The 72089-nt window shown below is 46.9% G+C and overlaps 1 protein-coding gene and 1 long non-coding RNA gene across 3 annotated transcripts; one reads left to right on the top strand and one right to left on the bottom strand.

The window, feature by feature from the left end:
• Window positions 1-25226: 25226 nt before the first annotated feature.
• Window positions 25227-36116, bottom strand: Smim20 (small integral membrane protein 20). Its single transcript, XM_052198778.1, has 3 exons — window positions 35877-36116; window positions 26579-26635; window positions 25227-25870 (listed from the first exon to the last, which is right to left on the bottom strand). Exons 1-3 carry the CDS (start codon window positions 35989-35991, stop codon window positions 25833-25835), a joined length of 210 nt encoding a protein of 69 aa, XP_052054738.1. The 5' UTR covers window positions 35992-36116; the 3' UTR covers window positions 25227-25832.
• A 153-nt stretch (window positions 36117-36269) lies between these two features.
• On the top strand, window positions 36270-38638 carry LOC127696429 (uncharacterized). Of its 2 annotated transcripts, none has more exons than XR_007980223.1 (3): window positions 36270-36562; window positions 37236-37451; window positions 38373-38638. It is a non-coding gene; the product is annotated as an uncharacterized LOC127696429 (long non-coding RNA). The 2 variants fall into 2 exon arrangements; XR_007980224.1 differs by having other exon boundaries at window positions 37292-37451.
• The last annotated feature ends 33451 nt before the right edge of the window (window positions 38639-72089 follow it).

Genomic DNA, 72089 nt, shown 5'->3' on the forward strand with positions numbered 1-72089 from the left:
CAGGAACCAGAGAAAGGCAAACACTGGTGCTTAGCTAGCTCTCTCCTCTTCTTCTTTGGTCTGAGCCCCCAGATGTGTGTTAGTGGCACAGATATTGTGGGTAGGTCTTTCTGCTTCAGTTATATCTTTCTGTATGTTTCCTTACAACGCACACCTGAAGGTGTATCTCACTAAGGCACCAATGTTTCTTAGTCAGATCAAGTTGAAAATGGATTTAGCCATCATAAAAAAAAAAAAAAAAAAAAAAAAAAAAACAAGCCTGTCTCCTACCAGGGACTTTGGACAGTGCTGACAAAGCCTTTGGTATTTTGTTCTGTGCCAAAGTTGACCACAGTCAAATAAAGTGGTTGGCAGTACCTTGGCCGTCCGGCCTCAGTGGTTGGCAGTACCTTGGCCGTCTGGCCCCAGTGGTTGGCAGTACCTTGGTCGTCCAGCCTCAGTGGTTGGCAGTACCTTGGCCGTCTGGCCCCAGTACCCTATAAGGAGGTGCTGTGTGTTTCTCAGCACTAACACCAATGGGGACGTTATGATCCCAGCCGGAGGACTGGCCCTCAAGTAGTGTGCAAATGAGAGCTGAGTCTGAGGGTTCACACCTCCTCTCTACCCCACACCCCCTTACTGCCCTGCACTGTCCCTGAACCCATGGAACCTTCAACAATGGCTACTAGGACAGGAAACAAGCCTTCTCCTACTTTCCCACAGAAAGAGTCTAAAGCGATGCTAGGATGGCCAAGAACGATTCTAATGCTACTTCAAGCACATATGCTGGCTCGTTTGTATTCCTTTTTTTTTTTTTTATGCATAAGAGTACACCACCACTGCTCTCTTTAGACATACCAGAAGAGGGTACCAGACCCCATTACAGATGGTTGTGAGCCACCATGTGATTGCTGGGAATTGAACCCAGGACCTCGGTACTCTTATCCGCTGAGCCATCATCTTTCCAGGCCCCTTGTTTGTATTTTTTTAGCTGAATAGGTTCAGGCAAAAAGAAGCAACTTGCCTGGGGCCCAGGATGAGAAAGTGAAACTTGAACTTAGACTGGAAATGCCTGGCTGCAGCATCTGTTCCCAAAGAGGCACTGCACTCTACAAACAGCAGAGTCACGTCACATGAGAGTTTTCAAATCTGGGGAAGGAGGGAAACGGAGACAGACAGACAGTGCATTTGTCTGTCACCCTCAGCATCATTTCTCCGGTACTTCTCAGTGGTTCCGCATCCTAGTGTGCTGAATTTCACTCTAGATTAAAGGCATGCATCTTTTCATAGGATAAATTGCTCAGTGCGAGTCAAGTACTTCCTCCTGTGCTCAACCAGGGAAACAGCTATCCGAGCCAATGCCGGAAGCAAGACAAGCACGTGGCTCCACCACACTGCCATTTCTACCGTGGTTCTTTGCAACATTTCAAGTCCATATTAGATTGTGTGGGCTAGCCTCGATGTTGGGGTTTTGTCTAAGCTCCACCCCACACCTACCTGGCAATAGCCAGGTATGCCCCGCCCCAGAGATCTGGCCCACTATAAGAGGGGCTACTTACTCCTCCTCCTCTCTCTTTGCTCTCCGCTCTCCCACACTCTCGACACCTGCTCAATACACTTTATTACATTCCTTTGCCTCCCCGGTAAGTGCTTTCTCCTTGCTAGCCTCTTACCCTGTCCGGAATTATTCTTCTTGTCTGCCCACTAAGTTCTCACCCATCAGGATCCAGCCCAGACAGCCATTAACCACGGGAGAGCGTGGTTTATTTTTTTATTTTTTATTTTTTGGCTTACTTTAGCTGAAATTTAAGTGCATAGCACTTCACACCAGTAACATCTAGTACTCTGATAGTCAAAGTCTGTTAACTTATCTGGGTCCTTCACTGTTAGGTCAATGGTATTGACCTAACAATCAGGGTATATTGACTTTCGTCTCTATAATCCCAGAGGTTAATAATTTCTAGTTCCTGGTTAGCTTTAAACAATGTTTATGTTTATCAGGTAGAATATAGAGACCATTTGCTGTGCACTGTAATGTCCTCTATATAGGATTCCCTGCCTTTTGTTGTATACATGCCCGCACATGCACTCTCTGAGCTTTCTCTCAGCCTCCATTTTTCTGCAACACAAATCACACTCCTGTCAGTATTAACTCAAGTCTCTACTTCTGGCTCCTCCCACTCGGCAGGCCGGTGGACCACACCAGTCATCTCATTAGCATACAAGACACTCACTCAGAATCACTTCAGAGATTCTTAGGAATTATATGTCAGGAAACTGGGACAAGTGTTTAAATATATAAACACCTTGTTATGAATCACAGTATGACAACTCACGAAGCAAAAAGCTGGAAGTTAATGCCTCAAATAGTAAAGGCGCAGGCAAGGCAGGCACGCAAGGTGAGGGGCGGAAACTCTTGTTTTCTCTCTTTGGCAAATCCCTCACCCTGTCGACGACTCAGAACAGCTTGCTGCGCGCAGCAGGAGGTAAAGCTGACTGTAATCTTTGCACTCAGACGCTTGTACCTCCAGCCTGGGCCTTTGGCAGCTTCAGGGAGGAAGTCCTGGAGAAAGGATTTAATTGGCTTGGTTTAGATCACCTGATCATGACGAAGACCAATCATTGGGAGCCAATGGCTAAAGAGCCTTTGTAATTGGGCCTGGGGTCCTTTATAGTCCATTATAGGAAAAGGGCCGGCATCTTAGCGATCCTGGCCTCAGGGAACTCTTGGGACTAAGCTCTTGGGTCACCAGAATTTGCTGTCATTATGTTCCAACAACAACAACAACCCCACCAGAACTCTGGTCTGTGGTGTGATTTCCTAGTAGTTTCTCTGGCTGCCGTCTTTAAGTAAAATTGTTCAGGCCAAAAGCACCTCTAGTGGTTCCAAGATCCTACTTCCCCCAGAGCAGTAGTTCTCAACCTGCGGTCGAGACCCCTTCAGGCAGTAGTATATCAGCTATGCTGTATATCAGATATTTAAGTTACAATTCAGAACAGTAGCAAAATTATAGTTATGAAGTAGCAACGAAATAATCTTATGGCGGGAGTCACCTCAACACAAGGAACTGTATTAAAGGGTCGCAGCATTAGGAAAGTTGAGAACCACTGCTCTAGCGGGACCTCCTCCCCCACCAAAGGGCCAGTAGCCAGCTGCTGACGAAAGAGATGGAACCAGAAGTGCCTCCCAGCCCAGAGCTCTGCCGCACTAGTTATTTTAAATGGGGGTGGGGGAATCTACCCCAGGAAACATATCACAATGTCTGATGACACTTTTGCTGTCTCCAGTGGGAGGTGGGACTAGGTGTGTTGCTGACATCTGGTGGGTGGAGGCCAGAAACACTGCTAAATATTCTATCGTGCATAGGGCGTCCCCCCAACCTCCTCCCCCCACGCAAAACTCATCCAGCTCAAATGGTCCATTGTGCCTTGGTCAAGAAGGCCAGCTCGCCAGGAAATGCTGATGATACTCGTGCTGGTTAATTTCATGCATCATTTGACTGGACTACAGAGCCAGATTTTGGCCACTTATTTTCTGATGTGTCTGTACCTGTGACTCTGGATGAGATGAAGATTTGATTGATAGACAAGGCAAAGCCCATTGCCCTCCCACAGTGGGTGGGCCTTGTCTGACGTGAACAAGAGAGGAAGTTAAGGGGGCGCCTCCAGCTGCTTGCTCAGCTGGGACTCTGAGGTCCTTTCCTGGGTTTGCAGCCTGCCGGCTCCCGCCCGCTCTCACCAGCCTGTACAGCATTGGTTCTCAGCCTTCAGGCTCGGACTGCAGTTCTAGCTGTTCTCCTGGGCCTCGAGCTTGCCAGCTGCGGATTTTGAGATTTCTCAGACTTAGTTATATCAGCCAATTTTCTATAATCTCTTTCCCTCTCTCTTCATATATGTATATTATTATATATGTATAGTATGCATTATAACATACATATGTGTTATATATACATAATGTACATAAACTATATAATATATATTATCACATGTGATAATATATATGGTAGAGATATATATATCTACATAATGTATACACACCATACCTATAGTATCATATATGTGTATAATGTATACTATATGCATATTTTCTTTATAATATACATATATGTTTATATTATATATGTATGCTATATTGCATACAACATGTATATATACATTATATAATACATTGTATAAAATGTTATGATATACATATGCATGTATGCAACATATACATAAAATGTATGATATCTAGTATATAATATAATGTATATATGTATTATGTAATAATATATTATATAGGTATCCATATATGTATATATACACAAAATATACATTAGATACATATGTATAGATATATACATGTACATTATATAATAGAATATTCATATATTATCATATATATTACATATGTATCTAATGTACATTCTGTGTATATTATATACATTTATGCATATATGTGTGCATGTGTATATATGTATTTTTTTCTGTTCCTCTGGAGAACCCTGGGTAATACAATGCGATGCACGTAGAATTTTCTTGAGAAGATGGCTTCCTAGCACTCGTTCCTCTGCCTCATGGGGTCTTCAATGTACAAAGATGGAAGGCATCTTCCCCAGGTCCCCATGCTTTAAACACCATCTTTTACCAATTTTACCTTTTAAGGCAGGGTGTTAAGACTGCCCCACAGGGCAAGAAGGGCCCTGGATATTGTGAAGTTCTGTGGAGCCCTTTACTCCCACAATGCCTGCTCTGAATAACTCAGGGAGCAAAGGAGACTGGGAAGGAAAGTGGGGATGGAGCTGACATGAAGAGAAACCGCTGGAAGGCGGGCAGAGAGGCCCAGAAAGACTCTAGTGTCATGTCTGTGTTCCTAACAACCCGCTGGGGCTTTGTGCAGCGGGAGGTGTCTTGTCTTGTTTGTTTGTTTGTTTGTTTGTTTTGAGATACAACAGGTTCTTTTTTTCTTCTTCTTCCTTTTTGTGTGGTACTTGGTGTTAGTACAGAGACCTGTGACGTCATATAGGTGACAATTAGCACAGTGCGACTATAGGCCTGTTGCCAAGGCAACAGCCACCATATACCCAGAATTCAATGGGCCTACATGTACCTGTAATTTACGTCATCACCTGTATATAATTTAGTAGCATTTCTCCTCTCTCTCTCTCTTCCTTCCTTCTTCCCGCCTGCTGAAACTTTTTCCCATCTTAAATAAAGCCGCATGGGAACTGTTTGGCCTGGTGTGACCTCCTCATTGCATCTCCACCTCATCCCGGGGGCCTGTGTGTGTGGGGGGTAACAGGTGACCTGCATGGTGTGTAGGCAGACAAACTGTGTGGAAAAACTAACACTTGGGATTAAACCCAGGGCCTCGGGTATACTAGGCGTGTTCTACTACTGAGCATTATCCCAGACTTATTTTTAATTTTGAGAGTCTCAACCAAGTTACCCAACTCTGAAGTCCAAGCTGACCTTGAACCTGCAATCTTCCGACTCCAGTCTCTGTAGATAACTGGGTTGACCAGGCTTCTGTGACCAGGCTTGAGAGCAACAGGGTCTTAAAGAAAGATTTAGATCAGGCAGCTGCCCCTACTTTCTTTCTTTCTACCACCATAGGTTCCGCAGTAATAAACATACCACAGACTAGGGGCCTCGCTAGACACTTCCCTCCCACAGATGCGGAAGCTGAGACAAGCAGGGTGGGGCGCTGACAGGTGCGTTGTCTTGTTGTTATACTCTTATATAACAAAGAGCCGAGCCGGGCGGTGGTGGCGCGCTCCTGTAATCCCAGCACTCTGGGAGGCAGAGGCAGGTGGATTTCTGAGTTCGAGGCCAGCCTGGTCTACAGAGTGAGTTCTAGGACAGCCAGGGCTACACAGAGAAACCCTGTCTCGAAACAAACAAACAAACAAAAAACAAACAAACAAAAAACAAAGAGCCAGGGAGTTCCTGGGGGCCACTCATAAGGGTGCACTAGCCCCATTCTAAAGCGCCCATGTGACCTGACTGACTCCTAACACCAACACATTTTGGGGTGGGCTCCAACATATCAATGTAAGGAGGCTAAACAAGCATCCAGTCCACAGGAAGAGTTAAGTACCACTACTACTGCAGGCCTGGGGACCATCCGCTGAGAAACACTGTTCACATAGTTGTGCTCAGCCCTGGCTACACATTAGTATCCCTTGTCGTACTTGAAGTGATTTGGGGTGATTTGACTATTTAAAACTCTTCTTAGACTTTCCTACGTGCAGCTGGTGGAGAACCGTAGCTCCATTGGGCAGGAGGAAAGGCCCATCTTGTCCCAGTCAGAAGACCACGCTGGTTCAGCTGTATGCTTCCCTGGGGCCTTCAATCTTCTCTCTGCCTTGCTTTACCTTACTTCAGGCATTTGACAAGATCCCCACCCCACCCCTGGCCCCCCACCCCCTACCCCCGCCCCCACCCCCAGCATCCCTGCCCCCAATCCTCATGCTCAGTTTCCAGTCAAAGGCTAACAGATGAGACTGTCTTCTGCCCGTTGTCTCAGCGTTCAACCCATGTGTCGAGCCCCTCCCCTGACCTCTGGATCTCCCACACAATGTTCCCTGACCTGGCCCAGTGTCCACTGCCTTTCTACCTTCCCATCACCCAGGTGGTGCCACCCGCGTGGGACTTGCCTTGGCACATGCTCCCTGGTTCCCGCCCACAAGTCTAGCCTTGCATCTGTTGAGATACCCTAAGCTTCAATTAAAAAACAAAAAACAAAAAAAACAAAAAACAAAAAAACAACAACAAAAAAAACACCAAGTCACTGCAAGGTAAAAACCTCACACGTAAATTTCAGAGCAGGGACCCTCCTTAGCCTTTGATGTTCACAACACAAACAGATCATCAAAGGCTGTAGTGCTTACCTCAGCACTCGAAACTGTTCCACCAAGCATCCGGCCTAATTAGAGCCTTCTGGGTGCTGAATGTAGCTTAGAAATGCCCTACCCCCACTCCTCAGCCCTCAGATGCTGGTTCCTTAGCTGTCCATTTTCCCTGATTCCTGCCCTCCACCTAGAGCACTTCTTCTCTTAGGTGGCACAGCCATGACTCCTGGGAAACATGAAACCCACTCCCAGATGTCCCCAGCCACAGGGGAGTGAATTTGCTCTTTTCTTTCTGTCTTTGTTTTCCTAACAATTTCCAGTGTTCAACGTTTTCTCCACTGCCAAGGACATCCCCAGCCCAGGATGTCACCAGCATCAGTTAGGACCTGCCAGGCTGTGATGCAGGAGGAATGGCAGCCTCAGACCCTGAGAAACCAACTGTCTTAGTCAGGGTTTCTACCCCTGCACAAACATCATGACCAAGAAGCAAGTTGGGGAAGAAAGGGTTTATTCAGCTTACACTTTCCACAGTGCTGTCAGGACTGGAACTCCAGCAGGTCAGGAAGCAGGAGCTGATGCAGAGGCCATGGAGGGATGTTTCTTACTGGCTTGCTTCCCCTGGCTTGCTCAGCCTGCTCTCTTATAGAACCCAAGACAACCAGCCCAGGGAAGGCACCACCCACAAGGGGCCCTCCCCCTTGATCACTAATTGAGAAAATGCCCCACAGCTGGATCTCATGGAGGCACTTCCTCAAGGGAGGCTCCTTTCTCTGTGATATCTGCAGATGTGTCAAGTTGACACACAAAACCACCAACAGAGGTTTTCTTACTTAGATTGCATGGTGGAGGTACAATACCTTCAAATTATGGCTTCCAGGGTCCTGTGTCATCCCATGAGAACAGAAGAAGGCATACTGTCATCTCTCTCTCTCTCTCTCTCTCTCTCTCTCTCTCTCTCTCTCTCTCTCCCCCCTTCTTTCTGGTATGTGTGTAGAGTGTGTGTGTGTGTGTGTGTGTGTGTGTGTGTTACACTTACATGGGTTGGGGGTCAGTACATGCTGTATACTGCAGAAGCCACAGGAGAACATACGAAGAAAACCCTCACTGCCTTATGACCCTCTCTTGGTTCCAGCAATTCAACTGTAGTCTTAGAAAACAGTCTCTTCACAACTTTCTGCCTCACATTTGAAAAGAAGCATCTTTCTACTTCTTTTCAATGAATCATCCCTGCAGAACTAAATGCCATCTCTATCCCAATAACAACAACCACCAGGCTTCCTGTTACAGAGACCCAAGACTAGTGCTGCCTGAAACTCAGATGACTGGCAAATTTAATCTCATGATCACTATTTGCGATAGATCTAACTTTCAGATAAAAAAAAATGAGGACATCAAGAAGTAAATTAATTTGCCTAAGCTTACACAGCTGTACATGATAGTGCGTGTTTGATTTGAGCACAGGAAGCCAAGTTCCGGAGCTGGCTCTTTCTATCTCCCCCTTTGCCTCATCCCTTGTTCCTATTGGATCTGTGAGCCCCAATCACGAAGGAAGGGAGCTTGCTGGGTATGTTTTTGGCTTTAATCTTCCAGGTTTATGGATTTCATTTGCTCCTAGGCCCTTAACCTTTGAGCTGTGAATCCCTAGATGCTGGGAGCACAAAGGTCCCTGTACCCACAGATCTCCAGGGAACTCGGGGATGTTAAGCATTTTGTCCTCTCGAACGAAAGGATGTAAAGCCTGTTCTTCCATCCAGAAAGCTGGGAATTGAAGGCAATTAACAGCCTGATGATCTGCATTATCTGTTAAACAATATCTGTGGCACGCTTCCACAACCAGGACTGGAGATGGCTAGTAATCTAAAGGACCCCTACGTTATCTGTATAGCCAGGGGCTCGCACAGCCAGGACCAGAGGAAGCTAATAGCCCAAGTGGCCTCTATACTATTGGTATGACCTAGACCACACCAGATCCTTCCCTAGCCCCCTAAGCTAATCCAGGTAGCCTATCTCTAGAACCCATCTTGGGAGAGAACACTTGTACTTTGAGTTGAGTTTCAATGTAATTATGACTCCTTGTACATCCGAGGATTGTATTACACCTGGAAACGCCCCCACCCAAAGTAGTTCTGTGTTTAAATTCCTGGCAATAAACCACCTGGCTTCAGACCCCCAAAGTCTGATCCAGTTTAACTAAGTCAGACTGAGCCAAGTTTTCATTCTTATCTCATTGCCGTTCATTTCCCTGTCTGCTGTGACACCTGTAGCCCTTTCCGAATACAGAGCCTCTGCTGTCTTATGATCATATGGTTACGTCCCCAGTTTAGCAACATATTGCCTTTCATTAAGGTTGAAATGGGTTTTACCTAAAATACGTTAAAATGCCAATATGGAAGACTTTAGAATGCATCTTACTTAGAAGTCAGGTGGTAACTAATGTCATGAATTCAGAGCGGGGCAGATTGGAAGAGGGGGGGCCTTCCCCCCCCATGTAAATGGTGTCCTCCTAAGGGGGAAGTGTGGGCACCAAGACCAACACACACAAGAATAACTCTGCATGAAGATTAAAGCAGCTATTAGAGTGAGGAATCTAGAAACCAAGGTAAGTTAAGGGTTTCTAAAGACCACGGTGGGAGGGGGGTGGAACAGTCTTGCAGCCTTCACAAGGAACCGACCCTGCCCACACATTGGTTTTCATTGTGTAGCCTCCACAACTATGAAATAGTAAAACCTGTGTTGTTTTAAGGAACTAAGTCTGTGATATTTTGCTGATAATCCCAAGAAATGAAGCATCCTTCATCACCATGGTAACTGCCTTTCTGCGCACCGCTCATCTGTTTTGCCTCTCACAGCAGTGCTCCCGTCCCACTGTCCTCTCTGTCCATGCTAGGAGCTTCCAAACAACTTCGTGTCTTAAGAACAATGTTGCTCCCCATACAGGAGTGACTCTGCTATACTTCCTCATGGTTCTTTACTTAATGATATGATCCTGTAAGGTGAGAAGATTTAAAAAACACAGTCTTTGGGGACTCTACCTCTCTGGAACTTGACTGAATTCAACCCTATGCAAAGTCACCCCTTAAGCTGGAGAAATGGTTCAGCTGTTAAAGGTTAGACTCACAACCAACAAGTAGCCCCTTAATTCTCAACAAATATTCAGTAAGAAGGAAGGCCTGCTGTGACCGTGTCCTGGAGGACCAGCCCACAGTCGAGCCCTAGGGATTAACTCATTTAGACCACCAACTGTACAGCTTCCCTCCAGACACAGACTGTGAAACTGGAACCGTCACAACACGTCGGTTAGGGAAGCCCTGCAGTTTGTAAAGAGAGGTCAGTTACCGACATATCTGTTCACATGAGCAACACAGAAGCCTTCAGATGTTGCCATACTCCTGAGGATTGCAGCAGGAGAGCAAGACTGAAGACATTGGTGGGCCAAGAAGGAGAGATGGGACCTCAGAGAAAGGCAAACCAAAGCTACTCTGCACTCAGCAGAATGGCTGCCATCAAGCAATAACAAACAATGTCTAGCCAGCAAGTATGTCAAGAAATTGAAATGTTGTACGATGTGCGTTATTAACACGTTAAGCGTAGAAATACCATTTAATCCATCGACTCCTCTTGTGAGTATATATGGAAGAAGGTCTCCCCTTCTTTTCCATTAACCCTGGCTGACCTTAAACTTGCTATGTAGCTAAGGATGGACTTCTGACCCTCCTACATTTGTCTTTCAAATGCTGGGACTTACAGGTATGTACAGGCACGCCCAGTTTATGGGATACTGGGGTAAAAAATCAAAGGCTTTGTGCATGCTAAGCAAGCACTGTGGACTAAAGGATAGGTTCTAATGAGATGATTGCATACCCATGGTCATAGCAGCCTCATTCTTCATAGCTGAAAGGAACATCAGGGTCCCTGATAAATCACTGAAATGTGTAAATGTGTCATATGCTAGACACACAAGGGAATATTATTAGCCTTAAAAGGGAAAAACATTCTATCACATGAAACAACATGGGTGGACCTGGACAACGTGTGTTATGTGAAATACATAGTCGTAGAGAAATCCCTTCCTCCCTCTCTACTGTGGGGTGGGGATGTCGCTAGAAACTCCTGTGTTCTCGTGGTAATGTATTTGTGGACAGGGATTTTAAGAGAAATGATAAAAATTAGATATGCTCATGAAGGTGAAGTCTCCACCGTAGCATTCTTGGCTTTGCTCAGATACCTGAGCCTGCCCCTTCCTTGTCTCTCACTGCAGGATGCGCTCTGACACGTTATCACACCACAAGCAGATGCTCACCAGATGTTCCCCTCCAACTAGGACTTCATAGCCTCAGAACTGTGAGTTAAACTAAGACCTTCATTTCCCTTTTTTTGTGTAGGGTTCAGGGTGGCAAGTCAGGGTTCTCCTGTGTAGTTCAGGTGGGCCTGAACTCAAAGTAACCTTCCTGCCTCAGCTTCCCAAGAGCTAGGGTTATAGGCTTGAACTGCCATGCTCAGCCAAACCTCAATTCTTCATAAATAACCTGCCTGTAATAATCAGTTATAGCAACAGAACATAGGCTATAATACTGACTCCCTCTCACTAGTTGTTTTAAAACATTTTAAACAAAAATAAGCAGATAAGTAAATGGAGCTAGGTACACATGCACAGATACATAAAAAAGATTCTGCAACCAGGGTCTATGTTGATGTCCCAGGCCTGTGTTACTACCAAAGGCCATGATGTCCCTGATCTGGACTGCCACCTGAGTGTGGTAGAACTGGCCCAGCCCTTAGTCTGTCATAGGGTGACTTAGAAGATGGAGAGATGCTCTCTCTCTACCCCCTGTCACCTGTCGCCAAGCGGGAGAGGTAACTCTGCCCCTCACTGGCTGCAGCATTCAGGAGAGGCTGTGGCATTGGGTGAGCTAGCCTGGGCAGTTCTGGAGAGCTTGCACTGATAGCATCAGTTGGGAGAGCTGTTGGGCTGTTGGGCTGACCAACTCAGCTCTCTCCCAGACTCAGATCCAGGGCTTGGAGTTGGCCCATCCCAACGTCTACTCCATCTATGATCTACTGGAGCACATGAAAGGCCAGTCCTGCAGATCCAAAGCTTCAGGATCTCCATGACACAGAGCAACAGCCGGATTTCAGAGATGAGTCACCATGAAGATCCAGTATTGATTATGCAGCAGAAGCCAGAGGCCTCGAAACAGACCAACAAGTCATTGCAACGAACATTTGCAACCAAAGATGTGCAGGGTATACTGAGGGACACACTGTGACACGGTACAGCTTCTATGACAAGATGTTTTTATTCAATATTATGTTACTTTATTTTATTTTAGGAGGGAGGTTGCAAGAGCAGAGGGCAGATACAAATGGCAGGGAGATGAGTGGGATTGGGGTGCATGATGTGAAATTCACAAAGAATCAATAAAAAGTTTAAAAAACAAACAAACAAACATAAAACCTTGGCTTTGTTCTTGGTTGATCTGTCTTAAGGCAAACTACTATGTAGCTCTAAAACACATCAACACTATTTTCACCAAATCATAAAGATATGACTATAAACAACAACCTTAAAGAGAATCCTTGAATCCTTGATATCATCTAATGTTTGGTCCATAAGAAAATTTCCCCTAGTCTTCACTTGATTTTAGCCAAAAGGCAGAGAGGAGATCCCCCAAGTCTTAAAATTCTATTTACAATTGCTTTGTTCACAAAGATCAGACACACATTTATTTGTGATATCTCTATATTGTAATCTTTGTCTGTGGGGTGGTGGTGGTGGTGGTAGTGTGTGTGTGTGTGCGTATGTGTATGTATGTGTGTGTATCTGAGTGTGTGTTATACATGTATGTGCATGTATGAGTGTGCCTGTTGGAATGTGCAGAGGCCAGAGAATGACGTTGAGAATCTGCCTCCATCACTTAGCACCTTGAGATGGTCTCTCACTGAACCTAGAATTGCCGTTTTCTGGCTGGGCCAGCTGCCCATGAATGGCTCGTATGCAGATCCTGTAGATCCAAACTCAGGTCCTTCTGCTTACACAGACGCCCTCTCCCCAGCCATCTCAATCACAAGCACATCACAGCCATCTTTAGTGTACATCACTAACTTGTGTAAATTGACAATTGTTCGTTAAATCCACCAGGCTGCGCGTTTGTCTTTCTGTGACATATGAGTCGGTGTCCTCATTCCTAGCTCCTACATTATTCCCTGAAATGGAAGTGAACTCTGGGTCTTGGGTGGTATTTTTGGCAGGAACCCTATGTGGTTAGCAGGCATGCTGCTTATTGCATTTACATCAGGAGAGACACAGCGTCCTACTTTCAATGACATTAAGATTGATTACCATTGCAGGTAGTGACAGCCGGATCCCTCCGTGGTCAAGTTGCTCATCAACCTTTCATCTAATGTGTTCGTCCACTGATGATCACTGTCTAAATCAATTATTTCTCTAGGAGCTGTGAAATGACATTGTCTAGCTTGTCCATTCCTTCCACGTCTATCAGGCAGGATTCCTGTGGCTGCTTTTTGGCAGCCAGAGAGTGCAGTGTACCCATCTGTGCTCGCTCTAAATGACTATTTCCACAACTCAGGTTTAACCCTAAAAGACTTCCTGCCTTAGCTGCTGAGGACATTCCCTTAAGCTACCTTTGATTCCAAAATCCAGTCTGAGAGGGGAATTATAAAAATAACAGTTATGCTTTAGATATAAAAGATGCCCCCCCCCCCCACACACACACACATCTTAAAGGTTTGGTTCTGAGGGCGATGTTCAGAGGAAGGATGTGCCTGGAGCATGGACTGTGTTTGTGATTGAGATCTCTGGGGAGAGGGTGTCTATGCCTAATCAATGAAAGAATTCATTAGTAGACTCATAACTCGATAGCGTTATCAGGAGGTGGTGGAAGCTAGGAGGTGAAGTACAGTTGAGGAAAGGAGTGTGCCCTCAAAGATCAGAACATGTCCAGAGTCTTTTCCTGTGTCCTTTCTTCCTAGCCTCTGCAATGTCAGCTGATGGGTTTTTGCCCTGCCCTTCCCACCATGACGGATTGAAATCTCTGAAACCAGAAGCCAATAAATCCTTTCTCCTTTAGTTTGTTTTGCTCAGATATTTTGTCACATTGGTGCAAAAGTCTAACACAATTGAATTATTACACACACACACACACACACACTCACACACACACACTTAAGATCCAGAGTTAAACTTTGATTTCACCCAATATTCTTTCTGTAGCTTACATTCCTGGCTTCTTTCCTTGGAATCTTTCTTTGCTTCTCCAGAGTATTAACAAGACATCCTGCTAAAAGTTTGGAGAAGGGAAAGGCCAGACCGTCCTGAGATGATCTCTCACTACTTTAAAAAGGAAGTTAAAACAAGGCTTTGAAGGAGCCGGTGTTCTATCCCCCCCCTCTTGCCCACACCCTTCCCTAAACTTGCCAGCGTGAGGCCCATCCCTTCCTCCCTGCTGTGCCTCAGATGAAGGTGGCTGCCCAGGGGTGTTTGGATAAAAGGAAGCAGGCCGCTGACTGCCCCCTGTTGTGATCGCCCTCGCTCCTATTTGTCTATTTGACATTTCTCTGCTCATCTCCCAGCTGCTTGCTTGGAGTTGGCCCTGCAGAGAGGAAGGCGCCATTTTATTGTCACCCCAGGGGGTTAAGGAAAAAGAATCAATCCAGAAACAATCGATTCCAAACTGGGCAAAAATACGAGATTGTTCTGTGCGAACATCTAGGCAATACAACTTGTAAGGATAAACCTAGGTCCTAGGGAGAGTTGAGACTTGAACCTTGATTCTCCCAGTAAATGGTTAAGGAGGAGGAGATGGGAGGTGGGGGGCATGGCTTATCTCCCCACCCCACCCCCCACCCCACCCCCCACCCCGGGAAACTTGAGAACCAAGAGCCTTCTACACACCAGGGCCCATGCTAGGCGTGTAATTATAGCACACTGACTGCTTCCGGAGGGAGTAAATGTGTCCCGAGCATGACTTTCATACACCATGCAGCTGTTTCCCACAGAGAGACTTATTCAGTCCCAAAAAACGCTCAGCATTTTTTTTCCCACTGCAGCCAATTTATTTCCTAATAGGCAAAATTCACTCACTGTGCTTTTTAAGAAAAAAAAAAAAACTGAACCACTATCAAAATATTCTCTAGATGAAACAACACCCAAGTGCCCAAAGTATGTCACTCCTTTCTAGTGTGACATGAGGAGCGTGTGGAAATGAGTGTCTACAGGACCAGGTTCTAGCCCTGGCCTTCCTCCCTAGGGGATTGGCCTCAGCAAAGCCTGCTGGTCTATCCCCAGCTTAGATACCCCCTGCACAGAATGACACAGTCAGATGAAGCCATTGGTTCCCAAATGTGCATGCAGCAAAAGCCCTTCCAAGAGCAATACACCTGACGAATTCGTAAGTTGTTTCTCTTCTGTGTAAACATTAATCATACAGCCGAAGCTATAATAGCTTTTGATCAGAGTAATAAGCTGTAAGAAGCCGATATGCCTCGAGCCCCAGTACGTGTCGACACTGAGCTCAGTTGGCTTTGTCAGAGATAGAGGCATGGTTTCACTCAGAGGTTCAGAATACTGAGAGCATCCTTAGCCATCCATCATTATCTCCAAGGAACACTGTGCACACTATGGTATGGATGTGAAATGCCCCCTCCCCTGGTTCATGTGGTTGAAAAGTTGGTCCTCAAATAGTGGTGGGACAGGAAAAAGAAGATAGACAGTTCTGGGGGTTTTCGTGAGTGAATTGCTGAGGTACCCCAAGCAAGGCTGGAGTGTTTCTCCGCCAACTGCCATCCCACTTGGATTTTTACTACTACTGGATTAGCTCCACAATCCTGCTCCATGAGTACATTTAGAGAGTGGGAATATCTCTACTTCCATCTGTGTACCTGTCCACACAGACAAATGGCGGGACAGTGGAGACATGGGTAGACCATCAGCAGCATCTCCCAGAGAAACTGTCCAGAAAGCACTCTGACGGTGAAAACCATCTTATACATCCACCACTCTATTTAGCTTTCTGGACGTTGTTCCGGGTGCTCAGGTGCTTCAACAAACAGACAGTGGTCCTCTAATTTGTAGGGAAAGACACATGAAACACACTCAGCAGCGAGGGTCTGGGGATACCAATAGAATGTGTGTAGACTAGAAGGAAGCACGGCTGTCAGGGATGGCAGGGTCAAGACGGTTCCACTATAAGGTGGTGATTTTAAGCCGCTGAGAAGAGAGTTGGAGGAAGGAGTGCGGAACTGCAGGGGAATCTTGCAAGACACAATCCTGACAGAGAGAACAGACTCCTTAAGGTGGAAACATGAGAACCCTCTGTATATTCCTGCAGCCGCGAGGGGACGTGCTGGAGGTCAGAGCCTGGAGCACGTCTGGGCCTTCAGCTCTTAACACAAGCATGTCAGGAAGTGCTGCTGTCGGAGGCATAGAGGTACATGATTCATCTTGTACTCTAGGGTGATTGCTCTGTAATATGGCAACGTGGTCGAGCAAAGAGCACCCGCTACCTGTCCCCAGATAGATTTCTGCAAGTTCGGTAGCCGAACAAAACCCTAGTCTTCTGTCTCAGCCTCCAGGGGCAGGCATCTGGGTGTTTCTCTACAGGGCCCTCTGCTTAATATCTTCGTAGACTGATTTCAAAGCGGAAGGGAGCTGTGGCCTCATCTAAAACGTGGGGTCCTCTCCCAAGATTCTGTCCTACAAGCGTGGTCTTTGCCCGAGGCTAGATGCCCTCTACAGGCTTACCTCAGCCTACCTTTGTCTGCTGCTCACCTCCACCCTACCTCAACTCTACCCAAATGCCCTTTGTGGTGATGTGAATAAAAATGGCCCACATAGGCCCATAGGGAGTGTCACACTGTTAGGAGAATGGCCTTGCTGGAGTAGGTGTGACCTATTGGAGGAAGCCAAACACTGGGGACACAGTAAAGTACATGGCCCACTAGCTTCCCAGTCCTGGGGTAACTGGAGGCTCTCTCTTGTAATCCCCGTGCAGGTGATGCAGGGGACATGAAGATCTCCTAGGACACTGCCCATCCTGTTTAGCCTAGCTGCTGAATTCTGGGCCAGTGAGACATCTTATCTCAAAAATAAGGTGTATGGCATTCCTGAGAAATGACACGGAGATTGTCCTCTGGCCTCTGCACACATATGCATGAACATGTATGACAGAATTATGTCCCCAGTGTTCCTCTTCGCCCTCTTGTAGGTGTGCCTGGATCGTTTCACAGAAGGAGGCATGAGAAGGCTTGTGACTTCATTTTCTGCCCACATTCACTGCACGGTTACTGTGGTCATGCGCTAGAGTCCTATCACCTGAGCAGCACTACAGGGATTTATTTAAGCAACATGAATCTGCTTGCTTGGAGTTCTGGAGCCAGGAATCGAAGATTAAGGTGTTGGCAGACTGGTTTCTTCTAAGTGTCTTCCTTCTGTTGTATCCTCATATGCTCTTCCTTTGTGTGCGCCCCACTGTCTCTTGCTAGAACAGCCCTACTGAATTAGGACCCATCCTAATAACCTGTTTTATCTCTAGCACCTCCTTGAGCCATCTCCAGACATTCTCATTCTGAAGAGCTTGGAGTTAGGACTTCAACATACATATCTGACAGGACAAGACTCATCTACTCTGTCTGTGATGGTGTTAGATACTCTGGACCCTACAGAAGCAGCTGTTCTCATCTGTCAGCCTGTCCCTTGGCTGGCAGCACAGCCAGGAGGCCAGGACCCTGGGGACGGTGTGTACCCAGCCTCTGACACTCACTGCAATTTCTCACACAGCTTCTGGAACATTGTGTTGGGTGAGGGTTTGGGTAGAGCTGATTGGGAGCCAGAAGTGACCCAGAAGGACCCATGGTCCATCACCATGGCAGGGGCTGTTTGGGGTTCACTGTCCCCCTTCCTGATGCCTTCCCCAACAGCCTAGACCTAATTTTCAAAATGCAGGGTTGTCCACAGCTGGGTGTTGCCCTCGTGGTTCCAGACACTGGAGAATGGTTGGTGATGAGGGGTGTCCTATCTGTTGAGTGACTCCACACCAAACAAGAGGAAAAGCAAAAGAAGAAAGAAAGACAGAAAGACAGAAAGAAAGGAGAAAGGAAAAAGAAGAAGCTGCTTTAGAAATCATCTTGAGCTTATTTCAGAAGCTAAGTCACCAGAGCTGCCGCTTTCTTAGTAATGTCTGAACCATATGCCTGGTCATTTTCTCCCCTAAGCACCACTGTCTGCATGTGAGCTCAGCCCCACTGGGTGTTCTCGCAATCCGGCAAGGCTGCATGCTGCGTGCCCTCAGGCCTGTTTGCCCAATACTCCAGTCTGTGCTTATGAAGCTAATGGCCCCCGATATAAGTCATGGTGTGCAGACTTAGCGAGCGGAGAAGCTGGAGACCCACGTTTACCCAGACCATCCCTGCATCTGCCTTAAATAAATGGCTCTTTCTAATACAAACATCCCCCCCACACACACACACTCCTTTGCAAGGCACTGTGGGCTGGGAGAGGCTGCAAAATAAGGGAGAGGTTTAAGAAAGGAAGGGTGGGGTGGGGGTCAGAGGCTCCGTGGGACACAGCCCCTTCTTACAAACAAAGAAAAGAAAAAGAAAAGAGAAAGAAAGAAGAGAAAAAGGAACAATTTTGTTAAATTATAAAGCATTTCAGCACTAGCCCTAAGCCCCCACAATCCTTCAGTGTGAACATCTTGTTAGAGTAAAAAGATTTCAAACAATAGAAAAACCAGGACCCCTATCTGTCCAGAGAAATGAAGAAATGGAAAAAGCGAATACAAAGCAGAAAACCTTGGGGCGGCTGAAATAAAGGAAGCTGATGTGGTTTATCCATCCAGAGCCTCTCAGCTCACACGAGGGCATTTGATTTCATTTAATGGGCCAAATGCTCTCTCCAGCCTCCCTGTGAACCAGAGGCTACAAACCAGGGAGGGAGCCAAGATCTGCTCCTTAGGCTGGACACACACACACACACACACACACACACACACACCAGACAAAACCAGGAAAGTCAAAGATGTCACCAGCAACAATGGCTCCCCTGCCCCTCTAGAGAAGGACCAGGAAGGGGACCCAATCAGTATGCTCACCAAGCTATCAAGAGACGTAAATGGTATCAAGAGTAAATGGTATCTGGTGCTTCTTAGAAAGGGGGGTAACAGAAATTCATTACAGGACAAAGCTTAGAGTAAAAATATAAAATGGAGACATGCCTAGATCGCTGTGCTATTGATACAGTGGCAGAAGCTACCCGGCATCTCCATATGGATCTGTGATCTAGGCCACTGATGAGGTCAGTTAGGATTGTGATCTGTCTGTGAAGACCTGTCTGGGCTACAGAGCAAATTTAAACCCAGACTGGGCAATTTAGCCAGTTCCTGTCTCAGTAGTGACAGTGTACCAGAGGTGGGGTGCAGGGGATACAGCTCAGGAGTAGAGCACTTGCCAAACCTGTTCAGGACCTGTGCACAACCCCAAGGAAGGTATGGGAAAGTGAGAAAAAAAAATCCAGTCTAAATTGGTACAAAAGAGGATTGTAGAAACTAATTTTATTTCTTCATCATTAGCCTGATGTGCTCCAGACCCGGGTGAGTCCGGGAGGGTGGGCCGTATCCTCAGAACCTGGCCGAGTTGCCTTTGATGTTAGTTGCTTCGTTATGTCAGCATGGCTGCCTAAAGCTCCAAACTCAATGAACAAGAGACCCTCCTGACTGCTCTTTTGGCTACACAAGGTAATGGGCTGGCAAGATTAACACATACTCATCCTGAATCCAATCCTGGAAGACAGTCCAGGGTTCTGAAAGGCCAGCCTGGACCACACTTCTACCCCCGTAGCCTGGGATAGAGCCAGCTCCATCCACAGCAGGGACAGAAGGGGAAAAGGGAAGAGGGAGGACTAGACATTACCAGGAAAGATGGGGGAAAGACAGCTGCAAACATCTGTGACGGTCCAGCTTAGCCAGCGCCACTCTTCTTCGAGGCCTCCAAGCATAATTATTTTTATTGCTTTGTTGCTTTTTAGGTACACAATAAATATTTAATAAGTAGATGTGCCAGAGAGCAATGAATTGGTGACTGGTCATATTTCAAAATCCTTATTGCTGTTCAACGCAGGCACACATACGTCCACATATATAAGAAGAAGCATATGTGCACATAATTATAAATAATATATACTAAGACATTAGGAAAACATTAGGAAAATTTAAACATATTCTAAAATAACTGTCTCTCAGGGCCATCACACTTAATATGGTTCTACTACTTCTAGAGTTTTGTTAGTATCACACAGCATTTTTAAAAAGTGCTTATCAGTTTATGAAAACTCCAGAAGCAATGGCAAAAAGAGCCTCAATGTGAAAATTTTCAGACAATCAGTGTGAGTTATCAGCTCTTTAGGGGGGGGGTAGAATTGGATATTTTCTTTATTTACATTTCAAATGTTTTCCCCTTTCTAGGTCTCCCCTTTGGAAGCCCCCTATCCTGTCCCCCCTCCCCCTGCCTCTATGAGGGTGCTCCCCCCACCCACCCACCCACTCTTGTCCTCCCACCCTGACATTCCCCTACACTGGGGCATGAAACACTCTCAGGCCCAAGGGCCTCACCTCCCACTGATGTCCAACAAGGCCATCCTCTGACACGTATGTGGCCAGAGCCATGGGTCACTCCATGTGTATTCTTTGGTTGGTGGTCCAGTCCCCGTAAGCTCCCGGGGGAGGGGTTCTGGACAAGTTATCAGCTCTTACTGTGGTCCCCTGTAGCCCCGCAGAGAAGTCTCTGGATCAAAGACTTCCATGGGCAGCTCCTTATAGCGCCCATGGAAGACCAGTTAGATGGGCCCAGCTGCCACTATCGGCAGAGAGGTCAGGAAGGGTGACCTAGTTTTCACCCCGCTGCCCAGATCCCCATTCGGTGACTCCAGCCTCAGGGACCGGCCAAGGAGATGAGCCAGGGTTCACCCCAGGCCTCGACAGGCATGCCTCTGCCTCACTGCCTTGGCCAGCAGGTGTAGGCTAAGGCAGAAAACAAGGGATTTCCATCAGCGCTTCCTGGGATGCTACAACAGGCCCAGGGAGAGGAAACTTCCTCCTGTGCACACCGCGCTTCTGGGACTCCATGGACTGGATGCACAGCGCCTGCTTTTGCTTTTCTTTCTGCCCTACCCACAGGTCTCGTGACTCAGAAGCTACCATCAAACTTGCTAAATAACAGAAAATGACCTTGAACGTCTGATCCTCTGGGCACTGGAATTGCCCGAGTGGGCTAGCACACCCACCCTCATGTGGTACTGGGAATTGAACCTAGGGCCTCAAGTATGCCAGTCGAGTACTCTTGACTGACAATTGAACATGGCCCTAGCTCTTTGTCTATTTCTAACTCTCGTTCTCCTGGGGACCTTTGCAAAACACAATGAAGTTAACTGCAGTAGAACTAAAACACACCGGTGATGCAAGATGCGGACTAGAGTCTTCATCACATTCGAGTGAGTCCAAATGCTTTTTTAATCTCTCTCTCTCTCTCTCTCTCTCTCTCTCTCTCTCTCTCTCTCTCTCTCTCTCTCTCGTGTCTTGCTCATTCTGGGTAGGAAAGAACAACCTAACTGCATTGCTAGCCACTGTGATTAGGGCCACTCTGGAGAACGCAGCCTGGCTTTGTCTTGAAGTCTTCAGGAAACTTCCTGCTTACATTTTTTCACATCTCCTACTAAATCTAATTAAAAAATAAAATCTGTCTGACATGTAAGGGTGGGAACCCTATGCCCTCAAGTACCACTCCAGTCTTTCACTCATTCTTTGAAGTAACCATCCCATCCATCAGTATCGATGGAGTGCCCACTATGCACTGTGCTGACGGGTGGGAGAACCCAGACAGCTAAAGCCCATAATGTAATGATCGTCGATCGTCATACACAGCTGTATCTAGAACAAGGCCACCGTTGGCGTCTAGAGCCCCATCCACACCACAGCTCTTTCACTTGCCACATGTCAGAATTCCAGGTCCTTCTCACGGCTGTTTTGTTTTGTTTTGTTTTTTAGCACTGTAAAAAGTATAAAGTTTTTTAAGAAGGTATTTTTAAATGTTCTTGTATTATTTTAATCATGATTTTACTTCATCTCTATTAACTGTAAATGAGTTTTCAGTTGAATACATATCATGTATGCCACACCTCATCTTAAATGAAAGATACGGTCTAAGACCGGAACTAAAGTGAGAAGAAAATGCTGTGAGGAGACGCGGTGACCATAGTGACCACGGTCATCCTGCGGACTCACAGGCACTTCTAATGTTTTATTTGTGTGTGCGAGTGCTTTGTCTGCATGGGTGTTTCCCGCACTCGTGACTGGTGCTCTCAGAGGCTAGAAGAGGCCATCAGACCCCTGATCCCCTGGACTGGATTTAGAGGGTCTTGAGTGACCATGTGGTGCTGGGAATCACACTGTGTCCTCTGGAAGAGAGGCTGGTTCTCTTAACCAGAGTCATCTCTCCAGTGTCCGCAGGCAGTTCCTGAAGAGCAGAGCCATGGTGTGTTTGAGTTTCTTACCAGCCAAAGGGAATGGTCCTGCTACACATTTCAGTGTTCACAGGCTGAAGTGTGCAACTGCTCAGCAGTGTTGCTATTTCTGGCTGTGGGCTTTAAAACGCACCCACAGGAGGCACTGCTGGGCATTCGAGTGGCTGGCTGGAGCTTGTTATATCCCGGTAACAGCACAGAGAGACAGCTTTCAGTCCTTCCCTCCTCCAACACAGCAAAGCACATTCAGGACAGCTAACCAGCTGAGGGCGAGATGCCACTACCCAATCCCAAACGGTTTGGCTGAGGAGCAAGGACTCAAAGCCTCCTTGAGAACAATTCCCCCTTCCGTGCCCTCACGCGAATGGAGAGATAGATAATACAACAGATCCAAAGCAGAAAAATATGAGAAGGCAAAAGTCTTCTGTTGGCCCAGATATAATGGGGGCTGGCTGTCCTGCCCTCCTTGCCACCTTCTTTCTGAGACAGGGACTCTCGCTGAACCTGGAGCTTGACTAGCAGTCAGCAGTCCTCAGTAGGTTTCCTGTCTTTCCTGCACAGTGCTGGAGTTTGAGGTGCATGTGGCCGTGCCAGCTTTTTACGTGGTTGCTGAGGATTCGAACTCAGGTCCTTATGCTTACATAATAAGTGATCTTACCCACGAAGCTGTTTCCCCAAACATTACTCAAACATTACTTTGTTTTAAAAAATAAAATTTTTCTCATACAACATTCTATTAATCTATATAATCATAATTGATGTTTTTAAAGTAATGTAATTCTTTTTTTTTCTCTTTAAGATTGTGGCAATACAGTGCATTTTTCTGTAGGTACAATTTGCATAAACACAATGTAGAGTTTTTAAACATGTGTTATGGTGTGCGTGCATGCAGAGGGTGAAGCAGGATCGTGGGTACCCCCTCCACTGTTCTCCTGCTTACAGCCTTGAGACAGTATATTTTAAAAAGTGTAAAGCTATCCAGAGATCAAAAGGTTTAAGATGTAATGATCTGATTTTCCCCTAAAGGGGAAGTCTTTAGTCCCAGAAAGGGGACAGTAGGAAGTGCTACCCTTCAAAGCACTTCAGAAATGATTACCTTCCCTGGAAAATCACCAAATGAGAATCCAATGTATCTAGTCAATAGCAGACCTGTTTCCTAAATACAGCAGACCTAAGCTGCCTCTTGTAAGCAAAGTGTTTCAATCACTGTCCCTGGGAGACAGGCACACATTAGGACTCCTGGATTGTGAGGCCTTCAGTCTATCCTCACAAGGGCACCTCTCACCACTCACAGAGCAGGAATGGGCAGCCCCTTGCAGTCTTGTCTGAGACACAGAATGTTCCTGCTCCAAGCACCAAGGTGACTGAGGCTTGAAAACCCTTGTATCATTGCAAAAAGGTAGACTGAAGGCAGGGAGAGCTAGGCCTGGGACAAAGACCTGACTCAGGAGACAGAGTTGGCTTCCACTGTCCTTCAGCCCGGAAGTCCTCCCAAACAGATGTACTCACTCGCCTCAGTCATAAGGCTCATCCGAGCATCTGCACGATTTGACTTTAAATTATATAACTTCTTGGTGCCCCCTCCAAGGAAAACAGTAGGCAAATGCTCAACTAATTAGCCAGCTCCCTCTATTGGGTTGTTAATGGAAAGTCAATTATATGTTGGGTAATGTCTCTCCAAAATGATGACTTTGGTTTTAGAGCTATCAATCTCTTTTCTGTTTGCCAGTCATTACATAATTGGGCCAGCAGTGTGTTAAGAAAATGCCAAGTTGACAATTATGAGATTATGCCACCAAGCACCTCTCGAAAACACAGCCTACAGAAACACAAGGCTTTCTGCTAAGAACAGACTGGCTCTTCAATACCAAGTCCGGTAGCCTCTTGAGGCGGAGGTAGGCGGAGCACCAGGAATGAAAGGGAATCAAAGGAAAGGGGGAGACATGGGGAGGAGGGGAAGGCAGAAGACAGACACAGAAGCAACCAAAGACATGGGAGCAAGGGAGGGAGACACTAAGAACTTCAAGAGGACACTGGCTCTTCCTGTCACCGCTGCACCTCCTGGTGAGGAGCCTGCTGGGTAACGGGCACTCCATCAACAGCCGTGGTGGCTAGTCTTGGTTGTCAACTTGGCTATATCTAGAAATAACTAAAACCCAAGTGGTTGGGTACACCTGTGAGGGATTTCTAACTGAACCATTTGAACTGGGAGTCCCAGCTTTAATCAGGATCCTCTGAGGTGCTAAGATCCACCTTCAGCCTGGGCCACACCTCCAGCCTGGGCCACACCACCAGCCTGGGCCACACCTCCAGCCTGGGCCACACCTCCAGGCTGGGCCACACCTCCAGCCTGGGCCACACCTTTCGGGGAAGCTCAAGCCCTTGTTCTTTGCCTGCCTGCCTGCCTGCCACTGGCTGCCTCGGCATTGCGGACTATTTTTTCAGGATTCTGCTGGACACTAAAGCCCAGCCTTATGGACTGAACAACTACTGGATTCTTGAACGTTCCACGGATAGACAGGCATGGTTGGATTAGGTGGACCACGGCGTAAAATTCTACTAAATCCTATGTATTCATCAGTTCTGTTCCTCTGGAGAACCTACTACAACAGTTGTCACAAGAAATGTGCTGTCTACCTTGTCTACAAATAGGGATCATGATATGGATATCTACTCAAATAGAATCTACTTCTTCACATCAGCATTCAATGTTCAAAACAACAACAACAAAAAAAAAAACAAATCTACTGGGCAATGACAGGTAGATCTCTGGGAGTTCAAGGCTTGGTCTGATAGATCCTGTCTCAAAAAACAAAAAAGCAAACGAATACCACCCATCCAAATAACACACATACACACTATAAAACCAATACATAACAGTAAACTAAGAGAAACCATTTTAATGCCCTCAGCCTCACGATGGATGGATTCTCCTGTGTGTGGTATAGTCTAGTATGACTTGCTTCCTATTTACTTCCACACACAGTGGCTTTCGATGAGATGGTTATGCTGAGCAGTGTATATTCTTAAACAGTGCCACGGATCCTGTTTTCAAACAGCTTTATCAACTGAAACATCCTCAAAGAGCCCTGTGAGGCAGCTTGGCAAGGCCATTTGCACGGAAATCGCTTATTCAGAAGGTGTCAGAGCAGCCATGGGCCTTGAGGCCACAGGCTGCTTGTGTTCCCATCACAACTTGGAAGTGATAAAGACTGCATGGGCAGCAGATCTTCCACAAACAGCCTTGCAGGCCGGCTCTGCTCCTGCAAAGTCAATGGAGCCACAAGGCACTTCCTAATGGTGTCATCTGCTCAGGTTCTCCAGGGAGTTAAGGGAAGCACTGTCTTCGCACAGTCTCTATCACGAGGGCTCTGGTAGCAGCACGAGAGTTCCCTCTCCAGCCAGGCTGCCACAGTGAGCCATCTAATGTCCCCACTGCAGAGTGCACAGGATGAAGACGTCCACTTTCCTCATCAGACTTGCTGACAGCCTCATTTCCTACCAAATGGATCAGACCACACTTTCAACCCTATGGAAAGAAACACAAATACCCGATCAGGATTCATTGTTAAATGACTGAACACCCCCCTCCCCCCTGATCCCAAACAAACAGGATGACATGGAAATGGAGCCATGCAATCTCCATGTGGCTGAGACCCTGAAATAGGGGCGAGCAGCCACTGGAACCCTGCGACAAGGCAGCCGTGGCAGCCAGCAGGGATTTTTTTTTTTTAAAGGCTTAGGAACTATTCCCTGATAGGAAGAAATGGATCTAGCCTAGGCCCAGCAGACTGCAGGAGTTTGGTTAATAAGCTAGAAAATCTCTCATACTCAGCCAACTCGAATCATTTAAAGGAACACCGCGCTCATCCCTGAGGGGAGCTTTGAGCACTTCCGTAGGGAACCGAACCTTCTCAGGCTCACCCTCGAGCACCATCTGCCATGAGGGGGGCACTTACAGGGCACTTGGGATGGAGGCTGCAAAGCAGGTGACCTGCTGCATACTCAGTCACACTTACGTCCACTCACCAAGTAGAAACGAGGGGCCCAGCAATCCTGTGAAAAGTACTAGGTTCTGAAATCTTAGCATGACGTCTTAGATAGCCCTGACAAGACAGGAACTATCATAAAATAACCAACAGTATCAGGTTCCAGAGAGAAACCACCCTCACTCCACAGCAAAGCAAACACTCGGCCGCATGCCCCAGAAGGGACCGTCTGGAATTTTTAACTTTACCTGGTGGCTGCACATCTTCCTGGACAATACCAGCTCGGTTGACAGCCTGCTCCTTCTCTGAGAAACACAACAGAATAAACTTTTTAGAGAGGAGGTGTGGGCACTTTTTTCCTTCCTATTTACATGGACCAATTTACAAAGCATAGTTAGGAGTGTGATTCAATTCAGGAATGTCATGACTTAAAGCTTTTAGGGTGTAGAAGCTGGATCCTAGATGTAAAAAGAGCCTCACTTCAAACAAAAAGCTGCCAACCAACACCTTCTTCCTGCGATCTCAGCATTTTGGAAAGGACAGACACAACAGAAAGAACAGTTTTGAAGAGCTGGTGGGTGTGACGTTACAAGAGGAGCACTGCCACAAAGAAGGCACAGGCACAATTATCAGGAAACCAGTGACTAAAAACACTCCACTCAAGGACTGGACTCCAAGCTAAATATGCTATGTTTTTGATAGGAAATAGAGCAGAAAATTAATCTTTGGGTGGGTGGCTTTGGTTTGGATAATTGAAGCTTGCCTAATTGATTGCAGGTGCTGTGCCAATTAGTAAGCTCGCTGTAGCTACAGCAGCTAAGCCTGGCACTTTGGAGATGCACAACAGGCAGAGGCCAAGAGAAACCAAGCATTTTATGAGTGTGGGCTTCAAGTTCTCCGTCACATCTCTCTAAGTGGTTTGGAAGAAACCTGAAGCCTGTGACAACAAAGAATTATTATCTTAAGTGTCTTGACAAATGATGGCTTTTTAGAAGAAAGACCTGGCGCCAAGGATGTTGACTCCTAAGTTGCAGTGATTAAATGCAGTAATCAGACCTTCGTTTTAATAGATGGACTGTTTCTTTATAGCCACTCTCAGCTCTTGTTTGCTCTGAGGCCAGTCTGTCCACCTTCACAGGCCTACTGCAAGTACAAGCAGCAGGGTTCCACCAACTCTTGGTAATTACCAAACTAGCTTCAAACTGGTGTTGGAACAGAAAGTCAATCCTACGTGACTTACCTGACAGTGTTATCAATACTAACTTTATTGGGTGATAGGGGCTGTGGGAACCTTGATGTCTAATTCTAAGACAGGTATCCCGTGGCCTAGTTAGTTTACAGTGCCTCTTTCAAACTAGCAGGTAAATGGCACACAGATGTTATGGACCTGCAGATGCCAATAGACCTCACCAAGTCAAGGGGACAATGACACCTAACAACACAGGTGTTCTCATTCTGGAAGACATCATATTCTGCAGACCTGAGCCCTACCATGTCGACAGGGAAGTCTCAAAGTGTGGATGTCTCAAACTTGAGCCAGCAAAGCAACACAATGGCATGAGTCTTGCCAGGAACAAAAACAGATTTTTCCAGACCTAAGATATTGCTAATATTGTGAAAGCAGGAAGAGGTAAAGTTTGAAAAATAATTATTTTGAAGCATTCTAGATTCACAGACAAAAGAAACTTGGCAATCCTAATGTACCAACCCATTCATTCTCTAAGGAGCAGGTACCACTGTGGAGCCCAAGATACTGGCAGGCTGCCAGGTATCCCTGGGAGGAAGTCACTAGCTGAGTGGCAGGGACAGAAAGCCTAACTGTGCTCCAACCTGTCCTCATGCAGTGGAGAACCATGTGAGGGAGGAATCCCTGTCTCCCTACCTTCTTGCTAATTGCTAATGAGGCTGCACAGGCTGGAGATTTCTTCTAAGTAGGCTATAATCTCTTCATAATCTGGGTCCTGACGCAGCCACCTCAGTGGCTTGGCCTGGACAGGCAAGCTAAACTAGTTCCTGAGTGATAACCGGTGTTATTAGCTCCTATCTAAATCCACCTGCTTCTCTGATCCATTAATGTTTTAATAAATACTCTGAGGCCAAGGAAGTCTTATGGAAATTCAGAAGACCACACAAAGACACTTCATTTGAGAATGCAGAATCTGCTAATGGAAAACAGAAACCAGTCTCTCAGGATTTAGCATGTTCTTGATGAAGCTGACAGGTTTCTATTTCATTGTCACTGGAGGAACAGCAAACATCTAGGAAGCTCAGCGAGGCAGGAGGAGGCTTTAGCTACGTGAATAAATAAGCTAATTACCAACTTCAGTTGTAAGCAAGTTTCCATGTAAAATGCCTAAAACCCAACTGTGGGCCCTGAGTTAGAAAATTCCCCACTCCAGTATCCCGGCAAGCTCAACTCTGCCCCCTGGTGCTAAGGCTGAGATTTGATTTGTAGTTTTAATAGAGGATAGTTCTGGCTAGTCAAAAGGCCATAGAATGTTATTAAAGCTGTTTATACATGCAGGTAGGCTGACCCTGTGTGGTAGTAAAAGAATCTCCCGAACTTTAGGTCTGAGAATGAGCAGAGGTCTGCAGTGGGAGAGGAATCTGTTGTGCAACTTGGTGCTGTATTTAACCCTGACCATCACAGACTCCCAAGTGCTTTTCCGAGGATGCTTTAATGAAGCACCAGCAGGCAAGCCTGCAGAGAAAAGCCACACCCCATCTCTTCCCCATCTCCTTCCACAACCAGCAGTCAAAGAGAAGGCAAGTCACAACCTGGCGGAATTGGGACAAATGGCAACATTTGGATATGGTCTCTGTACTAGACAGCTGTGTTGTATCAATATTAAATTTGCTGAATTCTTAACTACACCGTGATTAGGTAAAAGAATGTCCTTATTCTTAGCAAAAACAGGCTCAGTACTTAGGAATAAAAGCTCATTACGTCTTCAATCCACTTTCAAATTGCTCACAGAATAACGGTGATGACTGCAGTCTAGTGGTGTGGAAGGAACGCAAACGCAGTGATTGTGAACCCGCAGCAGATCGGGGAAGGGCACAGGGGTCTGGGCTTCTATCCTCGGATCTTTTCTGTCACTTGAGCTTTCTCTTAATTAAAAAAAAATGTGCAACTGCAAAGGAGCCAGATAAGAAAGTCCAATAACGCATGACCCTTCCAGGATGGCTGCTTCAAGCATCTACCTGTTTAAAAATAGCTGGTCAGACGTAAGTACTTCCCTGGCAGTCCCAGTCTGCTGTTGCTGCTGACTAGGCGCTGCGGTCCACTTACAGGAGAGTCCAGAAGCCAAAGTGTGCTGGGGCAGCTGGGAACCGCAAACACCAAGTGGGAAACAGTGACCAAGGATACCAAATGCTCATACATCCAAGAGGACACGGGGACAGCATGGTGACTGAAACTCAGACGGAGGAGAACACGCAGCTGTGGTAGCAGGTGTGAAGCAGCTGGCAGGGGATGGAGGGCACTGGACGCTGAATAGCAGGTGTGAAGCAGCTGGCCAAGGGGACAGAACAGCTGTGTGAAACAGCTGGCGGAGACCAAAGGTACCATTTGAGAGCGGGAGTGAGGGAACTGTTGGTGTGGGCCACGCCACTGCTGCAGTTCACCTGAGTTGGAACTGGTGGCCATCTCAGTCACTGACTTTGCACTGTAAACAGGTCTGCACACTCGTCCAAACCAGGCTGAACACTGAGAGTGAAATGCCACTTAGGAAAAGGACTTCGGCCTGTCTCTGCACCCTGCTCCATTACACGGTGAATGGTGTGAGAAGCATATTCTAAGCACCTGGCATGGAATAGGGGAAATGTCCTTACACGAAAGGCATTTAGTACATCAAGTGACTTCTGCTAATCTGGTTCTACCAGATATACAACACAGTTTCAATCGGGGGCAGTCGGGACAGCAGGAAGAACACATTCGAGGAGCGGGAGAATCAGGTCTCCTCCCCCTCACCCAAGGAACCAGTCACCCCGCTGCCCTGCAACCTCACATTCTAACAGGCACCCTGACAGGGCAATAAGTGGACAAGGTCAGGGAGTCAGGCTCTAGAGTCCACCGAGCAATTAACACGCAGTGACACTGGACAAGGCAGCCAAATGTCAGGAATAAATGAGCCCTGGGATTTCTGGTAAAACAAACAAACAAACAAACAAACAAACAAAAAACCCTCAATGATTTTATAGTTCTCTGTGTCAGACTAAACCTAGGAAAGATCAAGATAAAAAACAAAAACAAGTGTCATACCCGAAATACATGCTATTTAAAGAGCCAGACTGGACTGCTTGTAGGATATAAAGACATATCCAGCTTTAAGGTCCAATCCACTAAGTCCTCAGACAAGCCACCGGCAACAGGAAGAAAGGGGAAAGCAGCGCCTGGACCCCCCTCCCCCAGAAGCACAACAGAACCGTACCCAAACCACTGGTCTCAGACCATCAAGTCGCAAGGCTACCTGCTACCTTGCTAAGAGTTAAAACGGGCCTGAGCTATCATGGATGGATGGGCCTTGTACTCACTCCACTGAACAACTGTTTCTCAGGTCTTGACGAGGCAGCGAGAGCTAAGGAGCAGGCTGAATGTCCAGAGGACGTGCACTGAGACACACTGTCACAGTGGCCTGCTGCAGAGCTGTCACTAGGCTCTGTTCCACAGTGGGGCCCCCTTCTCATTCCTGCTGCCGACTGGAGCTTATCCTACTAGAGCAGAAAGCAAGGACCTGCTCAGCCCTGTACTCTGCCGGGCCCTAGCTCCCCGCACACAGACAGCACCCCACTCCTGGAACCAACTCTGAATGAATTACAAATGCACACGGGTGGTCAGAGACAAGGAGGAATGAAGAAGCAGCTGAGAGGCAGCAAACCGACAGCTCAGACGGAGGGACAGTCACAGATGCCCAGCAACGAGCATTCTAGGAGGACTGTCCACCTCACGACAGATGAGAGCCACCTCTCCCTGGGCTACTGAGTCACTATTTATATTAATACAAAGTCCTTCTCATAAGCATTCCACTTGATGTTTATTCTCCCTCTGACTGAGGTAGGGCCGCTCCCTGACATCCTGTGGTTCTTTCCTTTACCACGCAGCATCCGGGAATGAAACTTGGGTTATCAGGCTTGGTGGCGAGTGGCTGATGAGCCGTCTTGCCAGCCTCATGAGAGGCAGGAAAAGCTAAAGGACCTGGGCAGTCAGTAGATTACACTTGGACGATGCACTTCACTCACAGAGGGTTGCCATGCTGTGTCAGACAACAAAAGCTGTGACCTACTGTGCTCACAACTCGCCATGCCGGGCCACATGTTCCTGCACCCACATCTGCCCTTTCTCTAGAGTTGTGGAAACAGACTCTGCCCAAGGCTGTGTCTGCCTGGGCTCAGGAGCCCATGTTACCTCCTTCTACAGACTGTCCTCTCTCCAGCACCTCAGTCTCCTGGACTCTCCTGGTGTCCCCATGGCTCCCAGCCCAAACTAGAAGCCAGATCCTGTTCTTCCTAGTCCCTCAGCATGCTTCAGGGTGGCCAAGCTCCGACCAACAGACGTGCCCACGCAACAGACTGCACACTTAGTCTTTAATCTACTGCAGTCTTCTTGCTCACTTTCAAACCACTGAAAGCATTAACCAAGTTTATTTTTATCATCTCTTTCTAAGTCTAATGGATACTTTCACTTACCTCTACTATTCCCAAACAACCCACCCCTTCCATGAAGAGCTGTCTTCTTGATGCTATGGGTCTCTCTTAACTTTAAGTCTCTCTGTGTCCACTCCATCTGAGGCTCCTTTGAGGGCCTTTTCTCTGCTGACCACTTCACATGCTGGGGTCCTTCTAAGCACTCACCATGTCTTCCTATCTTGATCACTGGCCAAAGCCCCATGCATACCGCTGGCGGCCTCCTCCAACTCTGGACTGGGTGCTGTCTGCCTCTGGACAACCACTAGAAGCACAGTGGTGCTAACCCTCCAGCTGTCAAAATGGTACCTATTCATCCTCGTCCCTCAAACTGCCGCCTTCTGATTGGTCGCCACCATCACCGGGACCACCTTCTAGTTGCTGGAGTCAGGGAGATGGGCGCCATTCTTCCTCACCCTGGGGGCTTGAGTAAGAATGACCCCCCCCCCCCATAGGCTCCTATATTTAAGTGCTTGGTCACCAGGGGGTGGCACTATTTGAAAGCATTAGGAGGTGTGGCCCTGTTGGGAGTAGGTGTGGCACACACCTCCAGGAAGCGTGCCATTAGGGGAGGGCACTGAGGTTTTGGAACGCCCAAGCCAGGCTCAGCGGCTCTCTCTTCCTGCTGCCTACAGATCCAGATGTAGAACTCTTAGCTACTTCTCCAATACCACATCTGTCTGTGTGCTGCCATGTTCTCTGCCATGAGGAAAACGGACTGGATCTCTGAAATTGTCATCAAGCTCCAATTAAATGCTTCCTTTTAAAAGAGTTGCTATGGCCATGGTGTCTCTTTACAGCACCAGAACACTGAGACAAGGCCCATGAGTCACAAGTCCTTGTGTACTAGTCCGCCAGTCCCTGAAGTGTTCTGGTACAGGATGGGTACCATTTCCCGATGCCAAAAAATGATAGTGCTTTTCAATACCAATCTTTCTGTCTCTTTCTTTCCCTTCAGATCCCTCTTCCCCACATTGGTATTGAAGGCTCCTTCAGTGCACAGTGAATCTAGTCACCTTGTTAAAATACTTCAATAACCTCCCTGGCTGGACTTTTAAGGGTAGGAGTGGGTAACTGCAGGGTTTTAATTAAGCAAGCCAGCTGACTGCCCTCGAAGGACAAATGGCAGGCTCGGTGCCAACGACCCGGAGGGCTCCACATTTCCTAACAAACCAAAACAGGCTCGCGTTACAAATTCTCACCAAAGAAGTAGTGCCAGGTGTATTTCAGAAAGACCTCAGCTGGGGCCAGCAAGACTGGAAAGCACTCACCAGGCAAGCCCAGTGACCTAAATCCAACCCCAGAGCCCACGTTAAAGCAGGGGGGTGGGGAATGACTCCATAGAGCTGTCCTCTGATCTCGCCACACAGAAGCTGCCGCATGTGCACCCCTTAACGACACACATTTCATTTAAGCTTAAAAAAAAAAAAAGAAAAGAATAATGCACACAAGAAAAGCATGAGGGGCGTTATGGCAAAGATGAAGAGTTGGTGAGTAAAGATAAATAGTGATGTTAGTGACTAAAGATGCAGGGAACACTTGGGCCGCCCAAACACGACCCAAAATGCACATGGCCAGGACAGAATGAGGTGGCAGGGGAAGAGGCTGAGGCCAGCCCAGGTCTGCCCCACATCTAAACTGCACCAGGCACACGTGACAGCTAAAATCCAGGCTCTGAACAAAAAGAAAGGAAAGCCGTTCAATACTATAAATACTGCAAACCGAATGGGCTGAGCAGCTCTCCTCCCCCAGGCCCCAGGCCCCAGGCCCCAGGCCCCAGGCCCCAGGCCCTGAGCATGGGCTGAGCCAACTGGACCTGCTTTCTGCCAGGTCGGCCAGCCTTAGGCACACATCTGCTTCTACCTCATTCCTCAGCAAGCCCTCCTTTTCAAAGTGTTTTGTTGTACAATTCCTAATCTGAGACTATACTAGGGACTTCGACAAGAATTGCCTCACTTAATTCACCCTAAGCCTGTAAATTCAGTTCAGCAAACACCACCACCACAGCCGGGGGGGGGGGGGGGGGGACGGGCAAAGTTCAGAGTGAGGAAATACCCTGCCTACATAGTACTCAGCTAACAGCTACCATAAAGGGTTATTAACTTTTTTTTTTGGAAAGATTAAGTTATAACTTCTGGTGAAAGTTGGTTGAATTAATTAAAATGAGCTAAAAGGCAAGCAGGTGTAGACAGCCTTAGAGCCTGACTTGCCTGCCTAAAGCAACTTGGTCAGCCAACGAATGACTGGGAAGGATTCCTGGAAGACATGCTTCCTCTTGACTGGCTGAGTAAGGGCAGGGGAGCCCTCACACTGTGATGCTTCTGTGCATCGTGGAAAAATGGATCCTGGATCCTATCTCGTCGATACTAATAGCTTACTGGCCTCCCCTTCTCTCCCTTAGCTGTGACAAGCAAAACCACGTCCAGATGGAGGACAAAGCATAGTGGCTTAGAATCATCCCCGTCTTCAGAAACGGGAGTTTTCTAAGGAAACCTACAGCAGACCTTCTGTCTCAAGTCCAATTCTAGAAGCTGGGGCAGGGATCCAGCAAGGGAAAAGGATGGAGACAAATTCTGCAAGACCTTCCACAAGCCCACGGACCTTCCACAAGCCCACGGTCCTTCCACAAGCCCACGGACCTTCCACAAGCCCACAGACCTTCCACAAGCCCACGGACCTTCCACAAGCCCACGGACCTTCCACACATGGCACATGCGGGAGGACTTGAAGGCAGGAAGCACAGAGACCATCTTAGTCTGAGCTGATGAAAAGAAGCTGTCAGGGGACTCGTGTGTGTGTGTGTGTGTGTGTGTGTGTACTTTAAAATGCTTTGCCTCCAGAAACCAAGTGTCATAGCACTGGAGATGGTCAGAGCATTTACGTGAAGCTTCAGCCTCGGCTAACATCCCCGGGGGCTGGGCTGGCCCTCTTCCATCTTCAAGATGATTCAGGTTTCCTGGAGCACAAAATGATCCTCTAATGCCTCATCTCTCCTCTCTGACAGATGGTTTCAGATGTATCAAAGTGCTAATCCTCGCTGAGGTATAGGTCTCCAGGAAGGAGAGTTTGGCTTTTAGAATGATAGGACCTGAATGATTAAAGAGGAAAATGACTCCCTGGACATTCGCCATTGTCATGTGAGCAACCAGCTTAAAATGAAGGAAACCAGCAGAATCTAAAAAAAAAAAAAAAAAAACCAAAAAACAAACAAACAAAAAAAAAAAACGATTTGAGGAAAAACTCAAAACCCAGGTTAACAGTTTAGCTTTGAAATATGTCCGCTCCAAGACATCTTAGGGGATGGCAATGATGTGCCATGAAAACACCTTTCAACTCAGGATAATCAAGACTCCACACTACAGCACCATCTCAGCCCGGGTGGATGGAGGCGGGCTCTGCAGACACAAGCCTGGGTTGGAACATTTCCCTCACCACTTATTAGCCGTGTGACCGCCATCTGTAAAATGGGTAGCTCCTACCTCAAGGGAAGAAGGTGCAAATTCAACGATTCGGTATATGCCTAACCCCAAACATTAAATATTCGGTATATATTAACTATGTGTGAACTGGCGTTAGTGATGACCTGCTGTGTGCAGGCTGCTTTCATACACATCACCTCTGTGACCCCTAAGATGCTCCACAAGTCTGTTGCTTATCCTGCAACACATATTTAGAGCCTCAACACTGAAGGTCGGAGGTGGGACCACTTGTCCGAGGTCACTGGGCTTCACTGGGCGAGCCTGGAAACCGGGTAGCCTCACTCCTAAGTCCACCTCCTTCCCCAGCACTCCTTGAACAGACAGGGTAGGGGCTTAAGGGCTTCGGGGTAGCAGCCACTGCGCGGGGTCAGAGGTCACTCACGGTATTCCTCCAGCCGCATAAGGGGCCGGAAGTAGATGGGGTAGAAGGCGGCGCCGACCAGGGAGATGAAGCCTCCGAATATGAGCGCGGTGCGCAGGTTCCGGGCCGCGGCCATGGCGAGAAAGGGGGCGGTAGGGCCGGCGAAGGCCCGGCACGCTCGGAAACCCGATTCCCGGCCTCAAGGTCGCGACCCCGCTCGGAAGAGGCGGAGCAGCGCTCGCTTCCGGGATCTGAGTGCTGGGAGGAGTCTCCGGGCTCGGAGGCGGAGCTTGGGAAGAATGGCACCTAGCAGTGGGGCGGGGTCATATGAGGGTGGGGCCCTCTAGGAAGGGCGCGGCATAGGGCGGAGCTTCAAACCAAGCTCCGCCTCCTTGCCCTCTGGCTGCCAGCGTGGCTGGTGCAGACACACATTTGGCTACTTGCCTTTCCAGTGCCCTCTTTTTGACCTCTTACTCGCCTCGGGTCTGGATCTTTCCTTCCTGGATCTGCTCCAACTACCGCCTCCTGTTTTACTCTTCTGTTACCAACAAGACTTTCTTACCCTTCCACCTCAGTAATGTGACATTTGGTGACCGGTGACAGGCTAGAAGCCTCAGAAAGACTGGGCAAGTCACTGGGCCTCCCTCTTTGAAAGCTGTGTGTGGGCATGAGCCACCAACAATCACCTGGTTCGAATGGATTGCAAGGTATTTGCAAAATTAGTCACCGAATCTTCTGAACCAAGACAGCCTTTCATGGAGGGTGTTAGAGCATCTAAAGTGATCTTACTTTGATCCCTTGTCCTCTCTGCTCTCCATGTTGTGTGTGCTGGGTTATGAGGAAATTACACAGGGGTTCCAGAAAGTAGATAGAGATTTCCAAAACTAACAGAGGGCTGCAAATGAAAACTATTAAAACCTGGGAACAGCAGAGTCAGTGGCAGGGCCCTGGGGGCTCTGGCCCTTTGCCTGGGGCGCAGCCTCTGCAGACCTACACCTGCTCCCTCATCCTGTGATCACTTTCCTCCACCTCTGCACCTGCTCCCTTTTACAGAGCCTGAGTCAGAAGATATGATCTCCTCAGGGGGCTGGGCAAGTAAGACCAACATTCCTTGGGCCTTGCTCAATCCCTTAGAAATAGAAATGACACCAGTAGCGAGGCTGGGCTGCACAGAAGGTATTTTTCTTGACCTCAGCAACATTATTTAGTCCAGAGAAGATCTGCAATCTCTCAGAAATGATGTGGTGAATACAGGTCTTTTTCTCTGTAGTTTTGTAGTTGAATCAAGATTCTATCTACCTCTGGCTCTAGCAGCATATAAATCAGTCGTTTAATCTGTCAGCAGATTTATGGACTATCTTTCTATGCCCCCCTGAACAGCAGGCAAAGTGCTAAGGGGGACACAAGATGAATAAGACATGACCTCTGCTCTCCAGGATCCGACCACGGAACAAATACATGGAAAGATAACTAATCCTGGATGCAGCCTGTTGCCGATGACTGATGCAGTCCCACGGGCAACGGAAGTACAGGGAGGAAGACAAATGACTGGGCAGTAAGATGGCTGCTCCTCAGGCCCCCTCAGGAACTTGTTAGGTAAGGAGACAAGACGGCACAGCAAAGAGGGAATGCGTGGTACATGAATTAAACACAGGAAGGAAGCTCTCCAACAGTGTACACTTGTTGTCTTAGCAGTAGAGGATCCATCTTTAAATGTCTTTGGGGAGCAGCTCCTTTCTCGCTCTTGATAGATAAGTGGACCCTCCCGTCCTCCCCCTGCCTGTTCCAGTGCCTGTCAGTTAAGCCCATCTCCAAGCTGACTAAGGTTCTTCCATTGGGGATTGCTTGGCCTAAGACTTGAGCCAATGAACTTGCATCTGCCTGGCCATGCGACTCCATCTCGGCTCTGCCGGAAAACTGGATTTGAACTTGAGAGACTGAGTTGCTGGAGCTATGGGGCAAGGCACCGGGAATGGGGTCGATCCTGCAGGAGAGAAGCCAGACATGATGTGGAATTTAGACAGGCTTACCCAAAACAGCACCGGAACCTGTTGGGTTTAGGGTGGAAGCTGAGAAAACTCATACTTCAGACATGGAACCTTAAAAAAAGAAAGCGTTCTTTTCTGAGTGCTCAGGGAGGGGGCCAGTTTGGGATAGGAACTGTGGCCCCAAAGGGAGATTGTACATTTTTTAAAAAAATGGGAACACAAAGCAAGAGGGAATCTGGGGTGAGCTGCAGTGTTATCCAATTGTCTTTTGACATTAGGGGTTAAGCAAGGGAAACTAGGCCTTATCCAGGGCACCTGACTTCAAGGTCCTTAATTCATTCTCTTAGACATTAAGTCTGGAGCTCAAGGTCCTTAATTCATCCTCCAAGACATTTGGTCCAGAGCTCAGAGTGATAAGGAGCAAATCGGCTGCATGTGGTTAATTAGGGCATAACAGGTAATTTGTTTCATATTTTCACAACTTCTGCACCTTGGTTTAGATAACAGCAATTTCTATATTCTTTACCAGTTAACAGATAATTAAGAAAACATTTGGAGAAGTGGAATAGGAGTCCGTTCCTAGGCCTGGCAACATGGACTTGTTTGACCCTGTCTGCAAGATGGAGAAGCAGTCCTTGACATGACTGGACTCAGACAACTGTCTCCTTACAAGTTGTCCCTGAGATGTCTGGACTCAGGCAACTGTTTACAACAGAAGCTGTTCAGCTCTAGAGAAGTCCTCAGATGCCCACCCTAGGGCCTGGGACCTTGAATTTAGCGTCTTCCCTGTGATTAAATGGCATCTGAATAAGCACCCAGAATAAGTTTCTTTTGTGTGTTCCCAAGGCCCCGCAGATTGCTGGTATGAGCCAGCGAAGCCCCTGTTCACAGAAGGCAGCTTGTATTGAAGTCTTGTGTGTGTGTGTGTGTGTGTGAGTGAGTGTGAGTGAGTGTGTGTGTGAGTATGTGAGTGTGTGTGAGTGTATGTGAGTGTGTGTGAGTGTGTGTGAGTGTGTGTGTGTATGAGTGTATGTGAGTGTATGTGAGTGTGTGTGAGTGTGTGTGACTGAGTGTGTGAGTGTGTGTGAGTGAGTGTGTATGTGTATGTGTGAGTGAGTGTGTGTGTGTGTGTAGGCAAGAGGACAACCTGAGTTATCATCCTCAGAGATGTCATCTACCTTTTTAAGACAGGGTGTCTCATTGACCTATAGCTCCCGGATTAGGCTAGAATGATTGGTCTGTTATCCCCAGACATCCATTTGTCTTTACCTTCCCTGTGCTGGGTTTAGTAAGTGAATGCTACCACACCCACCCTTACTACACAAATCCTGGGGATCAAACTTGGTCTTCATGCTTGCAAAGCAACCACTTTATTTACTGAGTGATCTCCCCAGTCTCTTTTACAGCAAGTGTCCCAGATGAAATGTCCATGCAGGAGATTGCCCTGTTTCACATTTCCTAAGCTGCAAGGCAAGGATAACTTTTGCATAGACCATCAAAAGCCCACATTCTCTCATTATCACGCACTGGCTGAGGGCTGACCTCTTATGACTCCTTATTAGTCTGAAATGACAGGATAGCCACCCAGGCCCCACCCACACACCCTTGCAAAGGAGATGCAAGATGTTGAAAGAATGGGCCATCCTGGTGAGGTATCAGGAGCCACCTCCAAAGCTAGAACAGGAAGCTTTGGAAGATGAGCCCAGGTGATGTAACAAATGAACCCTGCCATCTCTGTCCCCTTCATGCTAATCTAAAGGCCCAGGCTCAGCAGAGGCGATTTCTTTACTTGTGTTGACTCATTTTAAATGTCAGCTTGTCACAACCTAGTATCACCTGAGCAGAGAGCCCCAGTGAAACACTTCCTGAACTGGCTTCCTTACGTTGGGCTGTGGGCCTGTCTGCGGTTGTCTTGATCTTTAATTGATGTAGGAAGTCCCAGCCCCCTTTGGGCAGCAGTGTTCCCTAGGCAGTGGGGCAGAGAAAGCTGGGAGGAGCTGGCAACATGCGTGGAATCTGTTTTTCTCTACTGTTGACTGTGGATGTGATGTGACCAGCTTGAGCTGGAAGCTGAAATAACCCCTTTCTTCCCTCAGCTGCTTTTCTGTCAGGATATTTGTCACAACAGAAACGAAACTAGGATGCCACCTATGCCTTTTGTGGATTGTTAGGGTTGTTCCCCAGGCCATAGCTGCATCTTCCGGTTCTGCTGAATGCAAGTCCATCTCTTTGATCCCAGCATTCTCACATTTCTAGGAAAACTCTACTCCCGCAGCTTTTCCTCTCCCACTGTTCCATCTATTCAACCTGTAGTTTTGTTTTTATTTTTGTTTGTTTTGGTACCTGCTCTATACAAAGCCCTACCAGCAGTGGTTGATTGGGATGAAAAGAATTTTTTTAAAAAAATTCAACTGTGATTTATTGATCCAGGACAGGATGTTGGACACCGAGGGTAAAGGTGGCAGTAGCCGCCTCGAATGTAACAGTAAAGCCGCTCTCCTTGGCGTGTTTTGCAGCAGGGCAGGGATAAAACATCACACTGCACGTTTGCTCCCTGGCTCCTAAGAGCTCCTGGTGTTCTTTATGGAACGTCCTCTCGGTTAACACTCTTGGTGCTACCATAAATCCAGGAGCCTGTGTATCCCTAGGAAGGGCGGGACTGCCACAAGGCTCATAAGCCAATCGTCCCTGGCGGTCAGTGTCCCCATTGGTATTCCCCAAGCCTTGCAGAGGTGGGAGGTGACGTCCATCGTGACAATGGCTTGCTTTTTAATTGCTGTGACATCATCCCGGACAACAGTAACTAGAGAAGGCAGGGCTTAATTTGGCTCATGGTTTGAGGGTACAGTCCAGCCTGGCCGACAGGCGTGCAGACGGGAAGTAAGGAAGCTGGGTCATAGCAACGTTCACAGTCAGGATGCAGAGGGAGACAAATGGTGGTGGTCGGCTCAGTTTCTTGTGTTTTATTTTTAACACATTCTGGAATAAGTTAAACCCCAGCCCACACTGAAGGTAGGTCTTTCTTCCTTGGTTTATCTGCTTAATCCCTCCAGCTCTGCAGAAACAACCTCACAGGAACTCCTAAGAGGCATGTTTCTAGGTTATTCTAAATTCAGCCAAGTTGTTGGGAAACATTGACCAATACGCTTGCCCGAGGTTACATGGCTTGAAAGATTCTGTGTCTGGGGTCCATCTCTTAAGCTCCAACCTCAATCACCTGGCAAAGTCAATGTTTCCTGGGTGTGGCTATGCAGCTCCTACAGGCCCTTTAGACCCAACGAACCAAGGTTTCAGACATGCGCAGTACCTGCCTTTAGGCCACTGCTACACTCCCACTTCTCTGCCCATTTTTCAGTAGGAACTGGTTCTTTGTGTCAGCCTTCCCTATGACCAGGCACATAGATAGTGAATCCTCAATGGAGAGAGACCCAAAGCAATGGGGCAGAAGTTACCCAACCGAGAGGAAAAGTGGTTGTAGTCTCAAGGATAAAAGGATCTACAGCATAACCAGTGGACAGCTGCAAGGACACACTTACTCACAAGGATAACAACATCCTCTAACCTCTGGAGAGGCCCTGGTTGTAGCAACCAAGCCAGGGGCAGGGTAAGAGACTAGCGGCCTACTTGGAAAAGTATTGTCAGGAAGAGGGTGTCAGTGAAACTAGATGCTACATCGCCCCTCCCCCCCCCCACTTTAACCATGGGAATGGAAAACCTTGGAAAATCAGCCAAGTGCTGAGAACAACGCAGTCTGCCTCCAGAACCCAGTGCTCTCCTGGTCTAGAGGGGAGAGTGGTTTGTGCTATGCCTATGCACCTAATTGTTGCTTCTGAGGTCTGCCAGAAAAGTGCTTTGTTTATTAACAATATTTGGCAGAAATCGTGGAGTACATAGGAAAAAAATGACCTGCAGTGAGCACGCAAGCTTTGTTCACCCAGCAACAAAGCAGTCTACCTAGCTCTCCAGTCACGCCAGGACCTGGTCACAGCGACAGAGACTTAGCCCTGCTGTTTTCCACATTCTCGACTATTTCCCACAAAGGTCTCCCTTGTATCCTGGACATGTGCAGAAAAATAGCAGGCATTTCTTTCTTTCTTTTTTTCTTATTTTTTCTTATTTTTGATTTGGTTTTTTCGAGACAGGATTTCTCTGTGTAGCCCTGGCTGTCCTGGAGCTCACTCTGTAGACCAGGCTGGCCTCGAACTTAGAAATCTGCCTGCCTCTGCCTCCCAGAGTGCTGGGATTACAGGCGTGCGCCACCACCGCCCAGCTAGGCATTTCTTTCTTAAGGCCTATGGATAGAGAGATTGTCACAGGTCATGGCACAGTCTAGAGGAGCCTTTGCTGATAATGACATCTCTAGACAAAAAAACATACCGGGACATTGTCTTAGTTAGGGTTTTACTGCAGTGAACAGACACCATGACCAAGACAACTCTTACGAGGACATTTAATTACGGCTGGCTTATAGGTTCAGAGATTCAACCAATCCATTATCATCAAGGTGGGAGCATCCAGACAGGCATGGTGAAGAGTTCTACACCTTCCCCTGAAGGCCACTAGCAGAATACTGGCTTCCAGGCAGCTAGGACTAGGGTATTAAAGCCCACACCCACAGTGCCACTCCCTGGGCCAAGCATATAAGAACCATCACAAACCTCTTCTGGATCTGACTCCCTCTCCAGAATGTCACCTGGAGGTTTTACTGACTTGGCTGTGGATACTTGTTTCTCTCCTTCATTAGTGAGAATCTATTCAGATTATTTTCTCTGTGATGCTACTCCAATCCCCAGACCCTTCCGGATCTCCTAATCTCCTTTTGCCTGTGTAAGTCCCACCATTCTGTAAAGCCCCTGAGTAAGCTTTTCCTTTCGACCCCCTTTTCTCATGTTTATAATCTGTAAGCAAGGACACTGCCTACAATCTCAACAACATGGAATGTTCTCTTTCCTCAGCCTGGAGAGTCAAAGCAAAAGTGGGGTGCCCAGGCTGTGCGGGGCAGAACCAGAAATGGACAGCAAAGAGAAGAGCAGAGCAGAGCAGGCTCTATGACCCAGGGGAACCCTCATCTGCAGCCCCCCTCCCAAGCAGGCTCATTTCCTTGCCTCTAGCTGTTACTGGCAGCTTGTCTAGCACCTGTCCCCCTGGGCTGCTGCAAATCCACAGAGCTTTCCAGGACCACCATCTTAATGCTAGGGGGACAGAGCTGGAAAGATGGGGATGGAACCCAGGCCTTCATGCCTAGTCCAGCCTTCTTCTGTACTGAGCCCAGCCCGCCCCAGCCACCCAGATCTTGCCATTTCATTTTCTTTCCTACTCTTCCATCAGCTTGGGGATCTCCAGAGCCTGGTATATGGAGGAGCCTAGACCAGAGAAAGGACGTGTGTGTGTGTGTGTGTGTGTGTGTGTATGCATGTATGTGTACGTGTGTACGTGTGTGTGTGTGTGTGTGTGAGAGAGAGAGAGAGAGAGAGAGAGAGAGAGAGAGAGAGAGAGAGAAGGGGACATTTGTCCTGTCATCCCAGCAATTGCCATGTCAATTCAGAGCAAACAGGTAAATCATGCAACTAAGCTCTCTTACACACACACACACATACACACACACGCCTGTCCAGCTCAAGAAAGCCAGACAAGGCTAAGCAAGCCTTCCTGTCCCCAGACAGCTCACCCCTAGGTGCCTATGGTTAGCTTCTCACAGTTCAGGAATCCAATAGCTGGTGTAGGACGAGGAAGCTCTGGGGCAGAGACCTTCCTTCCCAGGCGGTCTAGCCCACTCTCCCCTGCCCAAGGTTCCTCGGGGTCCGGTTTGCACTGCGTCTTGGCTTAGAAGACTCGGCATAAGCTTTCACCGTGACTCTCTGCTCGGCAGTAAAGATTGACGTGTTCACCTGCAGGCCTTGCTCTCCCTGCTCACAGGTGCAAATCCCAGAAGAAAGACCCCAGGAAACATAACAAAGGTGTTGGTCGTTGTCTAGGGGCTTGCCGAATTCCTTCTCCAGGATGAACAAAGAATTGAACATCAGAGAAAGGCAGAAGACCAAGCACTGGATGGGAGAGCCCTTAGCTTGGAAGTGTGGTGAATGGACTCCGGGTGGGTATTTTATAAAGCCTCTGAGTCTCCCTTCCATCCTCTCATTCTATTTAAATACCCACCACCTTAATGCTACCACCTTTATGCTGGCAATGTCATCCGGGAGAAGAAGCCTGTCCTAAGGAGCCCTTATCTACCTATGACCTTCTAACACTCATTCCAATTTCTTCCATGGTGATGTTCTGGTGAGGTTATTCTAAGGATTCCCTTTCCCATAATCCTTGAGCTTTCCTGATGCTGCCCCTTGCGGGCTGATCCTAGAGTGTTATAGGCTATAGGTTATAGGCCAGCTCATGTGGTGTAGGTAAGCTCTAACTGATGGGTTTGTTCCCAGGTTTCGGCACCAATGAAGGGGGCATAAAAGGAGAGAGAGGGGTTTGTAGTGTGTGGCACGGCGGTGTGGGGGAAGGGGGTGCCCAGGCGGTCCCATGCCCAGGCAGGAGAGAGGGGGGAGGGGAGGAGAGCCAAAGAGGGCAGAGAGATAAGAGTGCCAAGAGGAGAGAGCGATGAGAGAGAGAGAGGAGGGGCAAGTAGCCCCTTTTATAGTGGGCCAGGTCTATGGGGCGGGGCATACCTGGCTGTTGCCAGTTAAGTGTGGGGTGGAGCTTAGACAGAATACTAACAGTAACAGAGCCTCAGCTTTTCAGTTTCAGTTCAAGCCACCAGGAGCCCTCACAGATACAGAAATCAACACAATTGCCTTCAACACCTGGCGTGAATGAGGGCCTCCATAGCTCAAGGAAGTTTGGGTCTGCAGGAAGGAGAGAGAGAGAGAGAGAGAGAGAGAGAGCACGTGAGCCTGAGATAGGATGTAAGTCAAATATGTAAGGATCCCTAGGGTGCATATTTTCATCTCAATCACTAAGGAAAAAATTGGCTTGGGCTCCTGCATGTGAAGATTGAAAGCTTGCAGGGAGCAAGACCGCCAGTGGTGTCTTGCGCCGAGTGCAGACAGACATCAAAGTTAATCCGCTCTCTGATCTAAGCAAAATGATGACGAGAGTTTCCTGGGACAGGAGCTCCACTAATTGTGGCACTGCGGCCCGGCAGATGTATTTTTAGAACACTGTGAATCCCCAAGAAGTGTGGTTACTGGCCGTGGGGAGAGCAGGCTGGATGCTCACTGTCTGCTCCTGAGTGGTCTCGTGCCGGCTGGCTGCGGCCCTAGGGCTGCAGAAGGCTGGAGTGGTAAGAGAGGCTTTGTGTGTGATGGGGTACTAAGATTCTCTGAAGCAACGTGCCCTGCAAATATTTCCAGTTTAGGCCACTCGCTCCTTGAGGTTTTCTTCTTTTGTCTGCCCTTTCTGCAAAGATCCTTCCAGATAGCTATCCTTGGTGTAGTTCCTTGTATACCAGTGTTTCTCAACCTGTGGGTCTGGACCCCCTTGGGATTGTTGAATGATGTTTTCACAGGGGTTGTCGTTTAAGACCATCGTAAAACACAAATATCTGTATTACGATTCATTACAGTAACAAAATAACACTTGCGAATTAGTAACGTGAATACTTTTATGATTGAAGGTCACCACAACTGTATTAAATGGTTGCAGTTTTAGGAAGGTTAAGAACCACTGGCCTATACTGTGTAACCATAACCATCCAGTTTCACCCTGTTTCTGTGACTTCCAGTATACGCAGACCCAGGTTTTCTACAGAATACAGTCTTGTGTACCGGATAGAAGGCTTCCAGTGTGAGACCATGTTAGCTCACTCTCCCCACCTCTGTCACTGACAATGGTTTGTGACAGTATCGATGCTCCCTCGATGGCTTCCTGGCTGATCTTATCTATGCCATTTCTAAGTGATATCCATCACTAAGACATTTCATTCCTAGGATAGCTGTGTTAGTCCATTTTCTTTTAGTGTATCAAAAAACCCAGAGCCGCCAACTTTATAAAGGAAGGTGTTTAGCTCATCATTTTGGAAGCTGAGAGCCTAAGTTTAGGAAAAAGATACCTAATTTGTCTCCCAATGAAGACAGAAATGGCAAGAGAGGACGTGAAAGGACCACGTGATAGAGCCAGAAGGCAGACCATGGTGTGAGGCCAGTTCTCGCTCTTCTCCCCCAACCCAATCTTGTGATAGTTACACCTCTCTCTCAAAAATTAATTCTCCCTTCCTAAATCCTTACTTGGATCATCCGTGTCTCAAAATTTACCAATTAAAAACCAAAACCAGTTTTGACCCCCTTCGAAGGTGATATCCTCCATGTTCTTTTTTTTTCCCCTCGATATATTCTTTATTTACATCTCAAGTGATTTCCCCTTTTCTGGCTCCCCACTCCCCGAAAGTCCCATAAGCCCTCTTCCCTCCCCCTGTTCCCCCATCCACCCCTTCCCACTTCCCTGTCCTGGTATTGCCTGACACTGCTGCACTGAGCTTTTCCAGGACCAGGGGCCACTCCTTCCTTCTTCTTGGGCACCATTTGATATGTGCATTGTGTCTTGGGTATTCCAAGCTTCTAGGCTAATATCTATTTATCAGTGAGTGCAAACCATGAGTGTTCTTTTGAGACTGGGTTGCCTCACTTAGGATGATGTTCTCCAGTTCCATCCATCTGTCTAAGAATTTCATGAATTGTTTCTAATGGCTGAATAGTACTCCACTGTGTATATATACCACATTTTCTGTATCCATTCCTCTGTTGAGGGACATCTGGGTTCTTTCCCGCTTCTGGCTATTATAAATAGGGCTGCTATGAACATAGTGGAGCATGTATCCTTATTACATGCTGGGGAATCCTCTGGGTATATGCCCAGGAGTGGTATAGCGGGGGTCCTCCGGAAGTATCATTCCCAGTTTTCTGAGGAATCCCCAGACTGATTTCCAGAGTGGTAGCACCAGCTTGCAACCCCACCAGCAGTGGAGGGGTGTTCCTCGTTCTCTACATCCTTGCCAGCACCTGTTTTCTCCTGAGTTTTTGATCTTATATCCTTCGTGTTCTAAATGGTCTAATCCCCCCTCTCCAGCTCCACCTCTTAAAAGTGACATCACCTTCCAACATTGCAATGCGAAGGAGCTGTCCTTCTCAGAAGCCTACAATCCCAACTCGCTATATCCAGGCACCTCTGAGGAGCAAAATAATAGTTCTCTCCTGGGTTAGATGTTCCTCTGGGCCTATTGATTGAGTCATCAAGGAAGTCTGAGCCAGAACTCAGTCAAAAACCAAAGGTCAAAGCTCTTCTTCACCTCTTCCCTACACGCCCTGCAACCTCCATGGGCTGATCTAATAGGAATTTCACCCAGAAAGCCGGTGTGTGTGTGTGTGTGTGTGTGTGTGTGTGTGTGTGTGTGTGTGTGAGGGGAGGGGTAGGAGGGGCGGAGCTAGACTGGTGCATGAAGAAAGATCGCAGCAGCAGGCTGTGAGAGAGGAGTGGCTGGGAGTTAGCACAAAAGCTGTCATGGAATAGACCATGAGGAAATGCCTGGGAATAGCAGGCAGCAGTGAAGGACTGAGGAGAATTAGACCAAAGATCTACAAATCCCTCCTGCTGAGGAGTAACAAGATACCTTAAGCCCTGGACTACGGCCTGGGATTCGAGTATTTGTTCTCTCATTATTTGTGTTGTGTACCTAGCGTATGCCAGAAGCTTCCAGCATTGGGCGGCCCCCCCCCACCCCCTCACTGCAGGCAGCGGTCAGGGAGCATGCCTTCCTGCTAGGGAAGCAACTAAAGACAGATATTTTTACCTTTATTAGATTTTTTACATATCTTTATTTAGGTATATGTAGGTGGGTCTGCATGAATTTCTCTGCACCCTATACACACACGAATGTCTGTTGACATCAGAAGAGGGCATCAGATCCTCTGGACCTGGAGTTGCAGGTGGTTTAAGTTGTCTGCCGTGGGTGCTAAGAACCAAGACCAGGTCCATCTAGTCCGTGAAGGTTCATTTTAATTTCATATTTGAGTGTATGTGTAAATGATTTATATGTCTTTGTATGTGGGCACATACGTGTGATAGCATGCCTGTGAAGGTCAAAAGACAACTTGCAGGAGTCTGCTCTCTCCTTTTACCAGGTGGGTTCTGGGAATCAAGTTCAGATTGTAAATGTTGGTGGCATATATCTTTACCCACTGAACCATCTAACCATCCTCTAAGTATATACACACATACATACATAGATACATACATATATACATACATACATATATACATATACATACATACATACATATGCTTTTGTTTTTCAGACAAGGTCTCTCTTCATAACCCTGGATGGCCTGGAACTCACTGTGTAGACCAGGCTGACTTCAAACTCACAGAGACTGGCTTGCCTCAGCCTCCAGAGTTCTGGAATTAAAGGAATGCACAGCCATACCTCTTGAAACTAGATTTTTTTTTTTTTTTACAATTTTGCTCAAGTATTTTGCAACTGAATTTCTTTTATTTATTTACTTATTTAGTTTTTTTTATTCGATACATTTTTATTTACATTTCAAATGATTTCCCCTTTTCTGGCTCCCCACTCCCCAAAAGTCCCATAAACCCTCTTCCCTCCCCATGTTCTCCCATCCACCTCTTCCCACTTCCCTGTTCTGGTATTCCCCTATACTACTGCACTGAGCCTTTCCAGAACCAGGGGCCACTCCTCCATTCTTCTTGGACATCATTTAATATGTGGATTATGTCTTGGGTATTCCAAGTTTCTAGGCTAATATCCACTTATCAGTGAGTGCATACCATAATTGATCTTTTGAGACTGGGTTACCTCACTTAGTATGATGTTCTCCAGCTCCATCCAATTGTCTAAGAATTTCATGAATTCGTTGTTTCTAATGGCTGAATAGTACTCCATTGTGTAGATATACCACATTTTTTGCATCCATTCCTCCATTGAGGAACACTCCTCCACTGCTGGTGGGAATGCAAATTGGTACAACCACTCTGGAAATCAGTCTGGCGGTTCCTCAGAAAACTGGGCACATCACTTCCAGAGGACCCTGCTATACCACTCCTGGGCATATATCCAGAGGATTCCCCAGCATGTAATAAGTATACGTGCTCCACTATGTTCATATCAGACCTATTTATAATTGCCAGAAGCTGGAACCCAGATATTTTTAAAGTGAAATAATAGGAGCCCCAAGATCTAGGACAAAGATTGACCAGGCAGTGAGAGTCTGATATAGGTCAGGAGTTGGCAAAGCCCTGAATGAGGAGGAGGGAGGGCTGTGGATACCAAGGAAAGCAATCCACGTGGGGAGACCACGAATGCAGCCACTGGGCTGTGACACATTCGCTCGTTATGGATTCCCTCTCCCCAAAGAAGGTGGATGAGAACAGAGAGGACATTAGGATATCTGGCAGCTGGGGCCACACATCACACAGTGGCCCTCAAAGAGCATGGGAGGGGCGGCCCTGAATAGAGTACACGCCCTTCAACCCCATCCTCCTGGGAGGTCCAAATCTTTCTGCAGTTTCTAATCTCCCCAGAGTCCTGTCTTTCCATCAGTAAGTCCAAGTGCCGTTTCCCACAAAACCCCTTTACTCCAAAGAGCAGGAATGAGTTTTGATTCCTGACAAGAAGAAGAGCTTATCCCGAAGCCACAGTGATTTGGTGTGACAGCATTCTGGCCTTTGCCTCCTCAGACTCTCTCCACCCTCCCTTCTGGCAGCCCTCATTTCTGCAGGTGCCTCTGGTACTCACTCCCTCTTCCCCACCCCCACTGTGTGATGGCTTTCCCTAAGAGCCTCTGTCACCTCACCATCCTGCCAAGCCATTCTTAAACCTCTCCTTCTGTGATAGCTTGGAAACCACCTCTTCCCTAAAAAGCAATTCCCATGGGCGGTGGCTGAATATCTACTCTAAACTGATTGTTTAAAAACTAAAACCATTGTTAGCTTTTGCCGTTCTATGACTGATTGGTAATACTTTTTAGCATTATTTTTACATTTACTTATTTACTGTGAGTGTGTATGTGTGGTGGGGGGGGGGTGCATTCATCATGGTGTGGTGTATGCCACAGTGTATGTGGGGGTCAGCTTTTGTAGTTAGTTCTCTTCTTCATTATGTAGGTCCTAGGAATCGAACTCAGGTCATCAGCTTTGGCAGCAAGCTTCTTTACCTGTTGAGCCATCCCCCCATTCCCTGGCTGGGGACTCTTACCAGTGTGTGGTGTGAATGAACACTGGGATAGCCAAAGACACCCGAGGATTGGCTGGGTTGCCCTGCGCATCGAGCTCACCCCACAGCTGACTGTTGATGTTCTCCTGCAGTGTCCCAATGTCACTGTCAGATGGCAGCTTTCATGGTGGCTTCCTTCTGAAAGGGAGCAACTCAGGGAATCAGGAGATTGATGGGTTGGCATTGCAGATGCCCCCCCCCCCCCCCCCCGTCAGTTCAACTGGCTACCACAAAGACCAGCAGCCAGGAGACAGGAGCAGAACAGCTCTGAATGGAAGCAGAGATCCAGAATTTCCATCTCTCTTCAACCTAACATAGCATTTGCTATGGTTTTCCGGATGCCAACTATAGCACAGGTCACCTCGCAACATCTCTGTATTATGCACACTAAAGTTTGAGCCTCTGATGAGATCCTGTAGCATGTGCAAGGCCCCTGCTTCTCATTCACTAGTTACAGAAGATGTGCTGCTTAGTTAGTTAGGCTTTTGGGTTTTCCAACTTGATGTAAGCTAGGGACATCTGGGAAGAGGGATTGAGGCATTGACAAAATGCCTCCTTAAAGTCAGCCTCTAGGCATGTCTGTCTGGGCATTTTCTTGATCAATGATTGATATGGGAGGGCCCAGCCTCGTGTGAGTGGTGCCATCCCAGGGCAGGGAGGTGCTTCTGGGTTGTATAAGGAAGCAAAGGGAGGAACCTGTAGGGGGGTAAGCCAGTAAGCAGGGCTCCTCCATGGCCTCGGCTTCAGTTCCTGGCCCCAAGCTCCTTCCTTGAGTTGCTGCTCTGACTTCCGTTCGTGATGGACTGTAAGCCGTAAGATAAAATAATAAGCCATTCTCTCCCCTTGTTGCCTTTGGGAGCATACTAGGACAGTAGCAATAAACAGCAGTGAGGTTACCCCATTTCTCTCATATGAGGATATGCACATCATAATATCTGTTACAGAGAATGTCTACCAAACAGGATTGGCATCCCCATTCTACAGAAAAGGAAATAGAGGCACAGCACAGAGAGATTAAGCCTTGTCCATTATTATTTGGTAAGTGCATGTGTTCTTACTCAGTCTCTCCTCTGCTACAGTACCACAGACCACAGACAGAACAGGTTGAACAATGGACATTCATCTTCAGAGTTCCAAAGGCTGAAAAATCCAAGATCAGGGTGAGGCAGACCCCAGAACTGGTGAGGGGGTTCATTCCTGGCGTGTTGACTTCTCATATCCTCATATGAGAGAAATGGGGTAAAGAAGTCTAGAGTGTAACTCACTCTCTCTTTCCTTCTCTCTGGTGTGTGTGTGTATGTGTGTGTGTGCACATGATATGTTGTAAAGGTACTACCAGTTGTAAGGGCTCCACCCTCATGACCTAATTAATGACCACTGACAGACCTCACCTCCTCAGGACCACATATTAGAAATTAGGTGCCCTAGTTGGCTTTATATACTGTGATAACCATCATGACCCAAAGCAATTTGGGGAAGAAAGGGTCCTTTTAATCCTGGGCACAGCCTATCAGGGAGGAAGGCAGGACTAGAAGACAGGGCAGGAGTTTGGAGGTAGAGACCATGGAAGGACAATGCTTACTGATTTGATCTCTGAGGTTTGCTCAGTTTATTCTTTTTATATAACCCAGGACTACCTGCCCAGGGGTGACACTGTCCACAGTGTGCCGGGCTCTCTCTCATCAAGCATCAATTGTGAAAATGTCCCCATAGACTTGCCTGCAATGCAGTCGGATGGCGGCGTCTTCTCAATTTGAGGTTCCCTCTTCCAGAACACCCTGGCTTGTACGAAGTTGACAAAAACCTGAGCCTGCACATGAGAACTTCAACATAAAATAAGATGATGGCGGTGCAGGGACATAGCAGGCAATAAGGCACAGTCACGCCGTTCTGGTTTACTGAAGTGTCCCTGGGAAGGGCAGGAAGAGAAAAAGCAGTACTGAAGGTCAGTGATGTCAGGGAACCAACCGGAGTAGGGACAGCCCGCGGTACCCTACCCGCAGCTCCAGCCCCGAGGCCCTTAGCAGCCTGCTAAACAGAGAGCAGCAAAAGTAGGGGCTTAGTAGGGGCACAGGAGTGTTATTGGATCCGAGGGACTGATGTAAAAGTTCCCTCCCAAATTCCAATTTCCTATCTGCCAAGATAAGTGATGGGGGCTCACGGTCAGCAGCACACCCGCTCGGGCCAGCGCCCCTCTCTCCTCAGGAGTTTCTGGATCGTTTCCTCCCAGCTAGAATGTGGATTTCCCTGCCGCGGTCAGGAACCATGACTATATTCCTGCTCAGCGAGAACCTACTTGGAAAAGATTCCATTTTTATCCTAGAGCATCAATCTGTGTTCAGCTGACTGCTCTCTGCAGAGAAGCAGACATGAAGTGGACACTTCACGTCCAAGGAGAAGACAAATCCGATTCCAGCGTGTTCTACATTGAATAGCCTTTCACACTTCTGTCCTTTATGCACATAAGGACATGGTTGCCCGAAAGCCTGAAAAAAAAAATGGTAAAGAATAGAAAAAAAAAGGCTTCTACTATACTATGTTAATGGCTATAGTCAGCAAAACATAGACACAGGGACTGTTCCGCACCACCCCCCCAAGTCGCCAGCAACCTCCACAGTCTTAGGACCGTCTCCAACCTTAGTGCATCCATAGTGTCCTTGAAGGATGTCTGTGAAAGGTAGCTCCATGCTTGGATGTTAATGGGCAAGCGAGGAAGCGTGTCTTTGACATTTCAAGGACACAGTTATGCAGCCCCTGTGCACCCTGGACATTAGCAAAGTGTTTTCATGCTCAGTCAACTTTCTTAACCCTTTATGGTCAGTTCTTGCTTGTGCCAAGTCCACTCCTCAGTCCCGGAGAGGCTAAAATGGCACATCAGCTTTTCCAAAACACTACCTTAACGCAGGAACTCGGAAACTAGAGAACCCTGCCAAGTGCTACATAAACCCATGCTAAAAATGTCATCTACCCATGTATTTAAGGTTTATTAGAACTGTCATGAGAGGCATCACAAACATACTGCTGACCCATGTGGACTGTCAGTCACACCGAATATTTCTGTCTCCGCCCTGTCTTCACCCCAAAGCCAATCTCCACATTGCTGCCAGGTTACACTTTTAGATACGGAAGTCAGAGAGCTGGGGAAGATGCCTCACATTTTACAGTGCTTGCCACTAAAGCACAGGGACCCAAGATTGAGCCCCAGAACTTATATTTTAAAGGAAAAAAGATACTGTCACCCATTTGTGATCCCAGCACTGGGGTGGTGGAGTCTAGTGGAATGTTAGGGTATCATGCTGACCAGCCTGGCCTCTAAGTCAGGGAGAGACCTAGTTTTTAAAAAGAAAAAAAAAGAAAAAAATGAAGTAGACAACTCCTGAGGAATGACACCCAAGGTTGTTGTCCTCTGATCTATATATGCACGTGCATACACACATACACACATATACACACACACTCACACACATGCACACACATACATCCTCTCACACACATACATACACTCATACACACTCAGACACATACACAACTCACACACTTACACGTACTCACATACATACACTCATACACATACACACTCACACATATACACACACTTACACACACACAGTTACACACAAACACTCTTTCTCACATACACCACACCACACACACACACACACACACACACACACACACACACACACATCAGACTTACAATCTTTTATTCAAATGTCCTAGAGATCATATCCTGATCTAGGGCCCAGCTTCAGGGCCCTTACACTGCATCTCCTTTGTCTGAAATGTTTACTCAGTTGTCTTTACTTGTGATCTGAGTGTCTGCTCACGTGACATTTGTGCTGTGGCTTGAATGTCTCCACCAGAACTCATGTGAAATTCAAGTCCTGTTGGGAAACATTAGGTAAGTGCAAAATGAATTTGACTGTGGTATTTGGAGGTAGGACTTCTGGGAAATAAGTAAGGTTCATTAAGGAGATGAGGGTGGGTCTCTAACACAAAGAGTCCGTGGCTTTTTAAGAAAAAAGAGGCAAGGCCTGGGCAGGGAATTTTGCCTTGTGATGTGGTACGCTGAGACTCCACACCAGCCACCAGGTGTCCCTTGCCAGCTGCGGTCACATTTCTCAGTCTCCAGAATGGAGCTCCAAATATACTTTGACCTTTAAAAATTACTCCCTCTGTGGTATTGTTATGATAACAGAAAATGGACTAGGACACCTACATCAGGACCTGTCTCCACCACAGGTCTGACTACGTCCCAATCTCTCCTCAGTCTCTATTGTCCCGTTTGCTGTTCCCTCCCATCACTCCTAAACTACCCATGGCAGGTTCATTGTTCCCCCATTCTAGAAGGCAAGCCAATGGGTCTGTCGTCCTGCGGTGTCCACAGCACCTTACAGAGCGCATGGCACATAGTAGGTGCTTAGAGCACTCAGTGGGTGACTGTGCATTCTCATTTCCTGTGTTATTCACACCCGAGACACCTGCAGACTTAACCTCCCTTGGGAAGAGAGGAAAAGCCCTTTTCTTGTTCATTATTTCATTACCTTGGGGTCTGGGGGAGGTTCACAAGCTTTCTTATTCCAGTTGTCACGATGACATGCTCAGGTCTAATCACAGTCCCTGGGATTCCTGATGTCTGTGACTCCCATAGGATTAGCATGGGAACAAGGCATCTGCAGGCTGTTTCCCTTGGCATCTTCTGAGATTTTAATTAACACGTTTCATCCCCCCCCCTTCATTCACCAACAGGATTTTGATTAACTTGTAAGTGAGACTTTTGTCACTTTGAAGAACTTGGGAGAGTGCGCTGAAGGGTGGTTACATGGCTGCCCTCAGTTGTGAGGAAGAACTGGGTACCAGCTGCTCCCCTGTATCCATAGCATCACCCCCCCTCCCCCGTGTGAGAGGGCTGGGCATGGCCCAGGGTCATGGCTACTGACTTCAGTGGATAATTGACCTTGCTGGGACCTGGATACTTACCAAATGTTCCCTTCTGCCTGCATCAGCTTGGAGACCCCCCTACTGCTTAGCGCATGAGGCTGGCACCTTGTGAGTTAGATACCTTCTCCTTGGCATCCGGGCTTCTGTCCAGGCTCCTCTGGTGTTTCTGATGATGACAAAGGAAGGCCTCAGTAGAGTTCATCCACTCACTGGCTTGGCAGGGAGGGCTTCTCAGCAGGAGTTCTAGGGCTCTGAGCTGAGGACTGCTGACTACCCGTTCCAGGACCATGATGGAGCCCTCTCGTCTCATATCTGCCACCTCTGAGATGTCAGGGACAGCCAGATCTGTTAACATACTTTTTTGTTTCCTTTACTGTTTTCAACTAGTTTTTTATTATAGAAACCTTGAGTATAGAATGTGCGTATATACGTGTGTATGTCAGTGTGAGTGCAGGCACTGTTTACCGTGATGGGAGTGTGGAGGCAGGAGGTGATTTCATCTCTAGGTCCTTGACTTCCATTGTAGTTGAGACAGGGCGTGTTCTTGTTCTTCACTGTGATGTTTGACAGGTTAGCTGGCCCAATGGGCTTTTGGAAATTCTCTCGTCTGTCTCAGCTCTCCATCTCACTATAGGAGCTCTGGGATTGCAGAAACACAACTGCAACCATCTCAAGTGAGTTCTGGGGATCCGAACTCAAGTCCTCAGGCTTGCGCCACAAGCACATTATCCCGTGAGCCACCTCGCCTGCCCCATACTCTGTTTTTATGCCACTTTGCAGCAAGACAGAACTGGGTTTGACTCTTAACTTCTGACCCCTGTTCTACTCCGCAGGGTTAATCTGTACAATGAGGCAGCTCATAACCCAGCTCCGGGACATGGACTGCACACAGTCCGCAGAACAGTCATCGCCAGGTGTCTCCATGTGCATCAGGCAACTTGAGTTCACGTCTATTTGTGGTGCTTAGCAAGAGTTCTTCTGAGGCTGATTTTTCCATCTACACAATGGGCATAATACCCCTCTTGGTTGTATGAGAATGAAATGGGAGTGGCAGATTCTTGTCAGTCATTGTACAAATGACAGCTAAATTAATCAATGAGCCATTCACGTCTGTCCCTGGCGACGAAGCCAAGTTTCTAAAAAGAAAACAAAAGCAAACATTAGACGCCTCCCTCCCCAAAACCTGTGGACTCCAACCCATGAAATAGAGAAATATTGACTAAGAAGAGGTCTACTCAAGCAGTCTTAGAAGTCTTTTTTTTTTTTTAAAAAAAAGAAGCAAATAGCATTAAAATGATTATTGCATGAATGACCGGACTATTGTCCCTCAGGGGAAAATATTTCCCAGTTTGCTTAGAGTAGCAAAAAGAGGGGAGAGGAGATTTGATCGTTATTTCAAAGCTGTCTCCCCAAGGGAAATTAAACATGAGTTACGGGACCTTTTTCATGGTATAAAACTACCAAGTAGAAAAACACTGTGAGGCACATCAGAGTGCAGGCAAGGTTCTCCTCAGAGCAGGAGCCCCTGAACACACGCTCCAACACGGAACTCCCTTTTCCCCCACCTTCCCCACACCTGCTGGGACTCTGGGATTGCCACAGAGGCTTCTTCACATGGTCACTTCCCAGTCTCTCTTGCAAGGTCATCCCAGTGATACACTGGTACTCAAGTAGATACCCACCAGTCAGTCAATATGCTGATACTCAACCCCCACCACTCCTGTCTACCCTCAGCAGTGTTGAAGCAACTGGAAGGGCCGTTGAGACTGCCAGGTGCTCCTCTATCAAAGCAGCAACTCTAGGGCTTGGAAGTCTTGGCTTCTGCTTCTACACGTTCTTTCCATTTTCAAAATTACACTGAGTGCTGGTCCAGAAACAGGACTGTATTTAGCTTCATTTGTTTTCTGGCCTAGGGATAGTTTCAAGGATGCTTTTCATTTGTTGTATGGGACAGGGTCTCAAGTAGTCCAGACTGGCATTGAACTCAGGATGTAGCCAAGTATAACCTCCAACTCCTGGTTCTTCTGCCTCCATCTCCAGGGTGCTGGGACCACAGCCCGAATTAGTGGCTGATTTGCCTAGGGTTGTGTTCAGCTACTTCTTGAACCTCCTGCCTCACGTTTTAATCAGCAGCCTACCTTCCTTTAGTTTCCCAATTGCTTTCAGTGACTCGGAAGTCATTTGTGGGCATGTTTGGAGAGCAAAATACCAACTCATTAAAAAATGGTGGTAGCTAAAGCTGGGGGCAAACCCAAACTCTTCACACTCTCAAAGGAGAGGGTAATGTCAGTCATAATTATCTCCAAGCGGGTGACCATCTGGTGGTTTAGGGACTCAAACTAACTTCCTTCAGAGTGGTTGCCTCTGACCTGCTGTTTGGCTTGAATAAAAACAGAGTTTTAATTTGTGTCCCTGAGGCCCGGCATTCCTTTAGTAGGCTTGGTGATAAAGTTGGCGTTAGGGCTGTCTATGAATCATGGCTGCCTCTCTCATCCTGAGGAGATTGGCAGCCTCTTTGAGCTACAGGCCTCATTTACAACATGGGTTGATAGAATGAGGTGCAGGGTTATGTGACTCAAGTACTCAGTATTTGTGAGGGTTAATGTTGATTGTTGACCTGACAGGATCTAAAATCACCTAGGAGACAAACCTCTGGTCACATATATGAGGGAGTTTTTAGATTACCTTATCATTGAGGCCAGGGCAGGGTCATCTCTTAACCTAGGCTCTTGGACTTCAATATATGGATAAAGTTGGCTATAAACCAGTTTTCACTCTCTGCCTCCTGACTGTAGGTACAGCGGGGGCCAGCTAGCTCACGCTCCTGCGATGTCTTCCTTATCATATATGGACTATACCCTCAAGCTATGAGCCAAAGCAAACCTGTCCTTCCTTCTTCCTTCTCTCCTCTCCTCTCCTTCTTTCCTTCCTTCCTTTCTTCCTTTCTTCCTTTCTTCCTCCCTCCCTCCCTCCCTTCCTCCCTTCCTCCCTCCCTTCCTCCCTTCCTCCCTCCCTCTCTCCCTCCCTCTTTTCTTCTCTCCCTCCCCGCTTCCTTCCTACTTTAAATTGCTTTGACAGGGAGTTTGGGAAAGCTCCCCACTGGGTAGCAATAGGAAGAGTATCTAGGACAGCACTGGACGAAAGGCCATGGGCTGGTGAGTTGGCCCAGCTTAAAAGTTCTGGTCATGAAGCTGGGCAACCTGAGTTCATTCCTAAAATCCTATAGAGAGAATTGGTGGGGTAGTGATGCTTCTCAGGCCCGAAAGCAAGGCTCTCAGCTATCTGCTTTCCTAGGACAACTAGAAATGACAAAGTGTCTTCAACTGGACTGCATAGTCTAAAGTGAGTATCCCACACTTCTAGTGGTGAAAAGTCCCAAATTAAGGTATTGGCCAGTCCACACTGCTGACAGTCCCCTGCTGCAACTGATGTTTCCTGGGGGCCCTTAGCCATCCTTGGTGTGTAGCTGCATTGCTCTACGTACATGGCTGCCTTCCCCATGTCTTTGCATGTGTGCCCCCTGCACATGTCTATCTCTTGGTTCAGATTTTCCCTCGTTATAAGGATACCAATGACAATGAATTGGAACCTATTCTGATGATTTCATCTTCAGTCCTTTTCCTCTGTAAAACGCCTATCCCCAAGTAAGGCGCTTTCTATAACACCCTGGACCTAGGACTGTGGGCTGTCCTTGAGGGGACAAAAATCAACTCGGCACTTCCTGTGGTTAATTTTGCAGGTCAACTTCGCTAAGTCACACTGGAAATTAGGTCACATATCATTCTAGGCATATTTCTGTGAACCCATTCCTTTTCTTTTTCCTTTTTCCTTTCCTTTCCCTTTCCTGTCTGTCTGTCTGTCTGTCTGTCTGTCTTGCTTGCTTGTTTAGATTTCGGAGACAGGGTCTAATGTGGCCCAGTGTCATCTTGAACTTGCTGTGTTGCTGAGAATGTCCTTAAATGTCTGATCTCTCTCCACCTCCTGGGTTCCAGGACTGCAGGTACATGCCACCAGGGGCGTGATGCAGTCTAGGGGATTGAACCCAGGGCTTTGCACATGCTAGGTAAGGACTCCCACCTGAGTTACACTCATAACCCCTCTGAGCTATTTCTTAGATAAGATTACCATGTTAGTTAATAGCCATTGAGGAAATGGACAACCCTCAATAACATGGGTGGGCTTCATCCAACTAGGTGAAGGCTGCAATGAGAAAAGGAAGACCTCCCAAGAAGAAAAGATTCTGCACACAGACTACCTTTGAACTCAAAATAAAACACTTGCCTGTGTCTGTATCCTTCCAGTCTGCCATGAAGACTCCATACCCAGATTCAACCAACCACAGATCAAAAATGTTCAGGAAACAATGGCGCTCAAGGAACATGTAGATTTTTGTCCTTGTCATTATCCCCTAAATATTGCACCACAACAACCTTTTGCATAGCCTTTACCTTATTCTAGGTAGTGTACGCAATCTAGAGGTGACTCAAGGAATATAGGAGGATGTGTGTGGGTTCTATGTAAAGCTATATCATCTGATATAAAGGACTTTAGCTTTTGCATCTTTTGACACCCTCAGTGGGCTCTGAACCAGTCCTCTCTGGGTACCAGCTTCTGTTGGCTTCGTTTCTCTGGACATCGATAACCATGTCCAATGGGCTCTGTCCCAGCATCCTCCCAGAAGGCTTCAGGGCCTTGGCAATGATACTGCAGCTGGATAGAATGGGCACAGCTCATCTGGACAGAGGAGGACAGCTGGGGATGCCTTCCACCTCCACACACGCTGTTGTCCTGCTGCCAGCCAATTACTGAACAAGCACTTCACCATCTTTATTATTCCTTTTGGCAAAGGAAAGTTAAGCAGTCCAGTCTCAGTGTGAATCGCTGTGAGAGGTGACGGGAGGAGGCAAGAAGAAACACCTTAGCTTCACAAGTTAACACCATCCCGGAGGCTGTTTTTGGAGGGGTTAGAACAGAATCACTTTTCTAGAGTCCTTGTGTCAAATATAAAGTATCTTTGTTCTTCCTCTGCCCACTGCTGCGTAACAAATGGCTCCAACTTGAGTTCCTCAAAATCATAGCTGTTCACAGTTCTTAGGTCAGCGTCTTACACTGGGCTCAACGGGGTGGCTCTTCTGCTCGGTTGCTTCTGGGGTCACTTGGGCAGCAACTGTCATCTGGCAGTGTGACAGGATCTAGATAGTCCAATATCAAGGAGTGACTGCATACATTCCGTTGGTTTTGTGGTCCTCATATGATACAATGAGCAATTGTTACTGGCTGTTAGCTGTCCTCTGTGGACAAGAGCTCTGATCTTCAAGATGGCTAACTTGGGCTTTCTTACCTGATGCCACCTCGTGTTCTAAGACAGAAGGACTGGAAGCTGCAAGGTTTCTTAATGCCTAAGCTTAGAAGTTGCTAAAATATCACATCTATGGTATTCTTTCGATAGGTGTTTTTCTCAACCCTTGCAGGGAGGAATCAATAGATCTCACCACTTAGCGGTAGACAACACAATCACATTGCAGAAGCAGCCAGACACTGATGCGAGGCTTTCTTACAGCCAATCTTGCAAACGACATGGCCTTTCACTATGCAGATTAACCCAGTGACTGGAGTAGGTGAGTTATGTCTGGATTTATCAGTCGTGGTGATAAATGCAGTACTGATCAGATCCAAGGATCAGAGGGGGCCTTGGCTGTGTGAGGACATCGCTGTGGGTTACACATGTGATTGAGAACCTGGCAGAGGAGCCTTCTGGACGATGCCTGATTCACAGGCTAGCCTATAATTTTTTTCCTGTGGAATTAGAATGTACCTCGTTTCTGCTCAGCACAGTTGGAGGCATCTGGTAGAGCTCGCTAACTTATGTTCCTAGATTCTTCTTGGCAGGAATTAATTTTTTTTCTCTGAAGAATTCTTTTCCTCTCCCAGGCTGTTGTTGGGTTAATGCTGAAGATCTACAATTCATAAATTCTTCCTCTTGCTTTATTGTTTCAAAATGAGACTTTTAATAGATTCCAAGGTCTTAATAAGAGAGCTGCCTAAACACATAGTACAGTTTCTGTACACATGGTTGACAGGTAGTGATGGATTATTATCCCAGCCTCTGATAAGAGTCATACCAGTCACAGTGGGTGTCTAATAAATATTACTGATAACAACATGGCAATGGAGAGAAATTTTGTCTCCGGTGTCTCAATCAGCCATTAATAATGCACTCTATTAACTCCGTGTCTATTTTCTGTCAATGTTATCAATTATCTGTAAAAAGGAGCTAGATTCAAATGTCATTATTACTGTTAGTCTAAATGTCCTAATTCATTCTGCCACCTCGTTTTGCTTAACAGAGCACGTCACAATATTTTTCTGTCCCCGCAGTGAAAGACCGCCGTTAGTTGATCTAGCTAACAAGGGATAATTATTAGCTTCCTTGAGAATGTTATCCCATATGAATTCCTAAGCGTCCAGGAGGATTAATATTTCTATGAATTTTAGACAAGGCAAGGTAGCAGCAATGCCAGATAGAGCTGTTTTCATATTTGTCCCCTCTCATTTGCATACCTATCACTGGCGATGTGTTAATAGTGCTTGCTTGCGTCTCTGTCTGTGGTCACACCAGGAATGAATAATACCGATCTCATAGCTGAGGTACTCCATTCAGAAGTGAAACCTAGACAAGCCAGGGTCACAGTGAGTCACATCATGTGACTCAAGCAATCACCAAGTTCTAATTCTTTAGAGCAACTTTCCGCAGGGTGATGCTTTTCTGAATGGTGCGTGGGGAAAAGGCAGATTGGAAGCACGGCTCACTGATGGTCAAGACTGTTATCCTTGGATAAGCAGGGCTACCCTGGTGCTTGGAAGCACACAGCATTTTGTGTGTGTGTGTGTTCATTTGATTTTTGTTGTTATTGGGAACATGCAGTAGGGAGGGAGAGTGGTTTAAAATTCAGCAGAAGTTTGCTCTGCCGGGAAGGTGTTGATTACAAGGCTCAGGGTCTCAAAGAAATGAAAACCTGAACCCCAGGGTCCATTTGTGTATCGATCATGCTAGACACCCAACCACCAGCACATATGGCTGTAGTATGACAGTTCATTATTTTAATATCTTCCTAATGAATCTTTCTATTTAGGATAAGCCATAAGAAGGCAGGTATTGATATAAGATTAACCTAGGGCTACAATTTGGTTGTTACTATTCAAGATTTATGAAGTATCTGGTTTAGTCATTTGTTTGATTCAGTTTCATCAATCAACAGATAATTATCAATCACCCATTGGCACAACAGGTCTCCTATGTGCCAGGTGATGACAGATCGAAACAGCATCATGGCGTGTGCATGCCAGCATGGAATTTTTGGTGGGGTCTGGTCTGCAGGGAGAGGTCAGGGTAGAGGGTGTTGGGGGTCAGGTCTCTGGAGGAAGTGACCTAACAAGTGTGATAGCACATGTTCTGAGAGGCAAAGGCGGTGGCAGCGGCGCCTAGAGGATTAAGACCCGCCTTCCAGTTTGGACAATAGGTTACATTGTAGGCTTTAAGAAAGGCAGTGATAAGATCAGGCTCTGGTTTCAAAAGCCCGTTCTGCATGCAGTGGTAGTAAAGAGCCCCTAAAGGGGTTGCCAGGACACTGGCCAGGAATAGGCCTATGGACACTTTTTGTGGCGATCGTGCTCACAGGTGAAGCCTATTTGATGTAATGTGGTCTAGCCTCCTCCTGGTAACTCCTCCTGAGTTACCTCCCCATGGTAACTCAGGAGTGCAGATGTAAGCACAGATTCCATTCCCCTGGACCCGTCCATCTGGTGGACATAGGCTGTCCCCAAAGGGGGAAACAAGCCTGGATATTGCTGGCTAATTGAGTGCAAGGTGCCACTTGGAAAAGGGCGCATGCGTGATGTAACAAAGAATGACAGCCTCTGAGAGAGAGAGAGAGAGAGAGAGAGAGAGAGAGAGAGAGAGAGAGAGAGAGAGAGAGTTTGTGAGATTCAGGAGCCTAGGCAGTGCCAATTTTCAGGACAGAAGAGCAGGTTGCAAGGCACTTGATGTCCTCGGTGTGTGGGGAGACTGCTTTCAAGGCTGGAAAGGGCGACCCAATCAGCCCTGTAATGGAGAGCACATTAGGCTTTCTAGAGATGGCTGTGGAGTCAGAGGCAGAAGCTAGGCTAAGGGCAAGACCTACAAGGTGCTTCCATCTACCTCAGAGGAGGAGAGAGGCCCATGATGGAGAATTCATGGGAGACAGAGAGAGAGAGGTTTGAGTCACACACAGGTATGTGACAGGCAAGGCGGGGCCAAGGCTATGCCAGCCTTCTAAAAATAAAGAATTCCCTCCTGTTCCCTTCTGAGGCACTCAGGGTAATTTGCAAACATTTGCAGGCAGGTTTTCATGGTGCTGAACTGCAGGCAAAGCTCTCACTGACTTCAGTGAAACTCCCCAGGGACTCGCAGCAAGGTGAGGCCTTGGTTCTGGGTAATTAAGACTTATGGCAGCCTTGTTAGTGCAGAAATCCCACAGCACATCATTGAAATGCAAGTGGCTTGGAAGCCCCAGGCCCCTCCGAAGCCCTGGGCCATTAGAAGCCCACTCGAGCTGTCATTAACTCCACCATTCCTCACTTTCGGAAATCAGAGGATGACATCACCTTGATTAAGAGGGACAATCATGTTTCAATCAGTCGAGTCAGCTCACCTCGGCAGCGGCGCACTGGTGGTGGGGCGGGTGCTGTACAGGCAGCGGGAGCAGAAGGAGGTCAGCACTAATGCTCCCACTGCCTTCTGAGCAGGAAGCGTTCTCGCAGACCCTCCGCCGCGGCATGCTGATATTACCGCTCTCCCCTTCCGTGTCTCCTTCCTGTCCATTACTCTAAAAAGCAGGTGTCCATGGGAGGTGGGGAGCAGCCAGAAAGGAGCCTCTCTAGGACATTCTGTAGACAACTCTTCTGATTTAGCACGGAGGAGGGCTGAGTAAATGAATGGGCAGATGTGGGGCATCTGCTAACCAAATGTGATAGTTCAGGAGGGTAAAGGAATTCTGATTCTCCAAGGGCTTTTATACAGGGAACAATGACACTGTCTTAGGGTTTCTAGTCCTACACAAACATCATGACCAAGAAGCATTTTGGGGAGGAAAGGGTTTATTCAACGTCCACTTCCACATTGCTGTTCATCAACAAAGGAAGTCAGGACTGGAACTCAAGCAGGTCAGGAAGCAGGAACAGATGCAGAGGTCACGGAGAGGTACTGCTTACTGGATTGCTTCCCCTGGCTTGCTCAGCCTGCTTTCTTATAGAACCCACCTACAAGGGGCCCTCCCACCTTGATCACCAATTGAGAAAATGCCCCACAGCTGGATCTCATGGAGGCACTTCCTCAACTGAAGCTCCTTTGTCTGTGATACCTCCAGCCTGTGTCAAATTGACACACAAAACCAGCCAGTACAGACACCTACCAACAGGACTTAGCTGCACACTGTGCCACACTGGCTGTGTGATCTAAGCCAATTGTACACCCTCTCTGTAAAGTGGGAATAATAATAATAGTGATTGTCTCCTGGTATAATTTGAAGAATAAATAAATTAGGGAAAGAGGTTAATCTAAAACATGGCTGTTGCTTGGTCTAGTTGAGCAAACCAACAGTCATGTATAGAGTACAACCCGAGACCAATGCCTTACCACATCTAATCTGTGAGTGGGGGGTGTGGATACCTTCATTATACCCACTGTGGTTTGAGCGCCCCTTCCCAAGCACATTGAAATGTATTTGTCATTTTAATAGCATTAAAGTGCCAAACCTTTGAGAGAGATTAGGCCTTGAGGCTTGTGCTAGCACGAATAGATTTAATACTGTTATGACAGGAATGGGTAAGTTATAAAGGGGAGGGAGGACTTTGCCACCCCCTCTTTTACCATGTTGTAGTACAATAACTGGTTAGTGCCTCTTGACATTGGATTCACCAGCCTCCAGAACTGTGAGCCTACACGACTCCTACTGTTCGCAGTTTTCTTGTCTGTAGTATCGTGTTATAGCAGCAGGAAACAGACCAAGACATTTTCCCAACCAAGAGATGATGTTTCAGAAAAGTCAAGTAGCCAATTTAAACCCCGAAGCCAGGAAGTGGCCAGCTGTGGGCTGTGTGCCCAGGGGCAAGGTTCTTACCCATCATTCTATACAGTGTCTCCGCTAGGAAAATCAATGAGGGCCAAGTGATCTGGTTTTCAAAGAACAAAGCTTCCCGGGAAAGGAGCCACCAGGGACGGCTCGTTTGGAGTCTTCCACTTGCAGGGTAGTGGGTAACATCAATTACCTGTGCCTCTGCTGTGTCTAAGCACCGTACAGCCTGTGGCCCAAACCTAGTCCACCACCTTGCTCTAGGTTCTTAATAGACGGACAACTGGAGTCCATGTGGGTCTCAAAGAATAATAACTGTAAATCCTTCTTGAGCAAAACGTTATCCCCCACCTTAAAAACATTCACATTAGTAGATCTTTATTCCAAAAAAAAAAATTATCCTCAATTATTATCACTTCTTCCAGATTCAGTGAAGTACAATTGACAAATAAAACATGTATATTCAAGATGCACGATGTGATAATTTGATTTACATATACATTGTGAAATGATTGTTACAATCAGATTAATTTACATATTTGTCATACTCTGTGTGTGTGTGTGTGTGTGTGTGTGTGCACTTAAGAACTGCAGATTTCAAGTATAGACTACAGTTCTATGAACTGTCTCATGCTGTGTATGAGATCATCATGCTGTATACCGGGTGCCCAGACTTACTTAACTTCCTGTTAAAACTTTGGATCTTTTGCTATACCACTCCTGGGCATATACCCAGAGGATTCCCCACCATGTAATAAGGATACATGCTCTACTATGTTCATAGCAGCCCTATTTATAATAGCCAGATGCTGGAAAGAACCCAGGTATCCCTCAACAGAAGAGTGGATACAAAAAATGTGGTATATCTACACAATGGAGTACTATTCAGCCATTAGAAACAATGAATTCATGAAATTCTTAGGCAAATGGATGGAGCTAGAGAACATCATACTAAGTGAGGTAACCCAGACTCAAAAGGTGAATCATGGTATGCACTCACTAATAAGTGGTTATTAACCTAGAAAACTGGAATACCCAAAACATAATCCACACATCAAATGAGATACAAGAAGAAAGCAGGAGTGGTCCCTGGTTCTGGAAAGACTCAGTGAAACAGTATTTGGCAAAACCAGAACGGGGAACTGGGAAGGGGTGGGAGGGAGGACAGGGGAAGAGAAGGGGGCTTACGGGACTTTCGGGGAGTGGGGGGGGGGCTAGAAAAGGGGAAATCATTTGAAATGTAAATAAATTATATCAAATTAAAAAAAAAGACAAAAAAAAAAAAAAAAAAAAGAATGGGAAAAAAAAAAAAAGATATATTATATGAAAGTGATTTATGAGGCATAAATACAACTTAACTCTTATTTGAAATAAAACATTCTGTTTTAAAATGTCTAAAAATAAAAAAAAAAAAAAAAAAAAAAACTTTGGATCTTTGTAATTTCTTCTGTGAACAGGGGTTGGAAACCTCACATGCTCTAGATTGGCTTGAGGAAGTCACATTCATGAGGCTGGAGGGGGAGGGGGCAGGGACCATGTTTAGTGGCTCGCAGAACACACCCGCTTGTACTCAAGTATACACACACATACACACACACACACACACACCTGCTTGTACTCAAGTATACACACACACACATACAGAGAGAGAGAGAGAGAGAGATTCATGTATGTATTCTTTTACTTTTACAGCTGGAATCAAACTCAGGCCTATCTGCACTTGAGCTAGCTAATCCCCTAGCCTAGATTATTAGATTGGTTATGCATGCGATTATGTGTTCCTCTGTGCATACTCTAACACACATGCATCGTAAAGGATCATAAAGGTTGTATTTTTTAAAGATCTCAGAGTATATACTAATGTACACATAACTTTCTGATTAGCTGCTGGGGCTGTTGACTTAAAAGGTTTAAACATTTCCAAATAAAATTGGAGGAATTCTCAGTGCAATCTAGAAAGTTTAAAGAAACAAAGTCAAGGGAAGACTCGGCCTCTGATTATAGAATTCTTACCAGGGTGAGTGAAGAAAACACAATCTTTGATTACCTATTTATGCCCTGCTGAGCCCTGACCCAGAGAGGAGCCACCAGAGAGGAGCCAAGGCAAATCTCAAGCGTCTTCCTCTCTATTCTCTGCCTCCCTGGCCTTGAGCTTTGCTGTGAGAACAGGTGGAGATCTGCCTCGGAAAGTTTTAGAGGAGCAAGGGACGCTGGCCAGAACGACCAAGAGGAGGGGAGAAATGACATCGTGGCCTCGCTGCTTAACTGAGCTACAACCCAGTCAACCCTGAGAGTCGAGAGGATTCTCATGGAGTGCTCCCCCAGAATCCCTGAGATGGGGGAGGAGAAAGGAGTCATCCTAGTTTCCCGAGGAATGGGGGATGGGTGGAGGTTCTGGATGTGCCCGGTGCTGGGGATGTTTGTCTTGGGTGTCCTCGGGGTTGTGCCTGCTGTAAGATAAGCCACGGACCCTGACCACCACCCCACAAAAACAAAGCTAGATAAGGCAGTTGAAAATTGAAATAGCCTCTATTTGCCTGGTGGGTGAGGCTGCGTGCAGTTCAGAACTGCACATATGCTTCCTCCCCCACCCCTGCTGTCCTGTGCTCTCCTTTCTAGATAATAGAATTCCAGAAACCAGCACTACAGAAAACCCGGTGACGTGGCAGCAATCAGCGACTACATTGCACACGTGTAGTCTCACACACCAATCTGCCCCTTACCCCAGATAAACAATAAAGAGGTAGGGTTGGGGACATTTGCTGTGTGGCGGCCTCTATTTTTTGCCTGGATTTCACTAGAGGAAGCATCCAGCTGGCACTTTGGAAAACTGTAGCCACACGTGGAGATGGCTGGGTTTTCTCCAAATAAACCATCCTGTTGGTGTTCTGCATGGAGCTGGAGATAAATCCAGAAAGCTTTTATAAAGACTGTGTACAACTATACAACGGTCTCATATCCAATATGCGAATGAGATTTTCATGAGATTCCTACGAAAGAGAAAATGTATTTGCCAAAAGCACACAATGGTAGAATCACTAGAATAATAATTGTGTGTGTGTGTGTGTGTGTGTGTGTGAGAGAGAGAGAGAGAGAGAGAGAGAGAGAGAGAGAGAGAGAGAGAGAGATTTGAGGGATGTGTAGGACGCATAGGACATGGGTGGAAGACAGATTTGTATATTTACTTCTGAACCTGATTTGATTTTAATATTCTATCATTTGTGAACAGTACCCAAGCGCCTTGTCAGGAAGACTTGCTTATTAACTCGCTGGAAGTGTCTCATGAAAACAGCAGACCTTCGAAGCTGTGACTCATACTACAGAACCCCAGTGGCCCCAGCCCAACCAGGCTCTGCAGTGAGTTAAACAAGTGTGTAAACATGTGCTCAGCTGCCTCTCCATGCCAGATCCACAGCTAACCCCGGAGTAAACAAAGATTAATAAGGCAGAGCCTGCGTTCGAAAGGAGTTCACAACCCAGTAAGGAAGCGGCAGATTAAAAACAACAAAAAAACCCCACTATGCCCGATAAGGTTAAGCCATTAGAGATAAATTGGGAAAAGGTTGCTGAAGTTATATTGATGAAGTATGCTTCTGTTCAAAGGGCTGTGGGAATATGGAAGGGATATCATCCTAGCCCAGGAGTGCCTCGGGGAAAAAAATAAATAAATTGAAAGCAGAGACACTTGAAGGATCTCTTAAAAGACAATGCCCATTTGGAAGCAGTGCCCATTTGGAAGCAGGAAAGAGGCATTCCTGGGGGAGGGGCAGTGGTGCAGGGGAGGGGTCAGAGGCATGGCTGTGCACACACAGCAGAAACAGAGGAGAGCTGGGGCTGGCCAGCATGGTGCGTGCAAGGGGAGAGGCTGTGGAAAATGCAGGGGCTCAGTGTAAATGCAAGCCCAGAAGGTTCTCAGGCTAGGGGTGCTTCCGATGGCCTGAGCACAGAGGAGAGCCACTCAGTGTGGTGCACCTCAAGTGTGCTCTCCGCTGTTGTCTCTGTCACTTGTTTCAAAGTCTCAGAAAATTAATCCATTTCCCAACAGTGTTTGCTCAGCCCTGAATATGGCTGCACCTCAGAACAGGGATCTGCAAACTAAAGCTAATGAATCACATTTGGACCACTGCTTGTTCTTGTAAATAAAGTTTTATTGGGACACATGTATACCTGGTAACTGCTATGGCTGATTCACTGCTGAGCTTAGTGTTTGCAATGGAGACTAATAAACAAGATCCAAAATATTTGTGATTTAATGAGTTTGCTGAGAATTGCTTTTATTTTCCAATGTAGATCGGCTTCCTTACCATCCCCCCTTTTTTTTTGTTAAGACAAGGACTCATAGTGTAGCTCTGGCTAGCCTGGAATTACTATGTAATTCTGGCTGACAGAAACCCACTTGCCTCTGCCTCCTGAATGCTGAGGCTGAAGGTGTGCACTAAGCCCCTCATACTGCTGCCTTAATGAACTGGTCAATTCCAACTGCTTGGTGAAGTCGGTGGTAGAGGGGACAGGTCCAGGAAAGAGAGAGTGAATACCCAAACCAGACAGATCTGGCCAGGCCACTCTGCTGCCATTTCTGGGGATGCTGAAGAAGGCTAGGTGGTTATGTTGTTAGTCATGCAACCACGCCTAAAATATGTGTGCGAGTGAGTGCATGCTATGGGCTGCCTCTTAACCAGCTCTGCTCTCTGCCTTCTGTTCCCCCACCCTAGATCCCCATCTTTAGGAAAACAGGTCTGGTGCTTATATTTGGCCCAATCCCCAGAGAAGAGTGTCCTTAATGGAGCCCCACACCCTCCACCTCCAGGCTGGAAAAGAGACTTGATATATTCCTACCTGCCTTTCAGTACCTAAGTCTCACATGCATATGAGGTACATGTGTGTCATGTGTGTGTCACATACACACACACACACACACATACATACTCGGGCATATACACATACTATGTCACACATGTACACATAAGTACAAACATGATCTCACATGTACACATGCACACATGTAATTAATTATGCACTCACATATGTGCATGCACAAATGTGTACACATGCACACACACACACACACACACACACACACACTACAATGGCTTTTTTGAATGAGGTCACATAGGATGAACACATCTGCCAGTCTAAGGCAGCTGCTGTAGAAGGTAGTTCCATTCCTAAGCAAAATAGTTCCTTGAACACTGGCGAGTTTTGTTTTGAAGGGTTCCATGCTGTAAACAAACGTTGTTTTGATTGTTGAAATGTGATTTATGGAACACACATTCTAAGACACACACAGGAAGAAAGCACCCAGTCAGACAAATGATCACAAAGCATGAATTATAAGGTAAACAAGCGTCTCAGACACACCCCCATCAGCCCAAGCCCCACTCTCTTCTTCCCAGATGAAGTTGTGTCAGGGATAATATATTTTGGCTTTGTTGTTTAAAAAAATAAAAGCTAGATGGTGGTGGTGGCCTTTAATTCCAGCACTTGGGAGATAGAGGCAGGTGGGTCTTTGGGTTTGATGCCAGTCTGGTCATCTACAGAGTGAATTCCAGGGAAGTTAGGACTACACAGAGAAACTCTGTCTCAGAACAAAAACAAATAAAAACCTAAATAGAACAAAACACCATGATTTCCTTTGCATGCAGTTTCTCTCATTTAATGTTTGTGATCCATCTGTGGTGCTATCTGTAGTTGCAGGGCACTGATTTCCAATGCTATATGATTTTCCATGGTATGAGTAAATCCACGTTTATCAAACATATCATTGTTGATGGACGTTTGGGTAGAATACAGTGGATTGGGTTGTATGCTACAGCCATGAGCATTCTTGGGACTCTTCCTTGGCGGACAAGAACATGCATTCAGATTTTATACATATAAGACACTAGTATATAAGTGGATTGCAGAGTGGTGAATATATTTTTGGACATTTTAGCTGAGTTTGTGTAACTGTGACTAAAATACCTGACAGAATGTCTTAAAGAGGGAAAAGATTGCCTCGGGCTCACTGTTTCAGAGAGTTCAATCTGTTGCCCCAACCCTGTTCACTTTGGAAGAACGTGGCAGTGGTAACGGTAGCCAGAGAAAAGAGAAAGGAGAGAAAGGATAACATACCCCACCCTACCCCCAGTGACCTACATCCTCCAACTAGACTCCACCCCCTAAAGTTTCTAGAGCCTCCAAAAACAGCACCAAAAAACCCACTCAGTGTGGGAGCGCGGAGGCTGTTCAGTATTGCAATCGTGGGAGCACGCGCCCTTAGTTGAGCCTAGCAGTTTTCATGGTGGTTCAGTTGGCCCGTGTCCTTACCTGGAGGGCTCCTGCTCCACATTTTCAGGAGTTTGCTTTATTCTTTTCTGCAAGTCACTCACATTGTATATGTCCTTGTTGGAAATTTATAGTTTTTCCTAGAAAAGACAATAATATTTGTAGGAGTTCTAGGTTTATCTTGCGGCTTCAGCTATCACCAGTTAAAGAAAGGTAGTTGACCTCTTAGGGAGTGAGCATACTCTGTTTTCTTCTTTCTTCCCTGCCTTTGGCTGGTCTTCCTTCCATATTTCCTTCCTTCCTTCCTTCCTTCCTTCCTTCCTTCCTTCCTTCCTTCCTTCCTTCCTTCCTTCCTTCCTTCCCTTTCCCTCCTTTCCTTCCTTCTTTGCTTTACCCCTTCTTTTACCTTTTCCTTCCTTCCTCCCCACTCCTTCTCTTCTATCAGATTCTTACATGTAGCCTGGGATGACTTTGAACCCACAGCAATCTTCTTGCCTTGCTGTTCCATGTGTTGGGACTCACTGGCACGTGCCGTCACTCCCAGGACTCACGCCACACTCCTCTAACCTTCCAAACTCTTTCACACTCGTGGCCAGCGTCTTCCTGTGCTGGCACAACATCTGCCTCTGCCTTGTTTGCCTCTGAAACCTGGTGTGTACTGACCTTCACTCCACTTTCCAAAGACAGGGTTTTTTTTTTTTTTTTTTTTTCT

This window comes from Apodemus sylvaticus, chromosome 11, assembly GCF_947179515.1.
Source record: "Apodemus sylvaticus chromosome 11, mApoSyl1.1, whole genome shotgun sequence".
Classification (NCBI taxonomy): domain Eukaryota; kingdom Metazoa; phylum Chordata; class Mammalia; order Rodentia; family Muridae; genus Apodemus; species Apodemus sylvaticus.

Coding starts and splice junctions, on each gene's coding strand:
- Smim20 (XM_052198778.1), bottom strand. CDS start 35,991: ATGGCCGCGGCCCGGAACCTGCGCACCGCGCTCATATTCGGAGGCTTC. Junction 26,636..35,876: donor TATGCGGCTGGAGGAATACC/GTGAGTGACCTC, acceptor TGTGTTTCTCAG/AGAAGGAGCAGGCTGTCAAC. Junction 25,871..26,578: donor GGAAGATGTGCAGCCACCAG/GTAAAGTTAAAA, acceptor TTCTTTCCATAG/GGTTGAAAGTGTGGTCTGAT.